General features: G+C 41.6%; 4 protein-coding genes and 1 long non-coding RNA gene across 9 annotated transcripts in view; 2 read left to right on the top strand and 3 right to left on the bottom strand.

Moving 5' to 3' along the window:
- LOC127367568 (uncharacterized) overlaps nucleotides 1–308 on the top strand; it is a 962-nt gene extending 654 nt beyond the window's left edge. The window contains exons 2-3 of the long non-coding RNA XR_007885502.1: nucleotides 1–109; nucleotides 223–308. The exon at nucleotides 1–109 is cut by the window's left edge and continues 28 nt beyond it. This is a non-coding gene — a long non-coding RNA (uncharacterized LOC127367568). The remainder of the gene's footprint in view (nucleotides 110–222) is intronic.
- A 2,445-nt stretch (nucleotides 309–2,753) lies between these two features.
- LOC127367554 (insulin-like growth factor-binding protein 1) lies at nucleotides 2,754–4,971 on the top strand. Its single transcript, XM_051407505.1, has 4 exons — nucleotides 2,754–3,187; nucleotides 3,311–3,453; nucleotides 3,650–3,778; nucleotides 3,877–4,971. The coding sequence occupies exons 1-4, from the start codon at nucleotides 2,848–2,850 to the stop codon at nucleotides 4,000–4,002; spliced, it is 738 nt and encodes a 245-aa protein (XP_051263465.1). The 5' UTR covers nucleotides 2,754–2,847; the 3' UTR covers nucleotides 4,003–4,971.
- Nucleotides 4,972–5,075: 104 nt separating this feature from the next.
- LOC127367552 (insulin-like growth factor-binding protein 3) lies at nucleotides 5,076–10,156 on the bottom strand. 2 transcript variants are annotated; one of them, XM_051407489.1, is made up of 4 exons: nucleotides 9,562–10,156; nucleotides 8,617–8,864; nucleotides 7,750–7,869; nucleotides 5,076–6,109 (listed from the first exon to the last, which is right to left on the bottom strand). In XM_051407489.1, the coding sequence occupies exons 1-4, from the start codon at nucleotides 9,932–9,934 to the stop codon at nucleotides 5,984–5,986; spliced, it is 867 nt and encodes a 288-aa protein (XP_051263449.1). In that variant the 5' UTR covers nucleotides 9,935–10,156; the 3' UTR covers nucleotides 5,076–5,983. The 2 variants fall into 2 exon arrangements, with proteins under 2 accessions (XP_051263449.1, XP_051263438.1); XM_051407478.1 differs by having other exon boundaries at nucleotides 8,617–8,867; nucleotides 9,562–10,150.
- Nucleotides 10,157–17,622: 7,466 nt separating this feature from the next.
- On the bottom strand, nucleotides 17,623–49,756 carry LOC127362627 (tensin-3). 3 transcript variants are annotated; one of them, XM_051398616.1, is made up of 27 exons: nucleotides 49,399–49,731; nucleotides 41,793–41,960; nucleotides 41,529–41,579; nucleotides 41,170–41,292; nucleotides 40,811–40,875; nucleotides 39,714–39,797; nucleotides 38,025–38,137; nucleotides 37,477–37,537; nucleotides 37,232–37,307; nucleotides 37,015–37,144; nucleotides 36,719–36,784; nucleotides 35,479–35,580; nucleotides 29,483–30,694; nucleotides 26,216–26,373; nucleotides 25,976–26,108; nucleotides 25,762–25,845; nucleotides 23,848–23,980; nucleotides 22,988–23,547; nucleotides 22,787–22,873; nucleotides 22,553–22,684; nucleotides 21,071–21,166; nucleotides 20,452–20,529; nucleotides 20,182–20,259; nucleotides 19,790–19,958; nucleotides 19,640–19,708; nucleotides 19,388–19,417; nucleotides 17,623–19,257 (listed from the first exon to the last, which is right to left on the bottom strand). In XM_051398616.1, the coding sequence occupies exons 2-27, from the start codon at nucleotides 41,943–41,945 to the stop codon at nucleotides 19,113–19,115; spliced, it is 4,188 nt and encodes a 1,395-aa protein (XP_051254576.1). In that variant the 5' UTR covers nucleotides 41,946–41,960; nucleotides 49,399–49,731; the 3' UTR covers nucleotides 17,623–19,112. The 3 variants fall into 3 exon arrangements, with proteins under 3 accessions (XP_051254576.1, XP_051254586.1, XP_051254594.1); XM_051398626.1 differs by lacking the exon at nucleotides 41,529–41,579 and having other exon boundaries at nucleotides 49,399–49,756; XM_051398634.1 differs by lacking the exon at nucleotides 29,483–30,694 and having other exon boundaries at nucleotides 49,399–49,730.
- Nucleotides 49,757–50,811: 1,055 nt separating this feature from the next.
- LOC127373778 (desmoplakin) lies at nucleotides 50,812–69,597 on the bottom strand. 2 transcript variants are annotated; one of them, XM_051418571.1, is made up of 24 exons: nucleotides 69,239–69,597; nucleotides 65,761–65,845; nucleotides 65,487–65,605; nucleotides 65,006–65,150; nucleotides 62,802–62,927; nucleotides 62,595–62,654; nucleotides 62,306–62,473; nucleotides 62,037–62,141; nucleotides 61,858–61,953; nucleotides 61,638–61,763; nucleotides 61,233–61,385; nucleotides 60,960–61,114; nucleotides 60,568–60,694; nucleotides 60,280–60,466; nucleotides 59,911–60,158; nucleotides 59,485–59,666; nucleotides 59,136–59,274; nucleotides 58,384–58,577; nucleotides 58,085–58,247; nucleotides 57,696–57,779; nucleotides 57,456–57,563; nucleotides 57,104–57,202; nucleotides 55,114–56,928; nucleotides 50,812–54,615 (listed from the first exon to the last, which is right to left on the bottom strand). In XM_051418571.1, exons 1-24 carry the CDS (start codon nucleotides 69,478–69,480, stop codon nucleotides 51,391–51,393), a joined length of 8,151 nt encoding a protein of 2,716 aa, XP_051274531.1. In that variant the 5' UTR covers nucleotides 69,481–69,597; the 3' UTR covers nucleotides 50,812–51,390. The 2 variants fall into 2 exon arrangements, with proteins under 2 accessions (XP_051274531.1, XP_051274627.1); XM_051418667.1 differs by having other exon boundaries at nucleotides 56,431–56,928; nucleotides 69,239–69,596.
- Nucleotides 69,598–70,133: the final 536 nt, after the last annotated feature.

Raw genomic sequence — 70,133 nt, 5'->3', positions numbered from 1 at the left:
TTAAGCCTCCGCACCTGATTTGAATAATCAGCTAATGGAAATGTGAAACTGAAGGATCTTTATGCTGTATACCAGGTCTACCAGCTAAATGGACATGCAGCAGCAAAGTGTAAGTTTTCATCTTTTTTTGCTATTTTCATATAAGAAATAAGTCACAGCTCAAAAATCCTAAAATGTATCTTTATTCAATTGGACTGAACATGAATGTAAATGATGGAACAGAGGCCACATCTGGAGCCCATACAGGAAGAGTCAGAGCAGGAAGATGAAATCAAAGGAAGCAAAACAGGAGAAGGAGAGGAGGAAGAGGAGGAGGAGGAGGAGGGGGGGGATTTTCAAATACAACTAGGTGAGGAGACAAAGGAGGTTATGACAGAAGAAGAGAGTGAGGAAGGCGAAGATGATGCTGCTCTGCTGTGGGTTATGAGACCTAGGAGACTGTCTCGTTCACTCAGCCAAGAGAGTTTTCCTCAAATGCAATCTACCAACAATCACCAGGAGGAAACTGAGGATTCCTCTGTGTCAGATTGGAGCTCACATGCAGTGGATTTAAGTGATGAAGCTACCCCACCTGGGCAGGCAAGGTTAGGAAATGTGAAGAGGTCCATTAGTGGTGAGCTGAGAATGAAGGTAAGTCTTTAGGCACAATTCATTATCTGACAACACACAGTTCAAATGGGAAGGAGGTGATTCTCTATTGTTTTAAGATCTCCAAGATCAGATGGCAAAAACACACGCCGCCTAAACCACAGGTGCAGAAGAAGACAAGCAGGATAAGGCACAAGGAGTCGTCTCTTGTGAGTATTCTTTTGAATTTTTTATATTTTTAAATTATGGATTATAATGTAGTTCTTTCACCGATGTCTTCCAAAATGTTTCGAAGGAGGAGACGTTTCCTAAGTGGCTGGTGGACCTGATGGTCAACATTGAGGAGGCAACAACTCACCAACTGGTGGTTGAGTAACTCTCTTCACAGGCCTCACAAGGTGAATGTGAAACATTCTGGCATGTCAACCAATGACCTCGTTGGTGAACGTAGAATGTAGAACAAACTCATCACGGCCAACATGCCATATTAAGAGTTGGCACTAGCTAAGAGTAAAGTCCATGTGTAAAGTCACTGTTTCTTTTCTTCTGAATAAAGAAATAATAAGGATGATGAAAACATTTGTTCTATGTGTGTTTATGATATTTTGTTGTTGTTACCCATTGTATAATGTCAGCTTTAGCCTGAACCCTTTCACCTTTTTTCAGGTCTGTGATCTTTTGATTTTCTTTTGCCTGTGTCAAATGCCTTTTGAGGGGCCAAAAGCTCTCTCTTCAAACACACCCACACATAGTGGTTTATTTAACTTTTAAAAGAGCAAAAGGGGAGAGGTTATCTTTGAGCTTGTATGGTTCATAGTTTCATTTGAGTGTGGCTTATTTAAATAATGCAATCATTTCCAAATAATTATAAAACAAAGGAAAAAAGAAAATGCATTTCCATATGCATTGCCTATCAAGTGGCTCCTTTTGTGTATGTTCTACCAGATATTCAATGAGAAAGGTACTTATGTTCTTCCATATAGTCTCTTTTCCAGTGGTGGAAAAGTGTTCAGATCCTTTATTCAAATAAAAGAAGTAAAGTCAAATCAGAAGTAAAAGTATTAGGAATAAAAATGACCTGTGTCTGTGTGTATAGTATATTACATTACTGGATTATCATTTTTACTGATGTGTTTACAGTAAGTAGTATTTTAATCTATTAGTTGGTCAGTGTCACACAGTGAGCTAGTACTTATTTGCTCATCATTTTCATATTTTCCATTGCACTTTACACCACCTTCCCACAACCAACACCTGCAGATTCCAGGACCATGACAGACAAAAAATTTAAAAAAAGAAATACTTTGGTAAATAATCTTGATTATTTTATTGATATTCCTAGTTAAACCATTATAGTGCACTTATAGTGTTCAGCATGATTTTGAGTCATTGGATAGTGTTACATGTTCAATTCACTCAAATTAATTTTATTTGTAGAGTGCCAAATCATTACAGAAGTTATCTTTACCTTTCCATATAGAGCAGGTCTAGAGTAGTGTTGGTGTGTATATCACACAAGTCATGGTATCTGGCATTGCCTTATAGTTATGACAAATACTACACCAAAAAAACAACCAATTACTACTGGCTTTCTTCATACAAACATGTTGTGATTCTAGCAGAGCAATCCATAATGTTAGGGTTATGCAGTGCCAAAGGGGAATGATCTTGTTTATCAGTCTACCTGATAAGAGGAACCTTCACCAAAGAGACTAAAGGGGAAAATAGGGTTTTAGTGTAAAAACAGTGTTGAAACAAAATCTGTCAGCATTACAAAAGTCAGAGATTTTTTTAATCACCAGTCATTATCTCATAGCCTATGACTCCATGGATTATGTTGTATTCCTTATTGTGGATGTTACTCAATACTAGTTTATTGGTACATTTCTTTAAAAAGCAGTTTTCATGTTATTGTTGTCATAATCTCAAATGTAAAGACACAAATCAGTAATTTGGTCGTCCAAAAACAGGGTTGTTTTGATCCACAATCACTTTATGTTCCAAAGTCAATATTGACAGCAGACCTTGTGAATCTGGATCTACGCACGTCCAGCAGGGTCATCCACCGTTTACAGCAGCTTTGTCAAAAATATTTTACATCTGTAGTGTGTCAATCATTAACGCCTCTGGAGGCCAGGTTTCCACATAAATACTGCTAGTTCAGAGAAGTCAGTTTAGAAGGAAAAGTACAGTCATACTGAGCAGCTTAGAAAGGAAAGTCCAAAAAGAAGGAAGAAATTATTCATCTTAAAACTGGAGATGCCTGGATTATATGAGAAGCTGATATTGGTGGCGGCAGCATCATTTCTGGCCGTGGTGAGATCATCCCCAGTGGTGGGGCCGGAGCCTATCCGCTGTGCCCCCTGCACACAAGAGAAACTGAACAACTGTCCTGCCATCCCGGCAGACTGCCAGCAGGTGCTGAGGGAGCCTGGCTGTGGCTGCTGCATGGCCTGCGCTCTGGAGAAAGGAGCATCCTGTGGGGTTCACACAGCCCACTGTGGCGAGGGTCTCCGCTGCACTCCCAGGCCCGGGGAGGCCAGGCCGCTCCACGCTCTGACCAGAGGACAGGGGGTCTGCACTGAAGACCTGGGTCAAGGTAGTCTCAAAGTTTCATGGTTTTCTCTGTTTACTGTTAAAATGTCTAAATGCTTTACTTCTGAGCAGTATTATTTTTTAACATTAAAGTTGTTTTTGTTGTTTTTTTCTTAAACCTGTACAGAGGAAGCTGATGGAGTATCTGACCAAGGCTCCATGCAGTACCTGTTCGGTCTCAATGTTCCTTTTGACCACCAAGATGCTGCTGATGGCCAAGAGAGTATCAAGGCCAAGCTCAATGCCATCCGCAACAAACTGGTACAACAGGTGAGGAAAAAACATCAACCTCACAAATGAAGATTGAAAGTTATTTACCTTCCTTCCACTAGAGGGAGCCCTATGTTTTAAGGAACTGTGGATTTTTAAGAGATAATTGGGATTAACATAGTTTTGAAGTCAATCTATGGTGTATTTATTTATATGTGGGTGTAGTTCTCACTGTTTGCTTTTCTTTTTTGCACAGGGTCCCTGTCACATTGAACTTCATACAGCACTGGACATGATAACCAGCTCTCAGCAGAAACTGGGAGAGAGGTTCACAACTTTCTACCTCCCCAACTGTGACAAGCACGGCTTCTACAAGGCCAAGCAAGTAAGAATTTTAGGATTTCAAAAATATCAAATTCATTCATCTCGAAGCCACTGGGTGATTTATTCGTGTGGTTTCCCATCTCTGTTTCTCTTTCTCAGTGTGAATCATCTCTGGTTGGACCCCCCGCCCGCTGCTGGTGTGTCTCTTCCTGGAATGGGAAGAAGATCCCTGGATCGAGTGACCTCCTCGGTGACTCAGAGTGTCATCAAGAAGTCACTTACTGAAGGATGGACTGTCACTCATAAACATGCTCACACACACACACACACATACACACACACACACATATATATATATATATATAGACACAAGCAAACATGTTAATCATAACTTAAAATCAGGAAATAGTGACTTCCTTTTACAAAAAGACACTCATTCACACAAAATGTAACATCCTATATTTTAGATGGGGAAATTTCCTCTCATTTTATTTACTTGATGTATGTATCAAGACTTATTTATTCAGTGCTTGTATATTCTTACTAGCATTAACCATTTTGTCATTTTTAGATTTTTTATATGTTTGCCTATTTTTTGCGATTGTAAATAGGGCAACACTGTATACATTTGTTTCTGACTAAATAACTCCATTGCTCAAAACCACAGGTCCACAGCTCTGCCAAGCCCTCTTCAGGATCAGTTTTTTCTTTTTTTTATTCATTCAAAACTGGAGCTGTGCACGGCACGAAACAACACAGCCGCTCATTCATTCAACATGTTGACATTGTCTGAATGTATCTCCATTGGCGTTTCCTCAATGGGTATTGGGGGAAATACTTAAAGTGCCGCAAGTATGTGCACGGTGGCCAAGCACAAACATATCAGCACTCATCCAAGCCACTGTGAGGTTTGGTATGGGTTGTTCTGCATTTGTCTACCTCTACTAGTCTCTGCAGGTCCACAGGTTTAGCAGTGGATTGCTGAGGGGTCTTCTCAGCTTCACCTTTCTCACATTAGGGGCTTTTATTTGTCTTTTTTTTTTTTTAGCTATTCTAGCATCTATTCAAGTATTTATTATGATTTACTTGCGTGTTTATGCTGTTGTTTGCTGTTGAGCTCATGTGCAGTGGGCCAAATTGTTTGTGAATGCTGTTTGCCAGGAATGCTGCTATTCCATTATTGGTTTCGTTGAAACAATGTACATATTCTTCTAATTCTGTGGATGTGCATCCAATTAAAATGTTATTTCATCATGATGGGGTCATGTTTGAATGTGTTTTTCCAACAGCCCAAAAAAGTTTCTTACATGCTCAAAAAGGCGAAATGAAGAGAAAAAAAAGAAAATGCAATACCTGGATAACTTTATACTGCCTTTATTAAGTAAAAATAGACCTCTGAGGGTTGCATTGTACATGCAAACATCGTATTTACTTAAACCAAGGCAAGTGATGAAAATGATCACTGGCTATGCAGAGATCAGAGATAATTTTTATCCCAAAAATTCAGCTTATGCAAAGTGACAACAAAACAGTAACAACCACAGTACAGAATAAAGGAAATATCCCTCTTTCTGTGGCTCAAGATCAAGCATAAAAACTTTATACACACTGTAGTGTTTGAGCTGCACAGTCCAGCAGTCCAACTCCCTGAGGAGCAGGAAGCAACCGGAATAAATGGAATTCATAGGAATAGGAATTCATAGTAAGGCACTGCACGCTTACTCTGAAGAACATATTCATACATACATACATTTTATGGTTGTCATAACCCCACGCAATGTCTTTATAACAAATCACAAGCATACAAATTACGATTACACATCACAAGCATGTACACATGTGCAATGCCACTTAGTTGTGCGTAAATGAAGAGCACTCTCATCAAAGTTTGTGGCAAGTACAAAGGTCTCTGTTTTATAATCAGAATAAGGCTTCTGGGATCAATTCTTTAAGTGTATCCTCTTCTCAGAAGTTGTCCTTGTTGGGTCAGAGACAAATAGCTCATGAAGAATCCATCCATCGCACAAAAGTTCAGACTGCATCTGTGACACAGAGGCTTTTTTTTTTTCTCCTCCTGGTACTCTTCCTCTGTTCCCTTCGCTCTGCCTCAGAAAAGGTCCCACAGGCAACAGATAGAAATAGCAAACATCCATATATCGGCTGAGCCATCTCTTGACCTCTCTCCCAATATCCTCAGTGTCTCCATTTGTTTACAATTCTTCTCGTGCTCACTCCCACCCTCCCCTCCCTCTGTCCTGCTCTGCTCCTATTGGCTCTCGGAGTTGTAGTACTGGGCGTCTCCTCGCTCCTTCCCATCAAAACCTGGCAAGGGCTGACCGTATTTGTCCACACACCAACAGAAACCTCGCTTTCTGCCTTTGGATGGACGGCACTGAAAGTGAAGGAAGGGACAAGGTGAAGGGAGGGAAGAGAAGTGCAGGGGGGGGGTGGGGGAAGCTAAATGTGCAAATTCAGATGAATATCCAGCATTATGGGTAACAAGCCACTTTACTCAATGAAGTAGAACAGCAATAGTTAAGAGGCATTAATGGTCAGATTGTGCTGAGTCGACGCAGCCTTGGTTATCCAACACGCTCTGGTATTTTGAGCTGCTTTTATGGTCTACCTCCTGTTACACACACATATAGAGACCTTTAAGGTAAACAGAAACCTGGTAAAATATTTGCTTAGTCCCGTTTGTGAACAACTGAGAACCAAGATCTATTTTCAGAAGCCGGTGGCCAGTACGAATCATCTGTTGCTGATTATACCCCACAGCTCCAAATTATGGGTACTACAAATGACTTACAGAGTCTGTGGAGCTACCCAAGGGCTGTTATTTTACTGCCAATTTTACTAAAGGTCAACCTCCACTCTAGTAAAACATGCAGCCAGTCATTTCAAGGGCTAAAGCAACTGTGCTGCTGTTCCACAGAGGAGTCAGAGCTGATCAGGAAGGGAGGCATCCTTATTTAGTTCAATATGTCACCAGCATTTTGACTGAAACGCTGATCTGAGCTGAAGCAGGACTCTCTTGTTGTCAGACCACCGTTGCACAGGAAGTAGAGTAGATCGTGTTATGTTAAAGTTGGAAAAACTAATACAGTAATCAAAATTTTAAGCACAGTTTACTGAAGAAAGTGCTTCTGCTTTCAGCATTAAATCTATCCTGGGTCATTTTTTTTTCTCTGTCAAGATATTTGCTGTTATTAAGAGCTGTAATAAGAGATGTTTTTGCTTAAAATCATGCAAACGTCCAAATTAAACTGACCAAAATGAAATGTCTGCCACTCCTTCAGCGCCTCAGGGCTCAGCATAGTACACTGGGTCCATTCTACATAAACAAAGACAATGAGCCTGGCGTTGTGAGGCTGGTTATGAGATGATTGCAGGTCAAGGAGAACACTTCCATTAAGCAGGAGGGACTGCTGTGTTATAAGAAAAGCTGCCTCGGTGATGCAGTGGCGCGGGAGCCCTAAGTGCCTCCATATGAATGCGTCAGAACCACTCATTTATCACAACCCGATCGTGGGTGAACCACGTGAGCGTGGGGATGGCTACAGCTCTATTTCTGTGCATGCTTCTCAAAAGTCCAGCAATTATGGGGGGAGCGCATCGGGTGCCGGTGGCCACCTTGACGTCTGTCTCCCTGGGAGGGTTCCCGTTAAACGGCCATCGTCCCAGCCGTCAACCCCACTGGGGTTTGGCCCCTGTGGTTCCTGTCTCCAGAGCCAGTGGCTAGGGTCTACCTCACTGGTGTGGTGGTGCAATGATGAGGCTCTAATAACTACCAATGAATACAGGAGGACAGCTACAAATCTGTAATTGGGCTGCGTTTGAGTCACAAAGCTTCAGCACTGAATCTTTGTTAATGCAGCATGTAAAAAAGGAAGTGCTGGTTTCCTTTTTTACAGTCTTTTAAAGTTGTAAACAAGTTTTTATTAAGTATTGTGTAGCCTCTCATGAAACTGATGCACACATTTGGGCATACAGACAATATCAAACGATGGTCCTTTAAATGTGTTTCCTTACCTGTTTTTTCTTATAGAAGCCCTTCTTGTCACAGTTTGGTATGCGGAAACCTCTGGGGTTGAGAATGTCTGTAATCTTGAGGCTGCTGAGAATGCTCTCAATCTCTCTCCGACAGGGACCCTGCAGATGAGGAAACACATAAGAAGTTAGTGTACATTCTCCAATGCTTAAACATCTCTGGCATGTGCACGCTTTTTTATTCTGCAGTGTGATGTTGACATGAATTCTCTGCTTTTTAAAAAAATAAAATAAAGACGTTAACTAAGCTGACCCACGCTGCATCACACTTTGATAATACCCAAACAATGGTGGCTGCAATGTGAAAGAGGTGATGGATGAGAAATTAATTAATCTGACCAACTTGTAGCGGCTTAACAGTTACAAAAGCTGCTTAGAACTCTTACACTTTACACAAAGGATGGGGGATAACGTGAATTCAAAGAGCTCAAAGGAGCCAAAAAGGCTTGTCCTCAAGTCCAAGTACTCCAGTCACTAATCAAAGCAGCCAGTCAAAGCCCATTACTAGTGTGTGCTCACTTCTCTGGCCAAAGAGAAGATCAAAATAGCAGCAGGGCTTCCCAACAGGCACTCGCATAGGCCAATCCATCATTCGTTGGCTCCCAGTACACCCGGCACGCGGACGCCTTGTGGCCAAACAACCGCCTGACCCAGGTCAGCCGCAGGGCCATCGTACCCGCTCGCTGCCATGCCATTCTACTGCTCTCGATGCCTGCCAACCGTCAGCACCGCTACCCAAAACATTTCATCACCCGCAGGGGGAGAAAAACACCAAAACACAGAGGAAGAGGAGAAAAACATTCCTCCAGTGTGCTCTGAAGACAGAAAAATATTGGTTGTGGTACTTACATACTCAGGCTCCTGTTTGGTCTCCAGCGAGAAGTTTTGTTGGTCTGTGATGAGTGGTCCCGGGAGCTCCTCCATTTTAAAGCTCTGGGTTCTCTTCTGCTGCTCCCGTCTGAGGACTTCTGACTTGGCGGAGGGGAAAAAGGGGTGAAGAGGAGGTCTCAGGGGTCCCGTGGGTCTGTGGGTGCTGTACGAGGTTTGGAGGCCTGAGCCGGTGGAATTCCTCTCCTCGTCCTGAGTCTCAATATTTTCTGCTGAAGTTTTAGAACAACATGTGTTGTTTATTCACATAAACTAAACTCTAGGATACATAATATTTCATTGAAGGTGTAATTAAGGATAATAAGGAGTATTTCCAATTCGGATTGACACATATCAATTTTTATCAGCAAGCTGGTGGTCACTTTGAAGGTACAAGTGCTACATTTCAGCATTTCTTTAGATGATATTCCATCTATAGAGGGAAATGAACAGAAATAGGCCAAATGCCAATCAACAACTCTTTTAAACAAAACTTTTAACTAGGGCACAAAAAAGTTTCTTATGCTTTAACCTGTCCCATCCTTCACCTTCTGTTTCCAAATGAAGAGAATTCATTGGTCGAAATCAATTAGGGATTGTGGCTTTTAATCAGGATTTCTCCCAGTGTATGCCATGGAATTAAGCTGCTGTGTATCATAACAGAAACACATCCCCACTCCTCTAGAGGAGTTAGAAGATTGTTCCCCTAACCTTAAAAGAAACACATTTTCATTTTAGTGTTTAGACGCTTGTAGATTCAATTAGGGTAATAAATAAAAGTCTGTACACTTGTTGCGCATTAATTTGCGTATACAACGACTTTAAGACATTCTCAAACCTTAATTTACACCTATAGCTGCTAAACAACTAAGTATCTAAAGTGAACATAGGACGCACAAGGAAAAGGGTTGCGCGCACAAGCGTTACCTGGAAGTTCATTGACCGGAGGTGTTGGTCTGGCGGTAAATCGTCTGTTAGTAACGTTTGCACAAATCCCCCGTCCCTCCAGCAGAGCCTGCAGAGGTTTCGTCTCACCGGGCTGATGCTGACAGGTCAGTCCGGAGCCACATCTCCCGGTGTACACGCCGCACGGCTGGCCGAAGCTCAGAGCGCAAGTCATGCAGCAGCCGCAGCCCGGTTCGCGGACTTTCTCGGCGCAGTCCTTGGGTAAAGGTTTGCACAAAAGCCGCGCTCCAGCATCACATGGCTCGCATTTGATAACCGGTCCGACCGCACCTGACCTCCGGGTGAACGATGCCAGGACAAAAGTCATGCAAAGTGCGCGAAAACAGGAATCCATTGTGGCGTCTGAGATGGTGTCAAAGTGGAGGAAGCGCACTGTCCTGCTGTGGTGACTTTTCACTGGGCAGCTCCACTCTCAATCACATAAAAGCCACCGGCCAAAACATCTCAATATATAGACCCCAGTGACTGTAGTCACACCCCCGAATAGCTTGTGGTATACTGATGAATTGCCTCGACTCCGTTATTCCTTTAAAAGCATCAGAGCTTCAGGATGCCGGGTTTTTTTTTTTTTTTGCAGACCAGTAGAATAGCATTTATGGTAGCTTGCATATCCCTTTAAGACTGAATCGGAATTTAAAAAAAAGGAAGTTTGTCAACTTTTTACCTTGGTAGAGACATTTAGTTGAGGTCTTAATATTCTGAATACATTTTAATTTATAATGCAGTTGTCAGGCTTTTAGATACATTCAAGGACATAATCATGTTACCCCAGAGGAACACACACACTAATGTTTTTAATCTGTATCAACTCTCAGTTTGAAGAGCCCACACACACAGGAATAGCTCCAAGCATCTGCCATACGCAGATCCATTCACAGGGGGCGCCAATAATGTGTGTGTGTGTGTGTGTGTGTGTGTGTGTGTGTGTGTGTTTGACTCAATTCAACTTTGGTGCTCTAATCTTTCAGTGATGCAGTGAAAGGCTGTAATGGCAGTGTGTTTGTTTCATTGGTTGTGCGTTTATGTATAAGTAGTATTCACATGAGTATGTGTTTGCATGTGTGTGTGTGTGTGTGTGTGTGTGTGTGTGTGTGTGTGTGTGCGTGTGTGTGGTTCCACTGATCTGAGACCCCAGAACCAGTTGCACATGACCCTGCATGACCTGTATATGGTGTAAGCGCATAAACTGTGACCAATCCGAGCATAAGATGATTATTTCAAGCTCTGATACAGTATTAGCTACAACAGTGCAGCCCTACAGCCGATGACATTTATTATTTTTATTTAATTATTATTAAAAAATGGATACAAAACCAACTACAAGAACTGAAGTACTATTTTATGATATATTGAATTATAGTATGCCTACTATTCTTTACACTTTATTCTTCTACTCCCCTACATTTCAGAGGCAAATATTGGACCTTTTGCTCCACTGCATTTATTGGTAAGAGTTATCTTGTTAAATATTTTGCCTTTTTTATTTGTATTAAACAACCCAGCAGTATGTGAAATTATTTACCTTGTGATCTAGAATATTAAAATGAATTAATCAGTATATTATAATGTTTAACAATATATCACTGGAAAGGGTCATTCTGCATTCTGCAGTACATTTACTTTTAAAACTTCCATACATTCGACTTTTCCCACCACTGTACAAAACATGAATCTATACACTTTACTAATTACCCTATTAACTGTGAGACATTCTACATTGTCCCATATTATCGCTTGTATGTAGGTTATATGATGTAGATATAGTTTATCTCTTTATTTAAGTCCCATTCTGCAGGGATGTGACGACCCTCTGAGTAGGTCTCTCTCAAGAACCTGGTGGGTGGAGTCGGGTCATCAGCAAGATTCAGTTCACCTGGTCTGGTGGCAAGACTATATAAACTGGAGGCAATCAGCCAGTCTCTCTCTCAGCTTCCATCCTGTTTGGTTTGGTTGGATTTAGTTTGTCTTTAGCTTCATTTCCATTTTAGTTATGTAAAATAAACTTATTTTTAGTTACAACTCAAATGTGTTCTCCCCTTCTTTGTTCAGCCTTGAGCCAGGTTGTGACAAGGGAGGAGTATTATAAATGGGACAAAGGTCATCCAAGTGATGGGACTTCATAGTAAACAGATTTCACGTAGACCAGACAAAAGTCAAAATATAATTCACCCACAAGATCTGTTGCTATCAGTCTACATAATCAGTCCACCAGCCGAACATAATTCAAGGTGACCTGCCCATATGGTATTCAGTGTGTGAATAATGCACCTCATGTACCTGTTCCTCACACATAAAGCAAGTAAAGCAGTGGTCTCTGAACATGCTGGTAGAACGTGTGACACAGTTGGGCCTGTTCTAGCCATTTGTCAGTGCTACAAAGCAGACCTTAAAATAAGTACACATACCACACATGTAAGTGAGAAAATTCCTACGTAATTACATCTGTAGCGTTTCTAGCTCCGCTATTAATTGGTTACAGATGAGAAAGGGGATACACCAGCACAAAATGTCCAAAATACCTCAAAAGAATAACAGCAGGAGAGGCGAGGTGTACAGTTCCTCTTTGCTTTTGAAATGTCTTGGAAGCCAATGTCAAATCAGTTGCCAACAAGCCCTGGCGTACTGCCGTCTGTTAACAGACAGGTCTACAGCAGAGCAGTGCTCAGTGGAATTCCAAACATTTGTTTCATAAGCTGAAAAAAGCCTGCTGATTTTCCTCCCTCTCCTCTGCTCAGAGCTCTATGGAAGGGGGTCTCTCAGCCACCTGTGCATATTCAGCATAGCAGAGGAGAGCGTCGGGCACAGGGAGCAATGTACTGAAGGAATGTCGTCCCACAGAGCAGCCACTCAATAAAGAGGGAGTGTGAAGAATTTGCCTTTGCACACACAGGATATTACTGTACATGTGTTTAACATAACCTGCTGTCAAAGGCTACACCGGCCAACCACAACTGCTTGTCAAATCCTTATCCAGAGCAATTTTCCACTGTTTTAGGATGATTTGGACAAATCGGATACACTTGCTTGAAGCTCTGCAAGCGGTCGGAGTTGCCTCCAGCAGTTGTGCTGTAGCTTACTGTAGCTTATTGCACCGAAATCCTCGGCTAAATATAAACTAGCTACTGAATGCATGCTTCTGGATGTCACACATATTCTCAGTTTAATTTTTATGAAAGCCATAGGTTGCTGCTCCCTTGGTTGTGAGCAGTTCTTTTCAAAATGCTGTTTTTATTATGTGTATTTCTACCCCTGTATTTAGAAGTAAAACAGCAGCTGATTACTGATGTATGCTGAGAGTGCCTTATTATTATTCCATTCATTAAAAATTGTTATTTTGTATTTATTATTATTATTTCGATGTGACATGTACTAATGCTTCTTTCCCCACTTCTGGCTCTGTTAGAGTGACTTTGTGTGTGTTCAGTGCAAAGATGGAGGAGATGGTGTTACTGTAGTGATGGGGAAAAGCACAAAAATCTGTAGCGCGGCCAAAGCTCACAGACTCAAAAGCACATAGTTTAATCAGCTGGAGGTCTGCAGAACACGTCTGGGTTAACCCAAGAGAAAGATGTGTGTGTGTGTGTGTGTGTGTGTGTGTGCGTAAGTGCATACCCCTCACTCTCAAACACCAAGCAACTCTTTCGCCATTCTTACCTGGAATTTGGGATGACAGTGGGGGTCTGGTGTGTGTGTGTGTGTGTGTGGAGAGAAAGAGTGTGTGGATACATATTGTATGTAGGTGTGTTCGAGTAAGATGGGAGGGTTGAGACTGTGTAGGATTGAGGCTGCCACAGATCACATGACAAGTCTGGTACGGTCACTGTTATTCTTTTTTCCCCCCCTTAGTCTCATGACCGTCTCTCATATAATTGCCCCTGTCTGAGGGCTTTTCGAGCAGTCTCTCATCACAGATGAATTGGACGCAAAGGTCTCTATTATGATTAATATGATCATCTTATCCCTTTGATTCTGTTCTGCGCTGGCACCCACAGAGACCTTTGACAATTATCCGATTATTAAAAGCGGTTTGAATGGTGGACAAAATAAAGAGCCAAAAGGGCATAGGCCAGCTTTCATCTAATTCCAGGGTCGGTTCATTATTTTTTTGGAGTGGTCTGTTCATAGAGCTGTCATGGTCCCCATTTCTGGAGGCCCCTGAGGCGGTCCAAGGCTGTAATTAGGCCTGAGCGAAGTGGAAGACAGAGAGAAAGGAACTCGCAGCATTCAGCCTGACGGATTGCAGAGTGTTCGGAAGTGGGCTGAGAGTGGCGCCGCTCACTTTGGGCCCCGAATCCCCCCCAGACAGTAGCACTTCCTATGTCTGTATTACTCTGTCTCGTATAGGCACATTGTACATGTATGTACATTTCCTCACATGTGCAAGACATTTTTACGCTCTGACTCTCTTTCACTCATTCTGTCATTGCACCTTATTTGAGAACTAGAGTAAGTGAATTATATGGGAAGCATGATTTTAATTTAAACATGTAATGTCCTTAAAATGGTTACTAATTGAGTACAAAGTACTTTTTCATTCATGCTTCATTTATAATTTTTTTCCTTTGTGTTGGGAGCCCGCAATCACATGATTTAAATACAAATGAAACAGACAACTACATGTAATTTATTCTTGCACAGTCATGTATCATTTTCTCACTGACACCAACACACCATTACTCAGCGTAAACTAAGACAAAATTAGAATTGGTCGAGGGAATATCCCATTGCAGTTCCTACAATGCTGCATTTATTTTAGAAGTGATGGTGGTTGCAACATGTGGTTTGATGCTGAAATGAAGAGAAAACACAGATATCAGAGTCAAAAGGTATACGTAGCTGTCTGACAGGTTCACCCGGCTAATCTAATTCACTTTAGATAGTATCAGCATGCAAGTCAAACTACTTTTATTATTTTTTCTGTTAATGAAGCCATTTTTCATATTATTCCTGTCCATATTCCTTTTGTTTTTTATTTTATTGTATGCAGTTATACAAAAAGCATTGTGAATTGGTGTGAGGCTGATCTTTTGTATATTTATTGTTGCAATAACCAACAATAAACCAACAGCTATAGGCTGACTACATAGGACTCACCTCCCACCAACCTGTTGTTGTGCCAACCATGTGTTCTTATTGAGAGTGCGGGAAAATTAGCAATATTCACCTTTATATAATTAACATTTGGGGCGAGTTGGGTCACATTGATTAAGGAGTAGTTGAGCTCATCAGATGGGGCTGAGGGGATACCTCTTATAAAAACAAAACACCTTTGCTCAAACCATGATGTAAAAAAAATTCACATCACAAAGGCAACACTTGTCTTCAGTGCGTGTTGTTTTTAGTTCAATGACCACGACCATGACCCATTGGGACCCCTCCATAGCCACAGTGACTGGGACTTGCTACTCTGTCAGTTGTCATCCTTTAGGCCGCAATACTGATTTCTCTCTGTATAGTACAGATATGTGCAGCTGTTACATACATTCTGAAATGATACAACAAAACAACAGTCTATACTGCACAACTCATTAACAACTAATGATTTATTGATTGTGTAGGGAATCATCTTGTCCTGACCTCAACTATGAGGCGGCCTGATATGGAAGCACGCAATTAATCTCACAGTGCGTTCTGAGGTTTCGGCGTCTGCTGAAAAACCAAACAAGGGGCCTCAAATTGTGCAGCCATCCCAGAATGCACTTTCTATTTTTGCTCCCCAAAATGTATTCTGCCTCAGAGGAAAAGAGATGAGCCCTGCCCCTCTAATTAAGTGGCCGTAAAAATGCTGCCGAGCTAGGGTGCTGGAGGAATGAGAATGAGCTCTGTCAGCCTGATGAACAAGGCCTTTCACCTCCACATTATCTACAAAGTGACACTTGATTGGCTTCAGCTTCCTAGAAGAGACTGGGAAGCTTATTGTTAAGCTGGTATTGGTTGAGACTGGCATACTGTATGTGACAGGCTTAATCAGTGTCTGTTACGGGTCCTTGCTCAGGTCAGGAATGTCAACACAATAGCGCTGATTATATTACTCATCAGCAGTCGCCATGTGTAGGTTAGGGGTTGGAAAATAAGCCTAACTCTATTGTCGGGCAAATTCTTGTCTGTTTTTCAGACAAGTTCATTCTGCTGTATCATTAATCAGCATGGTAATGACAAATATTGAGACATCAATCAAGTTTGCTGGGGAATCACTGCAGTATCAAGTTAAACTTACATTGCTCTCTCATGCTCACACATGCTGTTATTACCTGTGTGAAATATTGTCTCTCCTGACAGGTTCCTCTGTAGTCTAATAATGTTGCTTGGTTTTCTGGACTTTCCCCAGCTTCTTTTATTTCAAGACCACTCTGCACTAAATAACAGAGGAAGACGGGCTGTGGGCTCTGCAGTCGCCACACCTGGGCCTTCACTTCCTTCCTGCCCTCCCCGGGAATTCTTCACTTTCACCACCTGCAGAGGGACAGTAGTGGGGGGGGGGAGGATCTGCCCCATTACACCTTTCCTCTCTCTTTAGCTAAGCTCTGCAATTTTATTCCTTCGCAGCACCATTAGAGCAACCAGTCCAGGCTTGTGTGGAGGTAAAATCCTCTTTTACTGCACTTTACAAATGAGACAGTGGACATGTGTGTGTTGGATCTGTGCGTTAGTGCTGAGAAAGAAGGGCAAAGATGCACAGTAGGTGTGTGTGTCAGCCTTATTAATGGTCTACTTAGGTCTGTCACCATCACTATTTCACCTTTAAGCTACAACTAGTGAAGTTATCTTTTTACTGGGGAAATAAGCCACGTCACAGAACCACTCATGTGCAGGTTCAAATGTTTTGTGTTACTAGTGTCCTCTGCTGGCTACAGATTGTAGTGAAGCATTAATTTCTCTTAAACAACACTAAAGCAGAGTTTCCTTATTACTGACCCCTGGGCAGCAGTGTCTTGATCTTCTTACTTTTCAAATCCTCCTTTGTATGGTAAGATTAGCTACTATAGGAGCTTGAAACCTGCCTGTGACTAATACCCGAGTTGTGGTTGAGACCTGAGACTAGACAAGACCTGTGCATGGTGTCTTTGGTTCAGCAGCATGCTTAACTCCTTAAACAGGAGCCTGAGTTAGTCATTACAAATGCATGGTGTGCAGCCAAACATTATCCAAACCCACAGAACTATATTTAACTATAACAGAGGGGGCCCAAAGGTTAACAAATTATTCCCATCATTATTACCCGAATTTTAAGGAAATGTAAGTTACGGAGAATGAAATATAATATGTGACTCATTAGAGAGCTTTAATACAGGGCTAGAACAAACTGACACAGACTATAACGTTAGCTAACTACTTTGTGATGCTGTCAGAGAGATTAGAATAAGATGATTTTAAAGGTCCAGTGTGTAACATTTTGGAGGATCTGCTGGCAGAAATGGAATAGCCTATAATATTAATAGGTTTATTTTCATTAGTGTATAATTATCGGAAAATAATCTACAGAACACTTTGTTACACGCGTGGTTAAGGTGGGCGGTTTCAGTCGGTTGCAATCAATAGTTGCAATCTGCAACCTCACCAGTAGATGCCACCAAATCCTACACATTAGTCCTAAAACAACCAAACATGTACAGAATATAGAAAGCAAATGAGCACATTTCCCCAAATAACTTTTCTTCTAACATAGTTTTCTACTTTTGCTTCTTCTTAACGTTAGCATTAACATTAGCTAGATATGAAGGTAGATACCACCTAATATTTTGCTTGCTAACATTATGAAGCTAACGCCAGCAACCAGCTAAATTACCACAAAAACTGGAAACAGGGGGGCAACAGCTAGCCTGGCATTGTCCAAATGAAACCACCTACCAGTACCTCTTAAATTCACTAATTAACACGTTATCTCGTTTGTTTAATCCTAATATCACAAAGGTGTAAATAACTGTCATTTGTCAGGACCATTCCCGGGGTCTCCGCCGGTTGCCTAGCAACTGGTCCTGGCTACGACGAACTTTTACCGGTTGACGGATCACCAAGATTAAGTAAGTGTTTCATTTTGTTTATTTACAGAACACATCCAACAATTTAATGTCAATATACACATAAACTGTTCACATGTAGCATGTTATACACAGAGGCACAGTATGAGATAAGTATGAGGTACAGATAATATGTCAAACAAATGTGTACATAATGTAATCCATCAACAGAGCTGTATTGTGGTGGTAGGTCCCTCTCTGGATAAAATGACTGCCCAACACAAAAAGTTAAAAGGAATCAAGTTTTATGATCTCTCATATACAATATCAACAAACACTCAACTGGGGGTAATCTTTGTTCCACAGAATCTATATTGTAGATGTAGCTAACTGACAGATGAATGGAGAATATGTCAGATCTTAAATTTATGTCGCATTTTTCGTTCTTCTAAGAACTTAGACTGTAAGACTAATGCAATCACACCATTTGTTCTCTCCATAGCAGCATGTCTTTTTTAAAATCCTAATCCTATTTAAGTACAAATTGAATCTTCTGATATATTTTTGATAAAGAAACATTGCAGTGCTGCTTCTGGCCATGAGCCTCCCAAAGGAGGGCAAACTAAAGTAAAAATTTGGTAGCTGAGTGGTACGCCACTTGATGTGTTTTAACCATGTCAAATCAATCTATATATTAGGGATTAATTAAAATATTGTCTATGGTTTCTCTTATTTCAACACACACACACACACTCTCACACTCTTTCATTAAAGTGTTGCTGACTGCTTTGAAAGTGGTCATATTCACATACATCTTGAGAAGAAAGTTATTTAACAGGTTCAGATAAGCCACATACATGCTGCACATGTAAAGAAGGCCATGGTTTAAAAAAATAAAATTTTACATTGCATAGATAAAATAAGATAATCCTGTATGCGATGTAGCCCGTCCCAAAATCCAAATTGTACATATTTGCTGCACTACTTTTACACAATTTTAACTCCACAAACAAATACTGCATGCTGGACAAACACAGCACAGAGACTTTACAGACTGTTAATAGCTTGAATTAAGTTTGTTTTGGTTAAATATAACAAAAAAATATCACATGCAACAAGGTAGAGTTTTCTCCATAAAACTGTCACAAATAAGAAAAGCAGCCTTTGTGTTGTGTGTGTTGTATGTACTTAAAATATGTTGAGAATGAAGGAATTACAGTTGTAAATTAGTTAAAAAGGATTAAACTTTTTTTATGATTTAGCTGTTTTCTTACTTGGCTATTTTACAGTTAATTTTACAGTATAGAAAAACAATAGAATAGAAGGGGATTTATATTTTTATATTAAAAGATGTTATTAATGTGTGGGTGCTGGTAAGTGGTGATTATGTGTATCCATAATGTATATCCAACATCCAGTTAATATCCAGGGTTAATGTCCAGGTCATCACCATCTTCAGTCCTTACATTTTGTCCTTTGTTAAGTCTTTCAGTCTTTATTTCTCACTCTCAGTTAAAAGTCTGTCCAGGTGCTCAGCTCAGCCAGAGGGCAGGCCTACTTACTCTTCTGTGAGCCAATCATCACCTTGGAAACAAAGTTGACAATGGCACTTGCTGGCTGCTCTGGGTCATGCTCTGCAAACAGGTGACATACATTGTCCATGGAAGTGCCAGTTTTCCTTGCCACAAAGCCAAAGATCCTGCAGAGGTGGAGAAAAGTACTTAATCACAGCTTTGTCATCCCTCTCAACCTGACAACGTCACTTTAAAAACAACTGCTTTAATGCTGCTCTGGCTGCAGAAATATAATAATAATAATAAAATTCTTACTTTGCTGAAGGGCAGCCATCTTTTTTCCACCTGTGAGCAGTTAAAAGAGGATAATAGTGTTACTGGCTTGTTGAATATAACAAATTGTACTTTCCATCTGCACATAAAAAATTAGCAGTGACAACAATGTTGGTTTTATTATTTAAGTTTGTTGTCATTTCCTGCCCATGTTGGGATTTTACCACACCTGGTTGGAATAATAAAAGGTCTGGAAACCATTAAATGGCATGTGTTTCAATCAGCAATACTCACTTTCTATCTTGAGGGTCCAATGCACAAAATATGACCGTATTGACATTGTAGTGCCTCCTGAAGAAGAGTCTAAAAGGAGACAAGGGGGGTGGTTATAGCGATAAAAAGGTCTCTCTATGTCTGGTGTGAATTTGCCCGTGTGGTACTCACTTCCTCTGGTTGTCAGTGAGGGTGATTCCCTGGGAGGACACCTTGAAGTGGACTACAGTGGAGGTTGGAGGAGGGTTGGCGATCAGAGTCATACTGGTGGCTTTCTGCACCGCCTGGACACCTGTTAGTGACTCCATCTCCACTGAGCATAGGTACCACACATTACAGGCTGCAGGAGCACACAGATTCAGATTACACACGGATCACTCATCTCAGCGCAAATAACTGCAGAGCAAATGTATTTACAGTCCATAATAACAGGACAAGGATGCAGTCATTTCCAAAAGTGTTACAGAATTACACACAAGGATTTTGTCAGTGTTTATGTGCAGTGCCATCACTGCTTTGTCATAATATCTATTCAAGGCAAGTGATCTTAGATGCCCGATTACCTGCTCCCTGTTTTAGCAGCTCAGCAGCAGAGTTGGTGACAGATTGTGAGGTAGTCTCCACAACATCTTCAAGAGGATCTACGAGCAAGAAAAGCAAAAAACGTCAGTGAGATTATTTAAGAAAAGCCCACAATGGTTACATCAACAAATACATGGTCAGACAGACTGGCCCCTTTGGGTAGCCGCAAAACCTAAATAATGGCTGTTTTCAATTCTGGCCATAATCTTCCTCTTTAGCATTAGGTCTTTGACTGTGTGTTGAACGCTTACCTCTGTCAGGTATGATAAGTTTGCAGGGCAGGGCCAAGGGAGTGATCGAATGTTGGCAGACCAGAGCAGTTAAGCTTCCTGTAAAACAATGTGGACGTCAGATCAATATTGCTGAGAGATGTTGTGTTTTATTGCCAGATCAACTTTACTGCAAGAAGGCAAGATTTCTGCAACTGTCACATACATAATTATATACTGTACAAAGATATTACAAAAAAGAACACAAAAATAAAATGAAATGATGATCAGTAGAATGAGAATTTGTTTTTATCCCCCATGTAATCATACAGCCATGACAAAAACAACTTCAATAGTAATCAATAGTTACTGAGAATTTGTTGTAGTGTGCTCTTAAAAGTATAAAAGAATGCAGATTTGTTTCAGGGGAGAGGAAACTACCATCATTCCTATTAAAAATGACACATGTCCCATGATACAGCAGGTGCATCAATCTGTCATCTGTCTGCAGACAACCATTGGTACAATGTCCCACACACCAATAGAGAGCAGTATGGTGCGTGAAGTCTGTCACTTTGGTGCAGTGTAGCCAAACAACCAGCAAGCGTCACTCTTGTCAACCAGCTGTGAGGGGAGAGGTTTAAACAGAGTAGATACTCACCAAAATAAGGCTCATTGGGGCAACCCTTCAACCGCACTCCTTTCTGGGTACACTCAATCAGGAAGTGGCGAACTAACTCATTGGATAGATCACCTCCTGTTAGAATAACATAGAAGATACAGAGAGAGATATGAGAGATGAATAATGTCTCACTATTGTCTGTGGTCTGTTTTGGCAAAACTGTCCTCCATTTGACACCTTGGATTTACTCTGACCTAAATAATAGCCCCCAAGCATTTATCTCTGTGCAACACCTTACTTTCCAGCCTTGAAGAGTTACATAAAACATATTAAATCGCTAAATTCAATCTCTCCAGAGATTAATGGGATTATGATTCAACAGAAGCGCTTCTGAGGGGGCAGGAGGAGTCTATGTGAGGAATGTCTTGACACAAAAGCTTGGAGAAAGGCCCGCTCCTTAAGGTGGGTTGGGTTTCACACTTATAAGGAGCCACAATGCCCTAAGCTGAAAATGCGGAGAAGGACCGTGTCATGATGTCACCACAGGTGCTGTTGGACTGTGAAGGGGTGAAGGAAAACAAAAGGACAGGTGTGAGTGGGGGATAAAATGAAAGGGTTGAGCGCTGTGGTGGGCTGGTGCAGGAAGGGCATGAGGGCATCCTTTGAGCCCTTATAAATAATCCAGCCTGTTTCTGATACACATTGCATGGGATTTAATGTCCTTCTGGCCCTTTTTGATTAAGAAATACTGATGTGTGAATCTCTGTCATCACTCAATAAGCCTTTGTTTTCATATTGAAACATGGCCAGAGAATGCTTGGCCAGATTCCTCTAGAGACTGTTTTCTTTCCAAAAAAACCCTTCCCGTAATTCCTGAATACGCTAAACAAACACGCTAAGAAGTAAATAACCAAGCAGCCTGTTATGACCCAAGTCGCTGGATGTTACATCTCTATCCGACAGAGTTATGTGGGGCAGAGAGCTTCCCAGGAGAAGTCCCCGGTATCAGAGTAGGCTTAGGGACCCAGCACATCCTTTGTTAAGGGGTGAAACATTAGCTGTACATCTAAGAGTATCAGGCAAAGGGGGTCTGTTCGGCTTCATCATGATGATGCCCAGGAGAGAAACACAGAGTGAGTAGCTCTCACACACAAACAGAGGGAGGGACTCTCATGTTCCAGCATTAAGGTGAGTACAGTGGACTGTAACTGTAGACGGCTTTGTGTGCCATTGTGTGATGTATGATTCCCAGGATGTTTGTAAATACTGGACCAATCTCTGAAATCTTCACTATGATAAATGAAACAGTAATTTAACCATTTGGGAAATACACTCTCACTGAAAGCCAGAAAATATGTGTACTTCCCAAAACTTTAACAAAGACAAAAAGTCAAGAATTTTCTCTAAGATATGTAAACAATACAGTTTCCTTGACACTAATAAATAATAAAGTGGATCTTAGCAAATAAGTGTAAATCAACCATTTAAATAAAAAAGAAATGTCGACCACATCGACCATACCTTTCTTGGTCTGTTGGAGAACTGAGGGTGGGGGAGTAGCCACTTTCATTGCCAGTCCATATGCCCCCCTGAAGGAATGGCTGTCCCGTACGATGAAGCTACCAGGCTCCTGGTCCCTTAAGACTGAAATGGCTGAGTGAAGAGAAACATAATTGTGAGACGGCTCTATAGTTCTGTGAAAAAGTTTCTTTGCAACAAATCACATTGGAACTAAAGTGAACCCCGGAAGCCTACCTTGATCCCTTGAGATATCCGGCTTGTACCAGAATTTTGATGTGTCCTGCACAAACTTTACAGTAAGCTGCTTGCTGACCAGTACATCTGGAAGACACATAATTGTTAGCTAAATAATCAGTATAGTTTTCATTTATGTGTGGTCATCAAACCATGTGCCACCAATAAGGGTGTTAACTTCACTAGGGATCTGTAGCTTACCTGGCAGAGGTGAGACTGTGCCTGGCATCTGAGCTGAAAGGTCAGGCAAAACATTGGGGAAAGGAATACTCAGGGAGCTCCCACTGTGGGGACTCGAGAACCCACTGAGGGCTGGAGACGCTGTTCCCAGCGAATGTTCCCCATCCGACGCTCTCTTCTTCTGAGGCAGAAGTGGGGGCTGTATCTGGGACAGCTGTGACTGATTCTGCCCATCCACAGTGGTCAAATGTTCCCTGTCGATGCCTCCATTTCCCTGCAGAGAAGAGGTGGAGTTCGGACAGTCTGTGCCATAGCCAAGGCCCGAATCATCCTGCTCGTCAAAGCTTTGAGGGGGACTGCGGCTGAGAGCATAGCGAGCCAAACAGCTTCGCTGGCTGCTTCGGGGAGAGCTGTGGGCGTTGGGGGCAGGGTGGATGTGGGGGTGGTGCAGTGGAGGAGAGTGGTGGCCATAGTCCAGGGACATGGAATGCTGTGGTGGTTGTCTTGCAGTGGCGTAGCTGCTCAGAGAGGAGTGGCGGCTCAGGACGGGATGCTCTGGCCAGGACTGGTTCATGGATGAACTTAAGTTAAGAGGAAAAACGAAAGATGATAAACATACTGTACATAAACATTAGTCAAGTTTCCATTCAAATTAGCAAAAGAAATGATTGCGTGTTAAACCATTGCAGAAGAAGTTGGCATAATTAAAATAATTGTTTATATCACTGATGTTGGCACTGAAGAAAAGACTAATCAATATGCTGGTTGTACTCTCGATCCAACTGGAAATCAACACCCCAGTCTGAAGTCTGTTTAGGAAATACGGCCCTCTAGTAAAAGGTCAGTGCTGCTTTAAGATGTTGGATAGGACAGAAATGTACCTGTCTGTCCGCTGAAGGGTCCCAACAACAGAGGCAGAGTGTGTGGCACTTAGCGTCCTGTGGCAGTTGATGGAGGAGTCTGGTAAACTGTCAACTCCAATTTGACTGATCATCTCTGAATATCCCCTGGGTTCTGTGTGAGAGCAAGAAAACAAATATTTCAACCATATTTATTGATCACATTTACAGCTGTTTTTGTTGTAAATGTTGAATCAAATGACAATAAATACAAATACATTCAATCTAAAACATAGCCGTAGAAGAATTACTGAGAGAAAATATGGACAAAACAAACTGAAAAAGTTAAAATAAGCAAAAATAAACTTGCGTGCAAGTGGGAGTATGGAGAAAAAAAACCCTTGGGACCTTCTGGGTTCTTTCCAGCAACAAACAATCAATACTGGAGTTTAAATTAAATGAAAACTGTGCACATGGCCTTGAACCAAGCCATCAATCTATATAAAACCAATCACCAATTACCCCTGCCACAACCCGCAGAGTCAACAAATCAGACTCTATTGCAGCTACAAATTAAAAGCCCTCTGACATAATTATCTAAAAGCTGTATTTGAATCAGTCATAGCCACTGACAGCCAGAATCTGAAAGCTCATGTTCCAACTCTTTACAGCCAGGTTTTCTCTGGGTTACTTTTAAAAGAATAAGAGGTGCAAAGCTGAGAGAGTTGCTGGTTTCTTCTCGTCCCTGTTTCCCCTCTGTGTACACACTTTCATGGGGGAAGAAAAGTTTTTTTGTCTAACGCTTCCTGACCCACAGTAACCATGGAGATGTGGCAGGCCTGGGTGTCTGAGGTAGTAAGAGGCACAGCAGGGGTACAGATCTGCTCCCAGGCCCTACAACCTTTCATCATACTGTAGATTCCTATGGAAGTCCATACAAGGTCAAAGTAGAATGAAATTGATAGTTCCTGACATGTATAATCTTGTGCTTCTTTGACAAAACTGATCAAAAATCATGCAAAATACTTTGATTTTAATGGTATGGAGTGCAACATATACATGGGTAGAGAGATAGTAACCAATTTTATAGTTTTTCCGCACAAGTTCTATGATAAAAATTAAGTAAACACCAAAAGCATGAAAGGATTTTTGGAATTTACATCAAAGTTCACAGATGCTGGTGCCACAAAGTGCTATATATGCACAACTCTTTCCATCTCTGAGAATCTTGTACCCAGGGTGTGTTCCTCCTCAGATAAACCGCAGAAAATAAAACATCCATACAAAAAGAAACAAAAGAGGCTCAGTTTAATCTAAAGAACAACACTGTTGTGTCTAAAAAAGTGTTCTCTTCAGGCCGTGACCACACACACATTCTCTGACAACCAAACCTGGTTAGGAATCTCCCTGCTTTTGCATTCATGAGACGTCTTTTGTTTTTGGCCCCTGTCTCAAAACCGCTAAAATCCCACAAACAACAATGTCACCGTTACTAGGTAAAGCAAGGGGACCTGACGTAGCTCTGTTCTAATGAGGTAGTGGACGCGAACATGCTGTCAAGGGGGAAAGACATGAAAGAAGACTCAATTTCAATTACCTCCCACTCACTACTTGTCTTTTTGTCACTCAATCTATTTAATTGGTTGAGGGGAAAAAGCACAAGTTAATAGAAGAACAGGGGACAACAAAACCGTCTTTGTTTTGGGGGGATTTTTTTGTTATTCACAGCAACTTGGTCAGCTGTTTAACTTCGTACAACAGCGTGCCTCAAATCCCTAGGCTGAGAAAAAGGTCAAATGATCCATATTTTTAGTTCACAATAGAATGACATTTCTGCACTTTAAATATATACCGTTATTTCCCGTGTCTATTATTAAACTCTGCTGTTAAGTTAACAGAGAAAGACCATTTTCTTCCCATAAGAAAGGTAGATATTCTGAAGAGATTTGAACCTACCATGGTCCTCGTTGTAGCCTCTATAAGACTGCATGCTAGGAGATGGTGTTTGCCTGAGGTGAGTCAGTTCCGACATATTTTTCACTAAGGAAATGAGGACAGGGACATTTAATTAAACAAAAAAAATAATAATCGGGTCACAAATACATGCAAAATCAAATGCTCAGATAAAAGAAACTTATTAACAATGACACAGGAAACATACAGCACTTACCATAAGGTGTTGGCGGAGAAATGGGGAAGGCGGGAGTGGGTGGAGTCATGTCACTCCCGGGCTCAACCCCACTGTCCATGTCTGGGCCCTGAGCCCTGTAGTCAGCACTGTCACTCCTGTACAACATGTGATGCTGTAACAAACAATGCACAGATACATGTCACCACGCACACAGAGTAGATACATGAGATGGGGAAAAGCCATACACATACAAGCATTATACACACATGCTGTATTTACCTGTGACTGTGGCACACAGGGGGAGTACGTCCGCTGGCCCCTGTACTCCTCTGTCGCGCCCCACCCTGAGTTACAGAAGCCTGGATGATCCGTGACATCACTTCCTTGGCGACTCAGGCTGCGTGTGACACTGACCCGCCCCTCGCTGGACTGGACACCTGGATACACACAGGTTGAAAGCAGATCATTAATTTACAAGAATCACTGACTTCAAGGAAGTAAAGTACATAAAAAACACTGAACAGTAAATGACCTTTGGGGCCTTTTAGGACAGTATTCAGCAAAATGTTTTTTCTAACAGTCGCTTATTTTAGACAAGGTCTGGTTACCCTAAAACTAAGGCATTATAGACTACGGTTGGGCAACATGGGTGAAAAAATGATCACAATAATATTAACAATTATTGGTATGAATCTATCATGATGATTTGACATTCGTTTAAAGTCATCAAACTAATGTTCAAAGCAATGCAATGGACATCAAAAGTTTTAAGGGAACTTGACAAGATCATATCATCATAATAATCAGCTCAATTCATTAAATCCTACTCCTGATTTATTGCACTCTACTAAATTGAACAGTGCGCTCTGACGATCACACTCATTTAAATTCACATGACGATGTAGATAAGCTGGTGTGGTCACTTTCATGGCTATTATCTGTAAAAAATAAGAAATAAAATAAATAGTTTGGGATTGATGACTTTTTAACTTAATCAGTCCATAAAATGTAAGCACCACACTGCTTACCCCAGGGTGCTGCCTACAGTCATGTTTTGAGAGGACAGCTGAGGAATGCCAGGGGTCTGGCTGGTGGGCTACGAGGTTTAGAGTGTGTGTCTGTGTGTGTTGGGGGTTTCAATGTTGTGACTACTCTGAAGAGTGCTACCACTCAGCACTAGGGTGTTAATTTGAGCCCTCCCAGTGAGCTCCAACCTCCCAACCCTGAAGAATGCTAATGGTGCAGAAGTGCTAATGTCAGGGATCATTACTCACTTTGTCTGGGGCGACTATGGATGACACAGTGTTTCTCTATGCATGCATCACTTTTTTCATCCTATACATCCACCTACAGGATTTTATGCATGTGTGCATTATTGATCCAGAGAATAGGTTTTCTTTAGTTTATATGAGGTATGAGAAGCAGTCACGAGACAAGCAAGCATGGATCTATATGATGTGGTTGCTATCACGCAACAGAGACAAACTCTCTTCTCTCCAATGACTCACTTTCAGTGCCATCACTTCTGTAATCTAATACACCCTCAAGAGTAGGGTTGGGCAAGATGAGGATAAATACAGTATTGTGTGGAAATAGAGATTTGGCAACACCATACCACAAGTTGTATCAGACCATTGCAAATCAATGAGCAGGGCTGCTTTAAGGCAGTATTGGCTTTAAAAGGACTTGTGAATATTGATACTAACATAAAATGCCTGCTGCAGGTTTATTTTAGATACATATTGTATTTTTGTATCTTGTGCCATAATCTTGTTTTAGGTGTTAGTTAGTAAAAATAATAACAACATGGGAGACTTGGTGTAATGATGTGATGGGCACGAGCAGGAAAAGCATGACTGTTCTAGTTTGATGAATACTGGTAGCAAAAAGAGCTTGAACTGCTTTAAATGGTCAAACTGAATTATTCATAAAAAGTCAACAGAATTTAACCAGCCTTTCTTTGTGACAACTAACTTTTGCTCCAAATTCATGTTATAATGCAGCTGGACAGACTGACTCAGACCTATGACTCCTGTTACCAGTGCCAACATATAAAAGCCAACATTAAAAAGAAACAATCCATTACTTCCTACAGGTTACTTGCAAATTAGCAAAAGTTATAGCCTTCAGCATTTGTTTTTTGGAATGACGCTCCTGTGTAGTTGATATGCACGGACAGGTATGCTTTTGGAATCAAATGGAAAAAACATTGCCTCTGGGCTCACTTGTTCCTTCCTTGGAAATTCCTCAGGCCTCCCCATCTTGTGCCCCCTGCAACCACACGTACTGGAGTGTGATTCACGCACTGCTAACACCGAGGCAGCTTTCTGCATTTTCTCTGCCTCACTGGTTTTCAGCTAAAGAAATCCCTTGATTTGCTGCTGTTATGAATATTTTTGAGTCGACAGTACGCTGATAACCTACAAGGGCAAGGCGAATTTGATATAAAAAAGCCAAAATCTTTGTAGCATTGGAAAGAGATAGTCATCAATGTTTTGCTTGTGAAAACAATTACAAGAAGTTGCTACATTCTTCCAGTTCTGTTAACAATCACTGCGGGGCAAACAAACTTAAAGATAGACAGAGGAATTTTGTAATCTTGCAATTTCTATAAAGATTCTACAGCACGCAACAGCAATGGAAACACATTGTGAACTCTTGTGCAGTGTTTGAAGATCATAGACTGCATCCTTGAATGTTGCCCTGGGATCAGTTTCAACAAGAACAAAGTGGAAATAACTTTAGTGGATATCTAGGGTAGATACAAGAGTCATTATGTTGCATAACTTCTGTCTGCACAACAAACCTAACAACAGCAATCACAAGGAGATGTTTTATGATTACTGTAACATATCATTGATAAGAACTGAAAAAGGTCTGAACAGGCAGGTGGGAGTGTGATGAACATGAGAATACAATAAGGAGAACATCTATTAGAGATGACTTACATTAAAGAAAAGAAATTGTGTGTGTCTTTTAAGTACAGTAATGCTTAAACCCTCTTCTACGCACAACAATAGGCAGTCGGTCTATGGGATTTTGTAAATATCTGTATTCCTCACTGCGCAATCTCTATAATCAAACACTGAAAGCAATGTTCAGAAAGGCCGATGACAGCTGCTCTCCCTCTCTTCATGTACCATACTGATCCTCTAGTCAGATAGCTATACAGACAAGTCTAGACGGCGCCCTTTCCTCAGAAACATACTGAAAACATCTGAAAAACCTGGCAACAACCCTGCTATTTCTGCCACTAAAACACGCCAGGTGGGAGAGGGGGAGAAGGTGTGCTTTCTTGAGTTAACTCTGTAATGGAGGAGAGGAAAAGCTGATGGAGCTTGAGAGGAACTAACTTCGCTTTAAATAAAATACTAGCATATTAATTAAAGTTGTTTCATTACTTCTATCTTTGACATGTTTATTAGACATTTCTAGCAAAACAGCTCTTCTGGTTTCATAATAACTGTCACACATTTCTTTTCACAACCACACTTCCAGACCACACCGCATCACCATCACCACACCCAGACTGTCTGACTGTCTTACCTGTCTGCTGTGTGTTTTTCAGGGTCACTGCGTTATTATCGTTGAATCTGAGATTGATGCCGTTAGAGCATTTGGAGACTGAGCCGTTCACATGCAGACCGCCGTTCCTCTTGACTGAGCTGCTGTGGCTTGACACCGGCACAAATGTGGGATCCAGGTCCATGATCAGCTGGTTGAGCTGGTCGATGGAGTTGTCGATGTCCATCGTTAGAGATTTGAACTCCTCATCACGTTTGTTGTTGTTGTTATTGTTCTGCATTGCCTGCTCCTTGTGTGGCGCTCTGTTTCTCAGAGCATCTGTCACCATGTCCCTGGTAGGGCCCTGTGGTTCAGCAGGCAGGCCTGCTTTGGGGGAACTGCTCCCTTGCTTGTTCCCTGGGTATCTTTCTGTGTCGTTTCCATCCTCAGGCATGTAGATAAACTGTTGTGCAGCGACCATCTGCTGCTGGCGAACCCAGGACTGTGTGGAATAGCTTCCCTGTCTGTAGACATGCTGCTTGGGCATGGAAGCACTGCTGGGATTAGAAGAGGCCACAGAGTTGCTCCTGGAGCTCAGACAGCCCCTTCTCGCCTCAGCGTAGGCTCTCTCGTACTCCTCTATGGGAAGGGGTGCAGGGTGATGGAGGTGGTGCTGGCTTTGGCTATGCTGCTCCTCCCCTCCGGGACTCCCACATCCATCTGACAGCAGGGAGTTCTGGCTGCTCTTGTGGCAGGAGGACGACAAGGTTCCTAAACTGTCCACACTGTGCAGATCATGACCTGTGATGACCTCATCATCCAGGATGTCTGTTTCCCTCTCTCGGGGTCTGGGGTCTCTACTGATGTGCACTTGTGCTGGGACTATCTGCTGAATGCCCACTCTAGGGCCTTGATCATCCATCTCCTCCGCTGAGGGGTCCTCAAGTCCAAAGCCACTTAAAAGGCGCTTAAGCTGGACTTTTTCCTGCTTGCTGGGACCCTGGTTAGACTTGATGTTGGCTGTGGTGGTAGTGGTGGTGGTGGTGGTGGTGGTGACGACAGGTGTGGGTCTGTCTGCCCACAGAGAAGTGCTAGACAGGCCGGAGTCGCTGCTCACAGAGAGGGCGTGGTCGCTGTGGTCAGGGCTGGATGTGGCGGAGGTTGTGCGGGTCCCTCGGCCCAGTGTGGTCTCTCCTCCGTTGGGGATCCTCTTGTTAGCTGCTTTGTCCTGGGTTAGGCCTTGAGAGGGTGGCGCTGCAAAATAGAAGAGATGCAGCGCTTCATACAGTCAGCTGGTATGGGCACACGTACACAAACAGAGACGTACAAACGGCCGCACTCACGCAGACGAACACAAAACCAGAGACACAACAAGACACTGTTAACATGCACAGTCATGTCATCCCACACAAACTCCATCATTCAGAATCTCTTATTGAGAAAGCTCAACACTTACAATCACATCTCACCTGACAAAGACAATACTCCAGACAATACAGAGCAAACATCAGGCCGTACAGAACTAGGACATCGGTACATTGACAGGGAAAAACATGTGAATTGTGTTACAGAAGTGAGACAAATCACCTAATTAGAATTAAATCTTTAGAAGATACTTAGAAGAATCACCAAAAATATTAAAATCCCCTCCTTTTGATATTCTAATCTGACTTTATTCCAAGTAAAGATATTCCAACAAGCGACAGGCCGACAGGTGAACCACTGCTAGTGCAGTGTGCGCAGCAGACAAAAGGTGTTCCACATGCTAAAGGTTATATAAGAGATGTTAAGTCTTCTGCACGCCGCTACGAGAGTCTGACGGCTGTGGATGTGTAGAGTCTGACCCCTGCATTCCTCACACTGCTGTGATTCATCCACCCTACTCCCTCTCGCCTGCCCCTTGACCTCCAGCATATGTCCAAACAACCTCCTTAATCCTCAGAAGTCATTTTGCAAGGCAGAGTCAAATCCATCACAACAGAAAACAAAACAAAAAAATCAAGTTGAGCCTTTCTAGACTCACACAAAATGAGGTCTGGAGAAGAGGTGCATGTGAGCAGCGTTGCCAAGTAGGTAGAACTTGCTGTTTCACTGTAACTCTCCCTCTTATTCAACAAAAGAGAGCTGGAACATGACTCCTACACTTCTCCCTCAGTCTAATGCCTTAAATACTTGCCTTTCAGTCAAAGAATGACTGGAGGATCTGAATACCAGACACGCATGATAAAAGCTCCCCCTCCTCTCCAAAAGGTCCTGTATGTATGGCTTTGCCCCCCCCCCCCTGCTCACACAAACACACTAGTTGAACCGACATCCGGCCTTGAGCAGACCCGGCTCAGGCCTCCATGCAGGTCAGTTCCGCAGGGAGTTTTCCAAACAAATCCATCTCGTAACATTCCTTCTGGCAAGGTGCAAGCAGGTTTTTTTTTAAATAGATGTTTCCCCTCTACCTGAATACTGGACATCTTCCTCTGTCACCCCTGTCACCGTCTCATGCCTCTCTTTTCCTTATCCCTCCCCCTCATGGCCACACATCTGTCTCAAGGGAAAAAAAACCAAAATCTCTTACCTTCGTGGCCATTGCCAGGTAAGCTCACAACACAATCCCAGTGTCCGGTAAAACAACATTTGAAAAGGAGAAGGGCCAACGCAGACACACGGGAGAGGACATGGCTTTTCAGCCAGCAGATAATGGTCAGGGTCAAATCAAGAGAGTTCGGGTAAGTTGGCCCTGCTTTCTTTCTCTGCTGAGAAGGTGAGAGTGTTTGCACTCCACAGGGGGGGGGGACCTTGAGATCTCCAAATAAGGGCAGAGGAATGTAAACAAGTGGGGCGGGGCTTAGAGGTGGAGGCGGGCCAGAGTGAAGCAGTAACCCGACCTCTTGCCTGGCATTAGGGGACTACCCCACTGGGGAGAGAAGGGGGGAAAAAAAGAGGGAAAGAAAGAAAGAGGGGCGGCCCAGAGAGGATCAGAGAATGAAAACAACATTCCTGCAGCTCCAGACTTTTTCACTCTGTAAAAAGACACTTTTTAATTAAAGCAATCCTTGCCTTTTACTTGGAGCTCTGGGCCATTTTCATGAAAAGCAGGAGTTGTTTTTCTCTCACTCTCGTGTGTCATGAAATTGCACTGCTGCCGTCCTCATGTACAATATCGGCAAGGAAACAGCCCTGGGGTTCCAACAATTGTTTTAAAAACTGTTTTACCTTATTGGAATTGCACTGAAATTAACAAAGCCGGTTAACCGAGTAGGCTCTTAGCGCAAGAAAATCAGTCAAACCTTTTATATATAGCATTCATCATGTCGGTTGTTGTGGTAGGGTCCGTCCATGAATAATCCACCAATTACAGAGCAGGGAGCGGCAAAACCAGAACTGTTCCCCAAGCTGCTGTTGTATCACAGAAGGAGGTCCGGTTGTGTTTGGCTATGCAATTACCCAACCTTTCCATTCCCCCTCTGCTACTACTATACCGCACCTCCTGAATGCCTAATCTATGAGTCGAAAGCATAATAATGATCATCAACCTCATTTTCTTCCGCCCAAGTTTCTACACATGCCTCCGATGTGTACAGACGTCAGCCCCTCTGGGAAATGTATCTCATACTATAGAAAGTGTAGAGAGGAACTATTGAGGGAAAACTCACATTATGTAAGAGTTAAACTGTGTAAAACATTTTCTACACATACCCCTAGTAGTATCTTGCCATGCAGACAGTTTTATTTGCCCAGGTTTTGAGAATTCTGCCTCCACTTCAATGCCATGAAGGTGAATAAATTTTTTTAAGCTGTGCCCCAAACAATGAAAACTACATTTAAAAAACATTTCTTTCCAGAAACAATATCTCAGTTATTCTGGGTAATCCATAGAGTGCTGTGAATAGTTTTCTCTCTTTTTGCAACTTTTTTATTGATATTTTCAGCTAAAGTGTGGGGTTTTACATGGGCAACTGAATACTTGTACAGGAACAGGGTTACATTTTATTACCACATATATATAGGCTAGTCATTTCAATGTAACGGCTTTCTTGCTAGCAGCCATAAGTATTTTTATAGAGATATTCATCCTGAGCCAGAGGTTTATCTTATGCTCAAGGTATAATGTGACAAAATATCTTTAATAACCTCTTGCTGAATGAAAAATAAATAAATAAAAAGGACAGTCCCCGGAAATACGATCCTGAGCCTTCAGCCATGTTTTACCCACACAACATAACTACACAACAGAACTCATCAGGACCATGAATTGGTGGTCTTTAGTCTGGTTGTTTTATATAATACACCAGGACGTCTTCCTCAGGTAAATCAAGGCCTCTTCCACATTCTTTTGATACGGACTGCAATTTTTGTCGTTTTGTATTCGGTTATATAATTGAGATATTAGATGTTTGTTGCTATGAACAGTTTTCATTGAACGAGTCCTTATAAAAACTATCCAGAGTATTAGGAACGCATTTTCTGGAAAGAGATGTTTTAAAAGTTTTAGCATTTTTTAAATGTAATTTTTCAGTGCACACGAATGAAATTCCATTCACCTACATTGCATTGGACTGGCAGTGGAAATCTAAGACACATCACAAAACTGAAATCTGCATGGCTATATACCGCTTTTTTTGTAATTTGGGTTTTTTGACAGTAAACTTTAAGTAAACAACCTTCTAGAAAAACAGTCTTTTAAAATTCAGTGCTGAATTCACACGTGGGGATAAACACACACTCTCACTGGTGATTGAAGAAAAGCCATCGAAGTAAATTAGGTTTTCTTTTCACAACCTTAGCACTACAGTGGCAAACGTTTTTTAGACTTCCTCCTCTTGACCAACTTCTGAGTGACAGCCTCAAACTGAGCCTGGACTGGTGGTAAGTAGATGTAGAATTCCAACAAAGCTCCCAGTCTTCCCTCTCAGATGTAGTGTTTACATGAGAAGACAAAGCTGTAAATATCCCACATGAATGCTTTGGAATAAAGGCATGAGAAAAAATTGCTCCTTTGTTGATGTCTTTGCTTTGCTTTGATGAATTCTTAAATTTGAGTGTTTTTCTCTTTTATTGCATTCTCAGAGGTGTGCGTAAAACTCTATATGGCTGTGCTGGGGTATTTTAAATGAAAATAAATAAAGCAGCTCATTTTCATCAAACTGAACTTAGCTTATAAAAACACTCAATGAATACTGGGAAAGGGTGGATCTGTGTTTTAATGCTACCACCACGTCGCTCTATTCTGGGAGGTTGTTGTGAATTCTGTGGTTGAGTGGAGAGCAACAACCACAGCTAGGACGGGACGCCCCGACAGGGTGGCTCTGAGTGTGAGTCTGTGTGTGTCTGTGCGGGCGCTAGAGTGAGTGCATAGAGCATAGACAGTGTGTGTGTGTGTGTGTGTGTGTGTGTGTGCGCGCGCATGTGTGGGATGGTTAAAGCATGCCTATTCATTTGATAAAACAACAAAATAGAAATCTCTTGAGAACTAACTGTTCTTCCTCTGAACTCAGCATTCCTACATACAACAACTCTCCTCCCTATCCCCCCACACAGAAACAACACTGTTTGTCATGCCCAGCATAGTGCAACCTAGAGGTACGTTTTAGCTTTCATTTCCTTTCCTCGCCATAACAGAAGTTGTGTTTCCACAGGGCCAGCCAGCCTGCCTGCCTGGGATTTAAGTCCCACTCATGAGTAATAACTTCTGTTAGCAACGATTGAAACATAAACCAAGTGGTGACTGCGTGCATGTTAATGCAATCACACTGCAGTGCCTCAGTAACATGGAGCACAGGACCTGTCACGCTGTGTTAATTCCCTGAGAGAAAAAGAGTTTGTGTGTGTTTGTGGAAGTGAGAAACAGAGAGAACATGTTAAAGTAATAGCGCAAGAAAGGGGGGTAAACTTAAAGTCTGAATAACACCCTATGCATACTTCTTCCATTCACAAAGCAGCTACTGATGTTTTCACTCAGAGTCTGATTTATTAGGCAGGATTCGGCACTGTCATAACAAAGTCTTGTGAGTCATGTAGTGACTAATGCAGCATAGTAACAATACCTTCCCCATCACAGATGTTCTGGTAGGAGTCCCAGCGGATTAGAGGATCTGCTGTGTTGTAGTCCACAATAACATCCGCCCCATTTTGCCACCTGTCAGCACCTGGACCCGAAAAATAACATTATTGAGATATTGTATCAAGGTGTTTAACACAGGAAGTAGCACAAAATACTATTCGTCATTATGTTAATGTAAAAAACTAAATAATGGCTCATGGGAAGATAAAGGATATTGATTAGAAGACTTTGATATGATCAGCTTCCAGTGGAATTTTATCACTATGATATGATAATTCCTGCTCATTTCATATCATCCAGTCCTGAAGAAATTTATTATCTGCAAATCTCACTACTCAAACAATAAACAATACAAAACATAACAAAATAAAAGGTTTCAGTGTTTCCTTAACATTCTACTAGATTTACCAGGTGCAAAAGCCTTAAAGTATGCTTATTCCCTTTCTAGCGGAGAGTGAGAAAATTTGTATATATACTACGTTAGCTTAGCTTAGCACAAAGACTGGAAACAGGAAAAACAGCTAGCCTGGCTCAGTCCAAAGGAAAACTAAGATTGTTTTTGTTTTTACATTGTGTAAGTATTTAACGAACCAGACATAATGTGTTGATTAATGAACTTTAGAGGCGGTGGTAGTTTGTTTTTAACCTTTGTACTGAGCCAAGCTAGCTGTTTTCCCTTCCTGTCTTTATGTGAAGTTCAGCTAATATTTTAATTTTCATATTTAGCCTAGCGTGCAGACATGACAGTGATATCAAACAAGACAGTGAATAAGCACATTTCCTAACTATTCCTTTAAAAAATAGCCTCATTTTATCATGGAATAATAATAACAAATAAAGTCCACACAAACTTCATTCAAAGTTTCATTTTCACCTCTGATGATGTAGATTGAAATAATATCCACACCATATTGCTGCGGGACTACTACTACTACTACTACTACTACTACTACTATCACTATCGAAGACACACAGACCCACAACATAGTTTTCCTCCTGTGGGGCTCTGGGGCAGCACATGCTGTGCTTCTTTACCTCTCTGTCAGCACACACTTCACACTACATTTCCCCTCTGCAGCATTCCACATCCCTTCTCACCAGGGGGCAGAGGGGGAGGAACACAGGACAGCACGAAGGGAAAAATGGAAAAAGAAACTGTCTGCTTTTCCAACTACCTCTCCCTGTAGCAACTTTTCAAAAAAACTGAAGTGTTAGGAATCTACCTGGGATCCTCTCTGGTCCCTCGGAGAACACCAGCTCCACTTTACCATAATCTGCAAATCTGGGATCTGGAATGTAAGCACACAGGAATGCCATTAGTGTGGCCACTCAGAAATGGGAAGATGAATGCCGTTTCTGTCAGTACATGTAACATGTTTGGGAAAACAAGATTATTGGTCTCAAAGTGCCAATTCTAAATTAAGTCCAGGCCATGCCCTGCAGATGCTGTATGGACCTTGAGTTGCTGTAAACTAAAGGCAGCACGTCAAGACCTGTTCTCAGGGGGTTTCAGGTCTACCTTTGTTGGCAGTCTCCATGTCCTCTTTTTCAAACATCAGGTTGTAGCCCTGCACTGCTCCCGTGTGGAACTGCAGCCGGAAAACAACTTCACGTTCTGAAGTCATGTCACTCTTGTGATAGCATTTAATCTACAAAAGAACATACAAAAATACTGTGATTACTATAATCAATACTGATGTCAGAAACTCTGAAAAGGCATCTTTTGATTTTCGTACCATGATGTCTCCTTTAAGGAGCTGGGCAGGCTCCAGGGTGATGCATACCCGGTCTCTGTGGCCTGGACCAATGTGACTGGAAGAGAAACAACAGATGAGTCAGTGAAAGTGAGTTTGGAAGCAATCACAGATATTTATAGAGAGCAGTAACTCTAAATTAAAATCAGCATTAAACTGAGTAAAACAGAAAATTGCTTTGATGTGAAGTCAGCAATATTAACATCACTCCACCACAAGCTACTTACTAGATTCCAGATGAATACACCGCTTGCATTCCCTGGTAAACCTTGATGTACGGACGACATACTGGGAAAAAAAGAGATTAATTCTCAAATAAATAATAGTCAAAAGTTCATTGATAACGTGAGCTTAAGTAGCCTGCTAGGTAAGATCTTCACAGGTAGCCTCTCAGATTGTTTTGCTCAGAAGTGTGATAAGCTGTTGTTATGAGAAAGACATTTCAGCTCCACAATGTGACGAAGACCTCTGTTGTTTCAGTGAAATTAGAGAAAACAGCAATTAACAAGCAAGCATGGGTGTGAATTCCCATGGATTTACTGGGAACCCATAAAGAAGTTCCCCTCTTCAGTTCTGTTTATGCAAGTAGCTCTATCTGTCTGAGCATGCATGTGTGTTGGAAAAAGAAAAAGATATAAAGTACAGATAAGTCTCCATCTTGTTTACTGCTCCAGCTCTGATGTGGTTGTGTCTGGATTCTTGTATACTGTCATGGTAGCAACAACTGTATTTTCATTGGGAGAGGCAGCTGTGTGTAGTGGTAAACAAGTTTAACCTCCAGTGGCGTCAAAGTTTGGTATCCCGTGAAGAATGACGCAGTGCAGGAACAATGGTGAGGCATTGATCTTCATGGATCCACTTAGAAGACTGTTGAGGATCCAAACATACCTGACATGAAAGCACAGAGCTGGATGTAAATAATATGCAATATATATGCAAAGTATTCCCACAACCAATAACATGCTCATTAATAGATATCAAACATAATTTTTTTAGTGACAGACCGAAATGTGTCTGCAGTCAAATCTGTCAAGTAGTTTTGTTTCCTTTCTTTTAATCATATAAATATTATAATCACTACAACTTTGCACACTTTAGACTGTATTTTACTAAGTCAAAGTTAAGGGGTACTCCAAAGATGTATCACAAGGGGCGAGATATACAGGCTTTTAATCTCTTGTATGAGTCAAAATCCACAATGCAACTTAATTAAATTTTTTCATTTTGTCTCTGCTTGGAAAATGTCCTCGTCTTCACTATGAAGCTACTAGTTTGTAACTTTCAAAAAAAACAAACAATTGTAGTCTCAAAACCCAAACTGAGATAACCCTGGTGACATCACGATGACATAATCAGGGTTATTTTCTCAGATTTAACAATAGTACAAAGTTTTGGAAAAATCCGCCTATTCACTTTAGCGTTACAAGAGAAGATCAATACCACACTCACTTCATTACATTGAATATTAAGCTAGCAGCAGCAGCGGGTTAGCTTAGCTTAGCACAAAGACCAGAAACAGGGGAAAAAAGATAGCCTGGCTCTGTCAAAATAAAGAATACCAACAATCTGCCTTCGAGAACATCTATAGCTAACTAAATAACATGTCATATGTCATTTGTTTAATCTGTACAAGAATCAAAGTGTAAAAACAACAATTTGTGATTTTATGGGTGTTTATGTGCCAGACAACTCATTTTCTGGTAGTAGTGAATTCCCACTGGTTGCCTGGCAACTTCACACATTTGACAAGACTCCAGACTCCCTGACACGGCATATAATGTGTTAATTTGTGAGCTTTAGAGGTGCTGGTAAGTGGATTTTGTTGGCTTTGGACAGTACCAAGCTCCCCTTTTACAGTCTTTATGCTAAGCTACGCTAAGTAGCTGCGGGCTGTAGCTTCATATTAAACATACAGACATTATCATTTAACTCTCAGCAAGAAAGCACATTAATTACCATTTTCCAAAAAGTCAAACTACTGCTGTAAGAAAAGTTGTATTCCTCATAGTAAAGCATAGGAAAAACTCCCATCTTGGTTTTGGTACTGAAATTCAGGTACCAAATCTGTGTAATAGTATAAAAAAAACTATAATTATATGAGCTCATCTGTCTATGTTGTAATTGCTAAATGTTTATCTCACATAAACTTGGGGTCAAGAAGACAGCTTGGAGAAACTGGAACAAGAGCCATCAGTGCGGGCAATGATGATTCACAGCAATACACAGGGTCAGGATTACACCAGATCACCATGGGGTCCCATTCTCATTACAATGATCAACAATGGTGGGCTTTTCAGTGAAGAAAATGGACAAACAGCACCAGGACATGCAAAGTTTTATATTGAAACAGGTGCGTCTGGGACATGAATGTGTTTTGATGTGGGTCAACAAAGCACCAGTCAAACAACACATGGACAGACGCATGTTGCTAGAAAAAAGGGCGTGCTTGAGTTTTGGGTCTTACCGTTTCTGTGAAGGTGTCATCAGAGTTGAGACCTTATCATCATAGTATTTCCTCATCGCAAAGCGGTCCAATGCCTGATCAGCACTTTGAGGGAGACAGAGAGACACATTAAACACTTTAGGTAATTATGACTCCAGAGAGAGATTACACTTCGCTGCTCTATAATTGAATAATGTTAACCCTAACTTAAATTAGGACACACACACGCAAACACATGCATAATGGACAAGAGTGAAAGTAACCGGAGAGACAGGGGATTCCAGCAGAGAGGAAGAGAATGCCAGCCTTAAGTAAACACGGAGGGGGAGAGGAGGACAGAGTGTGTGCACAGCTCTGCTATTCAGACAGACCTAAAACCAACAGGCGCTGGAGCCTTTTCACCACAGCTCTGTTTCTCTCTCGTCGGCCCTCTCCCTCTGCCCCCACTATCCCCAAATCTATTCCATTGTAAATCTGCCTCATTGTTTCCCTATCTCTTCCTCTACCTCTTTTTACCCTCTGTCTTTCGTATCTGCCATGCCGACCCAGTCTTCCTCAGTGGGACGCAAGGGCTAAGTTGAAGGCCAATGTGTGCTCATTCCACAATGACTTCTGTGTGCAGAAAGGATCTTCATAGTGGCATAACACCAGGTCACCCTTTCCTAATGTTTGCTGCATTTCTTTACTTAAAGGCTTAGTATAACTGACAATGGTTAGAAAATTTAGAATCGGTTTTCATCGTGATGAATGGATTTTGTGAAACTGACACTGTGGCCAGAAGCTATTACAGTAACTAACATGTTTCCGAGTTGATTCATGCAATTCAATACGGGGTGATTCATGGCTTAAACTGTGCGGTTGTCTTTGAAAGAGGTGCCTTTTCTTTGACTCACTTTCTGAATCACCTTGACCCTACATTGAAAAAAGGTAAAGAAATCATCTGTGGTTAGGCAATGACGTTGTGGTCTACGGAATGAGTCTTCTTCAACTGTTGTGGGTTGTTGTTGATATCATTCGCTGCCATGGAGAGTGGGTACACTCATTTTATGATAAATCCTGACTTTGGAGCAAACAACATTTAAAGCTACATGAAAAATGTGACGCATAGTAGTGGTTACCTGGCGGACACGTCGGTGAAATGCACAAAGGATGAAATGATGACTCCAATTCGACCCTTGCCGCCCTAAAGAAACAAGAAACGCCACAGGGATTATTCACTACACATGCAACACTTGTAGTTTTTGCTGTTTTAAATACTTACATACTCAATACTTAAAGATTCCAGTATTTGACAGATTTTTTTTACTTTATATGGCTGCTTGTGAATATCTAATGTCATAGAGAAATACTTAAGACACTTTAGATGCCAAAATTTCAATCACAATGTATTTAAATCCAGAACAATCGCCTAATTATTACTATTAAATTAATACAACACTGAGATACAGCTGCTACAAAACAACCTGCAGATGCTTACCCTGCAGTGTATAACCACCACGTGAAGAGGGTCAGCGTTGAGCCAGCTCTCCATGGCCTTACAGATGGTGCAGATCTTATCCAGAGGTGGAGCGTGCATGTCTGGCCAGCCTGTATCCAATGTCTAAAAACACATCACTCACTGTAAACATACAACTCCCTGTGCGTTACCAATTAATAGTATACTGTATACTTTAGCTGGTTAGATAGAGCTGAGCAAAGAGGATAAACAGAGGTCTATTTTGCCATTTAAATGTACTGTATTTGTTATTTTTCAAATTGATCTATATTTATATACTCATCCTGCTATGACTATATTAGCTTATTTTATGTAGATGACACAGTGTCACATAAACCTACCTTGGGGTTCATTCTAGAGAGATCATGTCTTTTCTCTGACAGGTTGATAATCTAAAGAGAACACACAACAGAGCCCATGACTTGAAAATGTTGTCTCAAAGATTGCCGCATTCTGCTTTAACACTGCGTCTTAGATTACTCTGAGGTCAATACTCTCATGTCAATATCCAATCAGCCCCGACATCAATACTGTTTGCACTTTGACACTTGACTTCAGCTCATTTCAAGGTGAGACGGTGAGCAGCGCATGGATGGAGCACTGACCAGGTAATTATCTGCATGCTTGGACTTGAGCATTCGTGTGACATCCTTCAGGTTGTGAGAGTAGACCTCCTCTGAGCACCCTCGGGGGAAGGACACAGCGATGATACGTTCCGTGATGTACGTCAGGTCGAGTTCGTATCCCTCCTCCATCATGAATCTTGGGACTTCCTGTTAAAAATAACGAAGCAGAGACACAGGCCCTTCAATTACCTCACGCTTTAGGCAGGTGACTTTGCTCGAGTCAATATTTGATGGTCAAAGTCCTCAGCTCTAGTCATTGTGTCCACGCTTCCACACAGATATCTTTAGAGACTGACCTCAATTCCAGATTGTATGACAGAGGGTGTCTTGTTTGCACAGAAACGGTCAACAGTGTGTGTCACAAATACTGTAGCGGTTGAAACGAAACAATATATCAAGGACGTGTGAGAGATGATTGCCACTTATCTCTGCAGCAAAAAAGAGACACGGTGCAGTGGTATCGAAAGACTGACCACCAGCAATCTAGTATCCACTGTCAGTCAGTCAGAGCAACAATGACAAAGACAAAAAAAACTTTCAAACAACTCCGGTTGAAACCAGTTGCTGTAAATCCCTGAGTGATGGCGTGTCCCTGTGACCTCATGGCCATGCACTTCCTGCAGTGGTGGTCTAGAGAGAGCCTGTCTCACCCCACCACATCCACAGACTCATCCCTTACCCTCTTATCTAGTCATCTCAGTATGCTCTATGCCGGTTTTGTCAGCCAGAGAATATCTAAGTGTTGCCTGCTATCACCAGTGCTGACACCATTAGTCGATTAATCAATAAGTCACCTGACAATGTTTCAAGTGACCATGAACATTTGTTGTTTCCAGCTTAATAATTGTAAGGATTTGCTGTTTCTCTCTATTGTTCTACATGATTTTCAAATGAACATATTCAGGTTTTTGACTGTCGGTCGGACAAAACCCACAATTTAAAGTCATCATCTTGAAGTTTTTGACCAAATTTATGACATTCTATGGACTAAAAACATTACTCTAAAAAAACAAAAAAAACAATCTACATATCATTTTTATTGGGAATTAAAAACAGTGATGAGTTGCAGCCGTTGCCTCTGGTGCACTAAAGAAAGTCACAGCTACAGCAAAAATACATATGCTGCTCCATCTGTCTGGAATCTTCTTAGATCTAAAATTGTAAGGTTTGGTCTCTCTGTAAACTCAAATCACTGCTTCAGAAACTGGACGCGTTGTCTTCTGGCTGCCAATGCTTTTTTGTATTTTAGAGTCATGATGTGTGTTAGTCTCATTACGTTTGGGTTGGTGTTTTATATTTTGTGTTTTTATGCTGTGTTTGCAAGCTATCATAGCCAGGACACTCTTTATATTTTTAATCTTAATGAGGCTTTCTTGGTTAAATTCAGATACTACTTTAGCAGAATGTCGATATCTTAATATGCTTGTCATGTTTTACTTTTTTATTTACTTAAATTAGCATTTTGAACTATGTCATACAACTGTTGTCTGATTTGATTTGGGTGGCTATGACTTTACTTCACTGGCTTCCCCGAAAATTCTTTTTATTGTTTGTTTATGTGACTCATTCTTCTAGTTTTTAGTTCCTATTTTTTCAATATGTCTTCATGCCAGACATTGAATGCTATGGGTTGGTAGACTGTGAAGAAAAATCCATAACTTTAAAGTTCTTTCTAGGGATATGTATATAAAGGTATGTAAATAAACAACAGAAAATGAACAAATTCTTACATTTGAGAAGCTGATTTTTTACTTTAACGATGAATCATTCATGAATAGTTGCCATTTAATTTTCTGCCGGTCAACAAATAAATTAATCTACTAATCGTTTCAGTTCTAGTTATATCAAAACCTGATTTATTAAATTGTGGTCAATAAATCAAACCAAACCAAATCCTACTATTCGGGGTCAGAATTAGGTTGTATGTTGATGACTATAAATAAAATAACTCTATACTCGTGGGTAGCATTTGTAAGAAAAAACTGATCTATTGAGCCTGATAAATGTTTCAGATTTCACACAAGCACACACTCCCACAAACACAAACGCATTCCTCAAGCTGCCAAAGATATCATCATCCTTCTTGAATGACTCCAATTGTTTGTTGTGATTAAAATGATCCATAGTCAAGAATGTGTCCATCAATTAAGTTTGCAATGACTGCAGGCTACAGCCCAACACTTTGAAGGGGGCCACTGAGGGAGCCATAAACTAGGGACAGTGTAGCCACAGCTTAAACCAACCCTCAGAGCGGAATGAAAGAGGCCATGTGTATGAAGAGGTCATCACTCGGGGAAACGGGGCTGGGTGTTTTGTGAGTGTGTGTGTTGGTGGAGGTGGTGGGAGTCGGGGGGGGGGTCCTCAGGGATTGTTGGAACTAATGGTGGGGTTAGTCTATTTCCCCCCGAGACTCTGAGGAAAAACTGTTGACTAATGGGAAATTAATGAAGAGGTTCAGCCAGTACTTAGGCTCTGTGTATCTCCAGGGCAGAGGCATGGGAAGAAGGCTAATGTTTTGGAAGTGTAAAAGTACTATGCTAACTGGAGATGGGAAGGGTATCCATCTAACCAACACTTAACCTCCATGTGACCCAGGAGTGTGAAAAAAAAGTTAATTCATTTGGTGCTGCAATCATGAGTATAAAGATTTTTTGTTTTAAAGGAGTTTTTAAAAAGGTAGACAGTTTTGGAAACACTTTCTTGCTCAGAGTTATATGGATAGATTGATGTCACTCTCATGTCTGGGGTAAAAATTAAGCTAACATTACCGCCAGTAGCCAGTTTGCTAATGGACGACGGAGCGGCTAGCCTGGCACTCTTCATAACCACAAGCAGATACCTAAAGCTCATTAAATAATATATATAATATGGCTGTGAAACCAGCCAGGCTAGCTTTTGCCCCCCATTTTGCATCTTTATGCTAAGCTAAGCTAATGAGCTGCTGGCGGTAGCTTTATCTTCAACGGACAGCCATGAGAGTGATATCAATCTTCTCGTCTAACTTTCAGCAAAAAAGGACATCGTTGTCAAAAAGACAAACTATTAAATTAAGTGACAAAAACAAATAAAGTTTCTAACCAATTCAAATAAAACCCATAAAGATGCACAAAAGTAGCTAAAAAATAAACGATAACATTCGTAAATATCAACCTGAGGCGTATTGATTTTACATTCATTATTCACGAGTAACGCTGCAGCAAACAACATCATTTTCTTACTAGACCTCTCACTTCTCCCACTCATCATTCAAGTTAACACGAGCGACTTGCCCCAGCACGCACTAAAGATAATTGGTCTTTAATTTGCACTGACTGCTTTTGTTCCTGGTTTGAGGCACAGCATTAGCTCACAAAGGCAGAATAAGCAGTGCCAAGGAACTCCAATCCCGAGCCCACCCATGGCACTGTGAGAGCAAGGCTGGTAGAGGGGGCAGGCAGAGAGATCGGAGAAAACAGGTTGCCAGACCCACTGTGGGCAAGCTGCAACAGGTTTACTAAGGTCAGGATGTTGGGGGATTAGGGTGTGTCTGGCTCCCCCAACTCCAGCCCCTGCAGGTAAGAGCTTGACTAGGCTGCGTGGGTGCTGTCAGCCACGTTCACACATGCATGACCATCACTTGGGACCGGCTTCAAATGCCTTTCTTTCAATTACCCAGAACAACGCTGAAAATAAATTAATCAAACATTCCATTGATGAGTAAAAAGACTTAAGTGGGAAGACATCTTAAAGTTCTGGGAGGAAGCCAGTTTCTATTTCGGGAGCCACACCCTCCACCTGGTCCGCACTGCACGGAATCTTCCATTTTGTACGAGCAGGTGAACGACAAGATGAAAGAAGGCTGCATCATGTAACAGGACATAAACTGTAACAAAAAAAAAAGGAGCAGTTCCAGACATCTGTGAGCCCGACCCTAAGGGTTAAACCGTGGCCTAATCATGTGAACAGTGACCTCATGGTTGTTTTCATTTTTGAGTCCACTGCGGTGACAACAGTTGGCAAAAACTGTGCATGCTTGTCTGTCGCAAAATAATAAGTCTCTCCCGAGACTGGGGTTGAGCCACAGCAACCAGAGTCCATCTATGCGAAAGTTTGTTTGTATGTGATCAGGCTGGTGGCTACATGTCTACAGACTCCCTGACTGTATTTTCCATTAGGGATTTCAGTGTGGCCATCATCACGCAGATTGCTTTTACATATTTGTGAAAACCAGTGGAAGAGGAAAATACAGCTATAGGGAGTCTTGGTCAAATGTGGGAAGAGAGAAAATGTATTTACTTACTACTTACGTTTTTTTATTTTTTTCCCTTCAATTGATAGGACAGCTCAAGATAGGCAAAAAAGGGAGACTGAGGGGATGACACAGCAAAGGGCCACGCGTTGGACTTGATCCCATGACCCCTGCAACGAGGACTCAGCCTTGTTACACGGGCGTGATCCCTACTAGCTACCAGGGCACCCCAAATTTAAGGTACAGGAAGCACATAAAAAAAAGCAGTGGCAATGACCATGAAAGAAACAAGTTAAGCTTTAATTGCCATTTGGGCCACTTTTATTTTTTGGCATCTATTCTTGGTGGATCCAATGTTTACTCTGTGAAATGTCAAAAATGTAACATAATTATCATCACAAGTTACCATCAAAGCCCAGAGTTTCACCAGAAAGATACCCACAAAGGATTCCATGTTGAGAAGCAGAAAAGCATTAAATCCTTATATTGGAGGGGCTGCAACCACCAAACTGTAGTCTAGTTTTACCAGATAAGAGACTTAATCTACCTAATTAATTGCTCCAAATTTAAATGAAAGGGTTGCAGATTACTAAACCATGCAAAGCGTGAAAGTGAATTTAATTATAAAAAATAAAAAAATTACACAAACATCACGCCTGCACACATATGAAAGCAATCAAGGCGTCCCATCCCCCATTCACGGCTCTAAAATCTAACTGAATTGCTTCTGTTGGCTCCAGCTTCTAGTTTATGATTGACGTGTTGTGGCAACAGCCTCCATTTTGTGACAACTTAAATATTATTATAGGTCCATTAAACTGAAATTGTGCATCTGAAATGAAAAATGGCTTCACTGATATTCCTCACTAACAGGAGAAGAAAAAAAACAAAACACTTTTCCAACTCCTTGTTACACATCAACACAGACTTTATCGGGTACAGACTGCAGTGCTGCCTCAGCTACGATTAGAGCTCCAATTCAGAGTAAAGCTCATCCAACCCAGCATGTAGGAACTGGCTCTGTTTTGCACCTATGGAAGAAAAAAAAAGCAGCTACACATACATTACACTACTGTCTCTTTGGGAGACACTGGACAGATTAATGATCTCCTAAGCTGTTTGTCTGCGAACCTGTGTAACACCTAAAGTGCCATAAATGCTTCAGGGGGTCTGGCTGCCTGCAGGGGGGACTGCTGGACTCAAAAGCTGTTTTTTATTTATTTATTTATTTTTTTTTCTTAACGCATTTTTACTAAATTTAGCTTTATTTCTTTGTTTGCCCAGCTCATGAAAAGAACTATTCATGCCTGTTGCCATCAGATGACAAGAGTTGTACAACCAGAACAGATTTGTTCCTTTGCCCTTGTCCTCTGGCTGTAGCCCCTGGTTGGTATTTAGCATTCACATCTAATAGCCACCTAATAACTTTGATACCATCAGCTCCACTGTTCCAAACCGCCTAGTATTCATACTTGGCACGAGCGCACGCCTCATACTGCGGGATAACATGTCCACAGTGACATAACAGGCTGGCTGAAGGGCCTGGAGAGGGACAAGGCCACAGTTTGTTCTGGCCTTTTCCTGTCAGGGGCTCTATATGTTTGCGCTGTGGCTTTGACACCCTTTCACTGCTGAAGTACTGGAATAAACAAAACAATGAGAACTATAGAAAGAAAAAAAAGCCACAGGAGGGGGGAGCTGGGTATTTTTAGCAAGTTTAGTTAGTAACTCTGGAACTCTAACATGTATTTTTCCCGCAATTTCACAAGATATTTTGAAGGGAATAAAAATGACAGCACTGGCTCTGAGCAAATCTGTGCACCCTTCAGGCTCCTAAAACACCCTAATTACCGTTCTCTATCCCAGGGTCATAGTGGAATGCGTTCCAAAATGGATTACGTTCCCACTCTCGCTCCCTCATTCCCTCCATCTCTCTTTTTCTTTCTCCTCTTTCTTGCCATTCTTTGCCCCTTTATTGCTTTCATTCTCATTCCTTCTCCAGGTCTCCTTCTCTCCGTTTAATGACTTACACATGTCAGCCAAGTGGCCGTGGCACTGCTGTGACACAGTGAAATGCCCCCAGTGCTCAGTTCCATGCTGTTTCCTCCAGTGTTAGATCACAGTGTTCTGCTTACAGTACACAACCCCAACCCTCTGCCAACCCACCTGTCCAAACCACACTATCAAGATCACCACTCATCAGTCGCTCTGCCAGTCCTTTGTAACTGCGGCCTGTTATCAGCGAGGGGAAAAAAAAAACGGACACTTTGGGTAACTGACGTACATTTCTTTTTCGCCTTGAGGGGCAGATATTGTTTATACGACTCTGACCTCAAAATAGAACCACCAACAAAAGCTATAATTGCCAGCTGAAAAATGTTTCTCCTGTCTCACTGGGTCTGTAATTAAAGCTGATCTTGAAAGAGTTTAGGCTGCAAAATGTTCAGAACGACCTGCATGGTTTATGTTTGGTAGAAAGGTGTACAGGCGGGTGTAAATGCAGGTGTGTGTCTGATTTCCATGCAGGGAAAGGGAGGGACAGATATTCAGGTGAAGAGGGGTGTAGCTGCTGTGATGTAAGAATGCTTGTACATGTCATCAACAATGGCTGCCTGAGAAACATAGCCCTAAGGCCGCAAATACCACGCAGCAGCTGTAGCTCAAAGAAAAAAAGCCAAACTCTCCTATTCTGATCGTCTCCATCATTTATCCACCAACCAAGGGGTCCAAACTGTCAACAAAGGACAATAAAAAAAGGCTTGTTTTTTTGGAGATCTATAGAATACTAGGTACAAGTCTCCCACAAGAATGGCCCCATATGTTTCACATTATAAAAAGGTCTCCAGTACACCATAACCCACAACAGCAAGGAACCCCAAATTATAGCCATTGCAAAACACAATTCATTGAGGAATACTTCTGAAAAGCTAAAAAGACTCACAGAGGTCAAACAAGCTTCAGGCAGTTCAATTCAAAGGCCGTAAATAATACTTTTTCACATAAAAAAAAATAGAAATCACAAGATCAGTGCTTGCTCAGTTTGAATGACTCCCTTCTCTGTCTTCACAGACACACACACACATACATACACACACACACACACACACACACACGCCTGGTTTTAGTGGGACTCACAGCCAAAGTAAATACAGAGCAGAGCCCTGTTTTGCACTTTGAATAAATGAGCAAACTCAATGAAATGTGACTGAGCATAGGGCTAAACAGAAAAGGGGGGGTGTTGAAAGGTACTGCAGTGTGTGGAGGTCTAATCCTGCTTTTAAAAGTACTGACCAGCCGACTTTAAAACCCTCCCCGTTTATGATTGACCGTGGAAAAAGTTCAGACACCATGCCTTACCTTTTCAAACTGAAAGCGACTACTTTGATTCTTCTTTTTTTTCTATTCTGTTTCCCTTTGTCAGTCAGAGCAGCTGAAAGAGAAAGAGTGGAGTAAAGTCCTGATCAAAGAGCCCTCAGCCCCGTCATACAGGCTTAATGCAGGCTGAGAGGCTCATTTTCTTCTGCTGGAATCTGCTCTCAGGTTGGTCACAGCCCGCTCACTTTGTCCCAGCTGGACTCGATGCTCTCCTCGGCCTTTGGCTGTGGCTGTCGATGATAAAAATGGAAGCTTTTTTGCTTGGATCCTGAACTGCTTCTGCTGCCTGCTGCCTCAGCCCAGCCCCCCCCCGAAAGCACACTTCCTCAGTCCAGGCTGCCGCTGCAGCCGCCACAGGTCCTGGCATGGGACAGTCCTCCCACTGCGCTGCTTGGGCTGTCTCCCTTATTCCCTCCCCCTACCTCCCCTCTATCTGGCCTCCTCCCTCTGCCTCTCTCCATTTGTTCTCACCCTCACCCCTCACAAGCAGACGGAGACTTCCTCCAACCAGGACCCCCCAAAAACCCTTCACATGTGGATGAAATAGGAGTGCAGTAGTAGTTTTTTAGTGTGGGTATGGTCCATCATAAGAGTATAAATCTACAAATTGAACAAACAGGTTGCAGACTCAGACATAATCAATTGTTAAGTGATTTATGGGTTGTTGTTGTTGTTTTTTTTTTTTTACATAACCTACAGTAGGCTATAGCCTATCAGGTCAAGTCAGTGTTATTAATGTAGCCCAAAATGTTTGCCTTTATGCCCTTTAAGTGTATTTTCAAAATATAATATATATATATATATATATATATATATATATATATATATATATATATATATAACACACACACACAATTGTTTTACTCTGTTAAGGGGGTAGGCCTAAAAAATATTATTATTATTATTATTATTATTAGTAATTTAAAAAACTGACAGGTCTGAAATGTCCCAATAATCTCCAGTGGTGTCTGAACACACACAATTATCTTCAGGCCACAAAATAAAGATGCTTGAGAAATTAAATGTAATTATTAGTTAATACTATCATATTGGTTATCATACTGTAGGTATGGGTCACTGTTATCAAATTACAAATAGTATCTCATGTATTGGTGGTCAAATTCCCTTTGAGCCCATCAATATTTTCAGCACCGCAGTCCTGCTAATATTATACTATAACCAAAGTGTACAATTTTGTTTCCAATCTGTGTTGAAGTAAAACTTGCTGTTGGGGGGCACACAAGCTTGCAGGCATGCAACATGACAATTAGCGCCATCCAGTGGATGCTGCATTTGGTTCAAGGCTATACATCAGCCTCCCCTCATAAAGTAAACTCTTTTAATGCACAATACAGATAGTATAGCTAGTAAATTAATTAATGAGAAAAACTAAAATTATTGTGAAAACTTTATTTTTTAATCACATGAGAATAACATTGTAGTGGCAAGGACTTTTCATAGTTGATTATGATTTTGTAAAGTCAGTATTTCAAGCAAAACCTCAGCATTTGCATTTGACAACAAATGTTTTTTTTTCTAGAGAAAAATTAAAGAAAACATACACAAGTCACACTGCAAAAAAACTAAGAACAAAAAACAGCTAAAATAATTTTGACTGCATGCTAAAGATCTGGTCAACAAACGTATTTTAAAATAACATATTGTTAAATTCTAAAAAAGCCTTATATTAAAATGAACTGTGACAAATATATTCATTCAAAATGTATGTGTTAGAATACGAGCAATAATTATACTCTGCATTGAGTTTAATATTGAAACACCAAATCACCAAAGACTGCAAACAATCAAAATACTTATTATTATTAATAAGAATTCAGAATCAGATTGAGTATTTAAACAAGACTCCCAAAATCTCATAGGTAGCAGAAACAAAGTTTAGAAACTCAAACTGCATAGGAACTGCTGGTAATAACTAATCTAGTTTCATTCTTGATTCTTGTTCTATGCTGTGTATTAAGACTGAGCATTGGAGCTGTAGGTGGTACTGCTGGAGGAAAAGCTATAGCTGTAATTAGAGGAGTAATCCACACTGCCTCTTCGAGATCCGCTCCTTGAGCCAGCAAGGGAACCAGCCCTGGACCCAGAGCGAGATCCTGGGTTAGAGACATTGTAAGGACTGCTGATTCCCTTCGAGGATATTGAGGAGGCCTGCATCATCTTCATACCATTGCTTTCCTCCACCATGCAGCTGTCCATGGCTTCCTTGTAGGAGATCTTCAGTTTTGTCTTGGGACAGGTTAGATTCTTCTGGTGGTTCCGTGTATCCTGAAGCTTCTGAGCCCCTTGACCATCCAGCCAACCTTTGCGGATAGCCTCTTCAATGGTGATGCGACGTCCAGTGCCAGGCTCTATCAGGCCTCCTGTCAGGTACTGAAACTCCAGAAATCTATGGCCAGCTTCATAAGGCAGCCACATCTCCTTCACTGCCTCTGCTGCAGACATCTTTCTTTTAGTCTTCACATCCTCAAAACCAACAAAGGCTTTCTGGGCTGGTTTTAGCTTAGCAGCCATGCTTTCATCAATGATGCTCTGATGGACAGCATCCTGCAGCGACAGTCTCTCGCCAGTGGCAGGGTTGATAATACCACCTGTGCATGCCTGGGCCTCCAGAAGCCTCTGTGCTGTAAGAGTGTCAACTATACCTCTTCGGAGCGCTTCAGGAATAGTTATTTTCTCCAAGGTCTCGGTATCAAATATAGCCGCCACAGGACTCTGGTCATCGAACATCTCAGGTGGAGAAACAGTAATAGAAATACTGTTGAAGCGTTTACGGACAGTAGGAGAAGATGGTGTGGCCTGGGTGGTACTGCTGCAGGTGACCATGTCATTAACATTGCTGGCTGCAATGGTCATCTCAGTGCTGCTGGTTCTGTTGGTAATTTGGTCAGCAAACTGGGTCAAGGTTAGACTTCCAGCACGATACTCATCCAAAGATCTCTGGTCAATAATACCACGTTCCAGGCAGTCCCTGATGTCATATTGGGTTCCTGTTTTTCTATCTACTATCACCAAACGTGCAGAGCCATCAGACCCCTTGATAGTTATTTCCTCCCACTCGCACTCCTGCTCTGACAAGTCCAGGAAAGTGTCATAGTCAATTAGCTCCCGGTGATAGGCCTCCCTCACTGACATCTCAAGCCCAGTGTCTGGGTCAACAATCACGACCCTCCTCTTGCGAAGGACATTGGTACGGCTCTCCTGTGACTTTTGGGGCTTATTCTTGTCTTTGAGTGGCAGGAGTAGTAACCCTGTTTTGCTATCTTTGATACACCTCTCCTTCAGCTGAAGATATGTCAGGTTATCCTTAGTATTAGGGTCAAAGAACCCCTTTGTGTCATCTCCTTCATAAGTTAGGATCTCATTCATCTCCTCATCAAAATATCCCCTTTTATAGGCAACAGCGACATCAATACGGTGGCTCTCTTTGGGGTCAATAATCCCGCCGCTGGCAATTTGGGCCTCAAGAAGACGGATTCCATGACCTTTCTCAATAAGATCTTTCTCTATAGCCTGGAAGAGGGAGATTATATTTCCTGTGGCTGGGTCTTTGTATCCAGTTACTGCCTTCTCTGCAGACAAGAGCTTATTTTGAAACTCTTTTCCTATCAAGCTTCTCTTTGCGGCCTCCTCTACTGTCAAGAAGACATTGTTGACTGGATCAACAATGAAACCAGAAGCAGCTTGGGCCTCAAGAAGCTCTAGGGTGGTTCCTCTCATGAGCAGACCTTCCTTCATTGCGTGATAGAAAGGCATAATTCGATCATTGGCCTCATCATAGATCCCTGCAATGCAGGTAGTGCCATGGAGATAAGACTTTAGCTTGTCTTCAATTTCTCTGCTGGTAAGCTTGCCCTGCTGGAGCTTCTGCAAATCTGTTTCATCCAGCAGTTCAGACTTGATAAGCTCTGTAACAGGGACTTCACCACGGAGACCCTTCACTGTCATGGACTTTTCTGGACCACGGAGCAGAAGCAAGCCAGCAACTGGTTCCACTGTACACTTCTTCCTGAGATCAGAATAGCTTATCTTCTCTTCTGTCGCTGGATCCAGGTAGCAAGTGGGTTTTTTGTTCAAAGCCCTGTAGAGGTCCTCATCAATAAGATTGCGATCCAAGGCCAGATCTTTTGGAAGGAATACACTCAGAACAGGGTCCAATATGCCTCCAACAGACTCCTGAGCCTGAAGCAAGCGGATGGCTGTGTCTTTGTCTATGCGGCCTTGTTTGCAAGCCTGACCCACAGATAAGACTTTGCCAGTGTATGGATCTTTGAAGCCTGTGCTAGCGGCTTCAGCTTTCGCCAAGGTGTCTCTGTCTTCTGTGTCTACAATCCCTCTTGAACAGGCAGTGTCCACAGGCATCTTCTCATTAAACGCGGGGTCCACTATGTAGCCTGTTGCTGCTTGAGCTTCCAGAAGCATGAGGGCGCTTTCTGGGCTGAGGAGCTTCTTGTTTTTGGCTTCAGTGAATGGCATTTTCCCTTGAGAACCTGTCATCATGCCAGCAATGATGCCGGTACCCTTTAGACTGAGTTGGATGTCTACAGCTACCTCATCCACTGTCGTTTTTCCCTTTAGGAGCTGGTCTAGAGTGGCTTTACTGATTATACCACAGTCACAAAGCTGGTGGGCTGTGACTTTGCGGCGCACCCCATCAAATATCAGCTTGGATGGATCGATTGTTGGGACCTTCTCATCTGTCTGGGTCTGCCTACTCAGAGAGCTGGGTCTCTGCTGCAGCCTCTGTATCTCTCTCTCAAGGGCATCTCTCTTGAGAGCCAGGTCTGATGCCTCCTTTTCAGACATCAACAGACGGTTCTTGTACCTCTCCTCAACACTCTTTAGCTCCCTCATGAGCCTCTCAATCTCATTCTTCAGAGATAGCCTCTCTCGTTCAGCCTTGTCTCTGTCTGATTCACACTTCCTAATCTGGCTGTCTCTCAGCTCAAACTGGCTCTTCATTTGGTTGAAGTCTTTGAGGATGGAGTTCTTTTCATCCTGCAGCCGCTGTTTGTTGCGGACCTCTGTCTCTAGTGTGAGCTTGATGCGGGTGAGCTCCTCTTCTATGCGCTGACAACGGGTCTTGTCCTGCTCCAGCAGTTTAAGCTTGGAGAGCAAACTGTTCTTCTCCAGCAGCAGCTCGCTGTACTGGCTCTGGGACTCATGCGCCAACATGGATGTCTGGGGAGAGATAAGAAAACAAATTATATCTATACAGAAATGCAGAGAGCAAAGAGCCACAACTCTAATTAATTAATCATTCTTAGGAGTACATGTAGCTTTCCTTAGCGGCATGTTGTAAAAGCTTATCGACATATAAATCAATATCTATTTAATCTATGATATTCACAGGCCAATTGAGAAATATCAATCAGTTGTTAGTACTAATTGAACCAACTATAATATGATAATAAGATCATTTACATATGTAAAGATATGTGTACATTATATTTATTACATAGTTAGTATGCAGTGATTAATTAAGGGATTGTCATTGTCATTTGAGTTATGTTCAGTAATGTTATGTGCAGAGTAAAAGCATGAATAACATGCATGTCAAAATACATAAGCATTTGTAAGTATGGAAATTTCATGCAAAACAATATAACGATACATGCAAAAGCTGAAAAAAGGTAGTTAAATTATGTGCAGATGATCCTTCAGAGCAATCAAAAATACCTCAATGGATTGCTTTTGGAATTTGTCTATTTCCAGTTTAAGCTTTTCTCTCTCCTTGGTCAGGTCATTGATGAGAGCCTGGAGTTCCGCTGTCCTCTTGGTGCTACTCTGAAGCTGGACATGCAAGGCTGAGATCTGAGTGGCACTTTCTCCATCAATAGTGTCTTTGCTAATCTTCAGGTTATCTCTCTCCTGTCTAACTGCCCTCAGCTCCTCCTCCAACCTCAGTCTTTCCTTTGTCAGGTTCTGCGTCAGAGTCTTCAGCTTTTCAATCTCTGTAGTGTATTCGTTAAGCTGGCGACTCTTTTCCTCAATGGTCTTATACAGGCTCTCATTACGTTGGTTGAGCTCGTGGATTCGAGCTTGTTCCTGCTGGAGCTTCTGTTTAAGTCCCCTCAGCTCAGCCGTGACAGCTGCCAGTTCCTGCTTGGTGACCTTATGGTCCCTCAGGCTCTTGTCCAGGGCCTCCTGGAGGGCACTGAGATCCTGTTCATACTTCCTTCCAGAGTTCGTAGCCTCTACCTGGATAGATTTCAGTGTGGTAATTGTGGTGGTGTGCTCTCTGCAAGTATGTGTCATCCTCTCCAACTCTGCCTCCATTCTCTTTCTACGTGTGAACTCCTCCTGGGTTGCCTTCTTTTGTTTCTCCAACTCAGCTTCCATCCCATCCAGGGAACACTGAAGTTCTCGGATGCGGCTATGTAGCCTGGCAGAACCCTGCTCAGCCTTGGTTTTCTCACTGGTCAGCTTCTCCAGCTCTACTCGGGTTATGTGGGTCTCCTGCTCAGACACTTTAAGCTTGTTAATTGCCTCCAGATAGGAGGTGTTCTTTGACTTCAGCTCTGCCTCAACCTGCTTCAGGTGACTGATTTCCAATTCCAGGGCTCTCCTCTTCTTCCCCTCTTCCTCCAGGTTAAATGTTAACATGCTGATCTGCCTGGACTTTTCCTGACTGTTTTTGGTGGCCTCCTTTAGTTGGAGCTCATCTTCACCTCTCTGCTGCACAAGCGTTCTCAGCTGAACCTCCAACTCACTGCGCATCCTTGTCTCTTGTGTCACTGAGGCCCTCTGCTGGCTGGCCTCCTGCTCTGCTCTTCTTCTCTGCTCTTCTGTGTGAGCAATGGACTGCCTCAGTCTCCTCAGCTCCTCCTCTACATCTCTCTTGTCAGCGGCGAGTCTGTCAATTTGCAATCTCAGTTCTGTTGTGTCTTCTTCTTTCTGTTGTGAGGCTTTCAGGATTGTGGTCTTGGTGACGTGGATCTCTGTTTCGTATGTCTGCTTAAGTTGATTAATCTCTTGGGTGCACTGTGTTCTTACCTTTGAGATATCTGATTCAGCGTTTCTTCGACGTGTCTCTTCCTCCTCTAGTAGTATTTTCATCCTCTCCAGTTCACGTTCCTTGTCCTTCACAGCCTTTTCCAGGTCAATTTTGGTCCAGTTGAGTTCTTCCAGTTCTTTCTGTCTGCGGCGAACAGCTGCCTCATATTCTTCTTGCTGGCTGGTGTAACGCTCCTCTGCCAACCTTCTCTTCCTCTTTTCCTCATCCAGCTGGTATTTAATACGCGTCAGCTGGTCATTAAGATCTTGAAGCTGGCTGTGTGTGCTGTCCAGGCTCTCCTTGGTAGCATTAACTTGCATTACTGTCGTTCTCATCTCTTCCTCCATAGAAAGGAGCTGGTCTTTTGTTTGAGTGAGCTCCAGCTTGTAGCGGGCCAAAGCATCCTCCAGAGTTTGATTTGTCTTATTACGATCGTCAATGTCATCCTTAAGACGCCTCAGTTCTTCCTCCAGCAACTCAATCTTGGTGTTCCTGATCTGAAGAGAGCAATGATAAAAACAGAAAGAGCCTCAGTCACACTACTTTCATACTGTTGAACAAACTAAAAAAAATTATCTTTTTTGTTAATAATACTATTTATTTTACTAACAATAATATTGACTTACAGGAACAATTGTGTCTTAAATTGCATTTTATAAATGCAATACCTACCTTTAACTCTTCCATGTTCTTCAGCAGCTCCCCAAGGAACTTGTAGTAATCACTAGAGCGGGTAAGTAGCTCTATGTATTGGGACTGGAGGTCAGCCGCCTGATGGAGTTAAAATAAGTGGATGAATACTGATGTCACATGATCAGGTGTTAATTAAATTTAAGCGACACATGCAGGGAAGGATTAACCTTTAAATTGGTTGAATTACACAAGCTCATAATACAAAGTAAATAACTGTTTAATTGATATTAATCAAACAGATGATAAACATATAATTCTTACTTGAGTGTATTAATAATATCTAACTGCAAAATAGGTTTAGTGCGACTTAATGGAGAGCCATTACTCATACCTCGTGTCTGACCACAGAAGCGGGGGACTGAAGCATTGTTCTCTTGATAGGAATATTAAGCAGAGTTTCCAAGCCCGAACTGTAGGAAGCCAGCTGCAGCTCATAGTCCTGAAAACACACAAACAAACACACATGAACTTCATTGTTTTGTACCGTACTTGCTTGTGCTCATCAATGTGGAAACATGTGTAGAAATATTTTAAAATGAAAAAAATGAAACAATGCACATTAACTGCCTACCTTTATGGAGGTGGCACAGGTGTCTGCGTTTTTCTGCACATCCTCTACTTTCTCCTTCTTTCCTTTAATTTCAGTGTGAAGAGCCTGTGCAGTCAGAAAAGGGGGCATTAAATTCATTGATTTGATCTGACATCAGACTGTCCAATATGTGCTTCTTCTAAGACAACCATTACTTTATTTTACAATTATTTAAGCAGCAGTTACTCAACAAACAAATTATATTATAAAATGTATAAAATCCACACGCCTACACCAATGCTCACAGCTGTCAGCTTCTCAATTTAAGTGTAAAGGGTGGATATTTCCCATTCAAAATCCTATCAGTATTATATCATATCATTATTACTTATTACTCTACAATATGTTGATGTAAACAAGGAAAGACGTGCCTTCTGTTGGTTGAGGTGATCCATTAGAGTCTGGATGTCACTGAGCTTAACCGCCTGAAGAGTGTCCTGGCGTTTCCTGGCATTGTTTATCCACTGTTCCATTGACGTGCTGCTCTGCTGATAATGATTCAGCTGTTTCTCCTGCTTCTCCAAGTCCCACACTCTGGGGAGGAAAGAGTGGGAGGAAGAGCAAAAGATGAATGTATTTTTAGTGTTGTTACCAGCAATGACGAACGGAGAACATGAAGAAATATTCATAGGTGGTCTGTAAATGTATGCACATGTACAGACTATCCTACCTGCTATCAATCTGGGTCTGGATGCGGCGCCAGCGGTCAGACATCTGACCCACCAGCTCTGAGTACTTGGACAAGTCCACATCACACTTGTGAAAGGAATCTGAGATTTGACCATTCCAGTGCACTGCTTTAGCAAGGTCAGACTCCATAGCCGTCAGCAGGTCTCTTTTTTGCTCCAGGTCACTCTTCATTTGCTTTAATAGAGAATCACAAAATAGATTTAAATGTAACTATACTTCCTTTTTAAGTCTTTAAAAATTCTAGAGGTGGGCACTATGACAGTATGTATATATGATTTTTTAGTATCAGTGTACAAAAAATGAAAATTCCTATCTTATGGTCTTCATTAGCAAATGGAAATACCTACGGTTTTGTAGTAAAGGAAGTATTCAGGTCCTTATCTTAAGGAAAAATAGTAATAATGCAATAATAAAATACTCCATTACACATAAAAGTCTTTCATTGAAAATGTAAAGTAAGTATTATTGGTAAAATGTACTTAAAGAATCACAAGCAAAAGTACTCACAATGCAGAAAAATGGCACATGTGAGAATTATGCTATTATATATTGGGTTATTATTATTACTGATGCATTAATGTGGATACAATAAGGTTATTTCACATACAACTGTGCATCAGTTTTAATAAGCTCATCGAAAAGTATGTTCTATTGTTCTACACTGGTTTATAAGTCTTGAGACTGAAAAGCAAGAGACTGCAGTTCAAACGAAACATGGGAAGTGTGTCAAACCTTTAGCGTGTTCCGATAGTTTTCCACCTCTCGAAGGTCCAATGAGGTGGTCTCCTTCTCTGTCAGCCGGGCCTCGTGGACTTTAATGATGTCTTCAGCCCGGAGAAGGCTCTGGAGTAAGGCTTTAAGAGCTGAAAGTCTGTTAAAGACACACAGTCACAGTACATTAAATACACTTGCAAAATGACTCACTACATTTAATGAGAAAAAAGCCATTTTACTCTATAATCAGTAAAGCTTTATGTGGCCACAATTTCAGGTCCCAGTTCTTACTTTATTTTGTGCTGTATCTACTCCATCATTGTGGGATAAGGAAAAAGGTGATGTAATTAGAATGAAAATAATTTACCTTTGAAGGTAGGCTGAGTAGAGACCCTGCAGGCTACCAAGCTTTTGGTTGATGATTTCCAGTTCAGAGCGGAGGAACTTGGCTTGCTCGGAGTCTTGAGGTTTCCCTTCCAGTTGCTTCATAATCTTTTCTCTTAGTCGCAGGTACTCATCATAAATGGAGTCCAAATCTTGATGCCTAGTCTAGATATGAATATGTGATAAGTTAAATTTTGCATAATCAATTGTATCTCAAAGTTTGAAAAAAAATGTTTAGCTTTGTTTGTTTTTTTTACAAAATGCTCTATTGTGGAAAGCTGTACACAGATGGATTTTGTATATTTCCAGCTGTATTTGACCTATATTTATCATTTTATTAAATGGGGTTTTATAGCAAAGAAAAACCTCACTTTTAATTAGATAGAACAATAAATTAAAACGTTCATACCTGCAGATTCTGGATGTGCACTGAGCACTCATGCAAACTGTCGTCCCCCATGGGAACATGGAGATGACTGGTGAGACCAAACTCGGCCAGCTCCAGCCTGCGGCGAATTTCTTGCAGACTACTGAGCAGGGTGAGGCTGAGGGTAGAACTGGCTGGAGGAGGCTGGGGCTTAGGGACCTTGGGGACCTTGGGAGTCACAGGCTTGGGAGTCTCCTGATTTGGGACTTCAGTCTTCACCACTTCCTCCCCTTTATTGTTTGCGGGAAAGTTAGGATAATATCAATTTATAGTGCAAAATAAACAGCAGTATTTTTGCAAATTGAGTGGGCTGACAATTTAGGGATATGGTAAAGATAATTTTACACTCACTGTAAGCAGGCAGTTGGATAATTAGCGTGTCATAGTGGTTCTGGGCTTTATCAAAGTGGCCCTGGATTGTTCTCTTGTCCTCGTCCCCAAAAAGCTCAGAACCTTGGCTGGTACGCAGGAACTCTTGGTAGTGGGTCTCCAGTCGTTTGATGATACTGCGGTACTCCTCCGGACGCATCTTAGACAGCTGTAAAACAATAGACAAGGGTCAAACTGAATCAAATTCATGTTTGCTTGGTATGAAAACAGTTAAACTGTGAAGTTAATTGCATTCTCGTGACATCTTACCATGCTGAGAGTGAGGGAGTTGATGTGAGTGATGTCTTTGACGCAATATTGCCACGAGATGAGACTCTTAATGTTGATGTAGAGCTGGTTCCAGATGCTCATGATGGCTTCATAATACTGCTCATTCCTAGGGACCAGAAAAAGCCATTAATCACTCTAAAAGTAATATAATAATAAGTGTAATATGCAAACACTACATGATAATAGATAGATTAAGATTTATAAATGAAATTTTTTTTGTTTTTTGTATTTGTATTTTAACAGAATGTCGGTTATTATGTGCTTCTCTTTTTGATTTCTTACCATATATATTGGTATCATGGCACCATATCTATGTCATGAAAATATAAATTACCAAGACAAAAGGAAGGCTGTTTTTCAGTGTTTCTTACTTGTTAGCGAGGCCAATGCTGAGTGGGTTTGGTGGGGGGATCAGCAGACACACAGAGGGAATCAACATGTCCAGACCTCCAGGTCCCGTCACCAGCCACTTGCTGCGCTGCGAGTTGTCCTTCAGGATGCCCTCATTACCTTTTAAAATTCCTTTCTGTAGCACAAAACAGAACATACACTGAAATATACTTGTAATATTTCACTTCATACTCTATACCTGTGTGCGTGTGTGAGAGAGAGAGAGAGAGAAAGAGAGAGAGCAAATATCCCACCTGGTCTTGTTTAAAGTCGCACAAGGCCTGGACCATGGTAGGGCCACTGCTCTTCTCATCTGGGTTGCGAGGCTTCAGCCTGACAATGGTCTTAGATTTGTTGACCAGACTTTGGACCTGCCTCTTATTCTCCACGATTCGCTCCTTCTCTTTCTGTGAACGTGCAAAAGTAAGTGGTTCTAACTGAGTATTTACATTATTTGAAGTTCAAAACTCTACACCAACTACAAGCATTCCATTTAGGCTCTCTGAAACGGGCCTAACCAGTTAACCAGTCATGCAAATTGTTGAGACAACCATGCTACTAAGAGAACAAATAGTCCAAGCATGTTTTGTGCCATGTGTTTTATGTTCCCACCTGCAGGAAAATACTTGTGTCCTAGACGTAACAGAGTGTAATCATACCTCTAAGTTTTTCAGGAGTTCAGTGAGGTTATCCAGTGGGGTGTTCCTGTCGCAGGTGAACTTGCTTCGGATAGTCTCATGCTCCTTCTGCAGCTTTGCGTAGGTCTCATTGGCCTCCTTGAAAAACTGAAGATAGCAGAAAAAAGTTTTGATCAGTGTTCACATGAAAACATGCAGGACCCTTTTTTTTATAAGAGGAAGAGCAGGACCGAGCACTTACTTGGCTGTAGGCAGCATTCTCCTTTAAATGAACATGGATACACTTGGTGATCTGGAGAAGCCAGCTCCACTGGGTCTGCAAGGTGTCCATGTAGGCCTATGGGTGCACAGAAAGTCATCAGAACAAAGCCACAGAATAACCTGTTTCGGTAAATACTCTGAAAAAACAGAACACCTTACTTGAATCTTATCTGAGGCAGGGTGGTGGTTGTTCATGAGTCCATCTGCTTTCACCTTCAGCTTGTTCAGCTCCTTCTCTTTCTCCTCCAGGTCCCTCATCATCCTCTGCCAGGACAAGAGAAAGTAAGGGACCCAAAAGGCTACACTATGGACTCAGAGAGCCAACATATGCAAGTACAATTTTTAATGATAAAATAAATAAAAACACATAAAATCACATTAATAAACTGAGACAGAAACATGCAACCAGGAGAAAAGTTCAGCCTTACTGAGTAGCTCTCTTGCTTCTTGGGAATATACTGATCGATGTTCTTATCTCCCCAGTCAAACACAAGCTCCTCCTCCTCTCGCTCATTCACCCACATGATTGCTCGGGAGATCTCCTCGATGATGCTCTGGAGCTCACGCAGCTGACTCACGCGGTTGTGGGAGATGTTCTGACACAGACACAAGGTGCATTTATGAATTTAATACAAAGTTACCACAGTGAGGACACGAAAGGCTGCTGATTTTAACAAACTCATGAACATTTTTGTAAAGTTTGTAGTTTGGTTCTACCTGCAGGCTGTCCCATTCTTGTTCCAACATGGAGAGGTTGTACTTGTCGCCCTTCGAGCTCTAAAAAAAGAAATTATGTTTTTTGCTCAGATAATAATAAGATAATTATTAGGCTTCTGTACACTGAATTTATAGATGGTCATCCTTCTTAGCAAATGCAATATATAAAGAATAAACATTAGGCTTAAACAGTTCAGAGTCACTTACCAGTTCGTCTCTGGCACGGTCGACCTCCTGGCTCCTCTGGATAGAGCTGTGGGTTTTGTTGTGGCTCATGATTTGCTTTTCTATTGTGGCGGAGTCATCTCCCCATGGAGCTGTCTCAATCATGCGCTACAAGATGCAGGATCACAGTTTAGAATCACAGTTTATTACCTTTTAAAACACAATAACTGCACACAATTACAATATCAAAATCAACCTCAACTGAAGGGAAATAACTTATTTTATTTTAACTCTTTATGACGCAATAAGGCCGGCTAACAACCTTACCCTGTCACTGGCACTTGGGCCTAAGCCTATTAATTCCTACTAACGTAGATCTTTAAAACCAGGTCACAAAGACATTGTTTAATTTCTTGAAAAAGCTCAATGATTTTCTCAAACACCTTGGAGTAACAGACAAACAGGAGCAAATCGTGTATATGTTGGGGACTATTTTGAGCTGCAAAATAATACACATTTAGGACTCTCATTGTCTTTTATGTTTGATTTTTTTGACAATAAGAAAAACATACAGTAAGACATCCTTGTTCTTTAAGGCAACATAATTCTACATGTTAACAGATAACACTATTCTCTCCTCACTATTAATTCCCTGACCTTAACTCTGTGTCCTTCGCCTCTTTCTCCTCTAGGTGTCAGCATATAATCATTAAGAACATTAAGCAGGAAACTATCCCAACTATTCCCCCCCTTGTTCGTGGCCCTCAGCTTTGATAAGAGCTCTGCCAGTAAACTGACTTTAGCCAGTCCCAGCTCTTTACCCAAACATTTTTTTCTCTCTCCCTTCTCTCACAAGGCTTTTGTTCTCGCACCACTCCCTTTTCCTTCATCATTACTGGGCTGAAGCTACAGACACAGACACGACATGACTGTTAAGACACTGCAAAGCTAATGTTGGACTGTAGGTACTATGGCTGAAAGGAAGACTTAAAAGCAGTAGAGATAGCAGGTCATCAGGTGATATGTTCCCAGTTTTGGAGTTTTATAAAGGGCAATACCTACAGTACAATGACTGAGACATGAAAATATGTGCAGAAGTGTTTCTCTATCTGATGACGGGGGGGGGAAATGAATGACGGTATACAAGGGTGAGGCTTGAAGTGGTGACAGAATGACAGGGTGTGTTTTTTGGTTGGGTGGGAGGGTTGGAGAGGTAGAGAGTAGAAGGGCGTTTTCCCATGAGCATGTGAAAGATCTGCTGAACTGCCCTGTCCCATAACCACTGACTCAGTGGAGAGTGTCAGATTTCACACTCTACTCTACTTCTACTTTTCTTTTTGCCTCAACAGCGTCTTTATCTGCCTCCCACTCCCCCACTGCATCTCTTTCTGCCTTCCCCTCTCTCTCTCTGTCTTCTTCGTCAAATGGCAGGGCTCTTTCCTTTCTTTGTTTCAATCCTTCTGCACCTCTCCTGGTCTCTTTCACTCGCGGATCAGGTTTTGGCAGTGTGTCCAGATGGTTTCAGTTACAGAAGGTCAGAATAAGTGATAGGGTAAGTGCATCCGCTCCTCCTCCCTCCCTCCCTCCCTCCCTCCCTCCACATTAAACAAACGGTGCCCCCTGTACAGGCATGCACACACATGCAGGTGCAACTATTCACACTGCTCAAACAAGTAAAAAACTTATGGGCACAGAGTTTTACCATGAAATTTGTGAACGGTTCTGTCCCAGAAGGGTACACGGTATAGTGGAACACAGATTATTGAACGAAACATACATCTTTATCATTTTATATGTCACTGGTTCTGAAACTGGGGTCTGGAGACCAATGGGGGTCCTTGAGTAGGTTGTAGGGGGTCCCCAGCAAAGGGAGGAAGACAATATTTTAACTTTTGGACTTTTGGTTCAAAGTTGGAACAACAAGGAAAGAAATAGAGTTGGTCGTTTTTATTGACTGTTAGTCATGGTGATCCCAGTTTGATCGATGACTGAATATGAAGAATTTTTTTTAACTTTCAAACTACATAAACTATATCAATATAAAAACATATTCTTAAGACAAAATCCTCCATAGTCTAATGTGCATCTATTGTGGGTGACCTTTAAATGAAAGGTTTTGTGATTCTACACACATTTACCATATGGTGATATGTGCCAATGAAGGAAAAATATTCTAATACTGACTTTAACAATATCATGTGTATTTGTTGTGTTTGATACCACATTCTTAAATATGAAGTGCTTACCTTTTGTTGGGCAATCCAGGCTATGGCATCATTAAAGACCCTCCCCCCGTCAAGGGAGCCCACACTGCCTCTGTTCCGTCTTATGGTCATACCAGCACCTAATTGCTGTTGCAAAGCAACATGCATGTGCTGGAACTGGTCCACACTGTGGAGTTGTACAAAAAAGGAAAATACTTTGTGAATCTTCCGAGGGCACACTCGGCTGGGCAAATGGAATTGAATGAGAAGAATGTTCAGAATTTAACTCTTAACTAACTAAGTAACTAACTAAGGTTACCCAGTAACGCATATTTATGCAAAGCTATTATAAGGATTACTCATGAATGAAGACATGCAAATACAAATATGCAAAGACAGGAGCGCACAAACTCACATGTGTTCATGCCCGCATTTTGCGCGCACACACACACACACACACACACACACACACACACACACACACACACACACACACACACACACAAACTGCATCTTGTCTTACTTTCTGAAGATATCAGTCTGTATACGCATCTGCTGCAGGTCTCTGCCACAGAGCTTCATCTGCTCCATGGTTTCTGTAGCCATGTGCAGCAGCTTGTCAGCCTCCACAGCTGGACCACCCTATAAAATCACACAGTACAGACACTGAACTCTTGCCACCTGCAAAATTATACTTCTTTGCTGATAATATTTGCTTTTTTTTACCACTAGAAATGAAGAAAATAAAAGCAACTTGATATCAGTTATGTTCGGTATGATCTGTGTGCTTCACTTACAGACTGGAGAATCATCTTTACTCTCTGCAGGTACTCTTGACACTGGCTTGTCAGGTACATAGCTTTTTGTTGAATAGCCTGCGGACTACACATGAGAAAAAAAGAAAAAAAGAAGCAAAAATGTGATGTCATTTTAAAACAGAAAATATCAGATCTAAATGAACTTTCTCAATGAACAGCATAACAACAATAATGTGTGAACATTGAAGAAAGAAAAGGTAGTTTCTGATGAGGAATAATCCTTTAAAATTTACAATCTTGTATTTTTAACCCAACACACACTCATTCATTGTTTACAAGTTTGGTAATGTGGAACAGAGGACACTTTCTCGCTCCCTTCGCCCATCCACATATCCTCATTAAAATTTTTAACTTTAACCTTTGGTCACCACAAGTTAAGCATTTATATAGAAATTTTGAAAAAAAGGACAAAGTTTTGGCACAGATCACTGACATCAGAGTTACAACATTAGACATTGACGACATGATGAATGATAGTAGTCTGACGACATTTTAGGGGTGTGTGCAAATATTTCTCTTCTCATTCATTACATTGGGCAACAGATCAGGAGTATTACAACTAGGATTACTTAGACAAACATCTTAGGAAAAGTGATGAAATAACAACTTTATGTTGTTGTGGGTGCAATTAGCCCTACAACAGTCATAGACTTTACCTGTCTATTAAATGGTAAGTGTGGCCTTTTTAGAATCAGCTTAATGACATCATTCTCTTTTATGGTGTAAGTATGGACAACTGAATCCTCTTAAACATCACCCAGATTGGTTCTTATGGCGTTGATTGGACAAACCTGACATATTCTTCAAGAATTGTAATCCATTTGTAGTTTATGGTTAGAATATCAGCTACCATCGACGTGTTCCTGCTCTGTACGTCACATTTGTACATGTGCATTTAATGGCTACTGTGAGCTCATTCAAAAGCAACAAGTGACTTCAAAGTTTTTACCTCATTCCTCCCCCTACTTTGGCGCCCGTGCTAATCACTTTCGGTACTCTGCATTGGAAGGACTCCCTGTACACTCTGCCTCCGCTTTTTAAGACGCTGTCTTCACTGAAATCCATAGCATCCTGTATCTAATGAGTTCTCCAGCCCATGGTGGCGAGTTTAGATTTGGAGCCGTGCATACTTATGTTCGCGGATTTGTTTTATGTTTTAGAAAAGTATTTGGTTCGTCTGCTTTGATATTCAGAGGACCTTTTCCTGTCTCCTGCTGCACAGATAATAGATTTCTATAAGAGAAAGAGAGACTGTTGCTTTTAGAGAGAAACCACACCTTGCTGTGTTCCTGCACTCTCTTGCCTGTGTGGGAAAAACCATGCTAGGGCAAAATCCCTGGTTAAGTTATGTTGCGATCGGAACTTTCAAAGCTTGTTAGTTATCCTTTGCCATTGTTCTTGTTACAAATATGGGCATGTCTGCCATCTTCAAGACATGTGCTATAGGTTTACAGAAAGTTCAGCTGTGTTATTTTATTTTATGGTAATGGAGTAAAATGGTTATAAAGATAACATTACAATTATGCCTTTTCCTGTTAGTATTTTTGTTTTATTGTTAATAAATAAAACTAAAATCCAGTGTTGACAGTAGGCTTTTAATGATTTTTCAGCAGTGCAGTGCAATGCGTTTTAGCTTTAAAGATATTTTCAGGCAATTCATTTCACATTTGCAGCATTCACACTGAAATTTCTGCAGGAAATGCCTTGTTGACTTAGACAATCATGTTTTTAGCAAAGCGGTCAAGACCTGGAAAATTTTTGAAATGATGACAAAACATGTGTTCTTGTGACGGCCTACAACCTCTGCAACAGTCCTGTCTGTGTTATTGAAGTGGCGCAGTCACTAACACAGTCCTGGGTCAAAGGTCTTAATAACATTCTGAATTAAACAGACTTTTTTTTCCCAAAGCTGAAGATGGGTGAGCCATATTCTTTCCTTTTTTCTTAACAGAGAGATGTACATACGCAGTACCAATCAGGTAGGAGTTGCACATGAGCTATGTATGTGACCTTTTTTTCCCCAGGATGGCAAAGTCATGACCCGCCCTATTCAACCCTCCGTCTGAATAGCTTACCCTGGCATTCTTACCCTAACCAATCTCACTCCTCATGCCTAAACTGAAAACAATCAAACCAGTGAAGGCAACAAGTACTAGCCAATCAGAGCCAGAGAAGGGTGGGTCAAGATTTCCCAAAAGTTTGGCATTGGGTACTGACACTGTTTAGTGGTGTATGAAGCAAAAAAGTTAAACTTTGTGGTATAGAATTACCCATTCTGCATTGTCTGGCCCATAGAGCAAGCACACCAGGCTGCTAACTTTCGATTTAGCCGTCCTCTAACTCGATTTGGGATAAATGTTTTAATTGTGCAGCTCTTGTAGACTTTCCAAATGTTGGGGTTGTGACACTCAAAACATTTTTGCCGCCGTTTTAAAGCTGCTTCATTCACAATATAAGTTGTCTGGGCCAGTGTGCATTACATGAAATTGTCATAACACGGTTTGGCCACTATGTCAGTTGGGCTTAAGAGCATGTCGCACTTCCTGGGGGCTTGGTGTGGGTCAAATCAAGAAAAACTGTGGTGGGAATCTTAAAATTGTGAAACTGTACATGCCATGTCTTGTATGTATTTTTTTGAGGGACAGCAGTGAGTTGAAGTATCTTGGCACTGTGACAAGAACTGCCTGTGTTCCCACCACATTTCCCCAGGTTCCCACTGAGACAGACACCTGCTGGTCTTTAAAGTGTCATAAGGGAATCTCAAGATCTCAAGAGAATCTTTAAAAGTGTAAAAGAGTAAAAACAGCATAGGCATGATCTGATATGGTGCCCGCATTAAAATAGAGCTCACAGAGTGCCTTGACACTGCTGCGACATCTAACCAACAGAGTTCAAAAGATGGGTTGGGGAGGTCATGAGGCCATTTCATTGACTGAGGTTATAGCAGCAAGATATACAAGTACAAGTGGGCATTGATCTGGTTTTTCAAGATGAGATTAGCTGGCATTATTTTATGTTCTGATTGCTGGTTAAATGTTATGTTGAATTATATTAGGTATTACTTTTTGATACAGCAGTCAGGGCATTGTTTTAAAGGTTCTAAATGGTTAAGTAAAAAAAAAAAAAACAGAATGTTGTTGGCATTTTCAGTTTCAATAAAATATATTTAAATCCTTATGGTTGTTATATTTTCATGTGTAAATTAAAATAGGACATATTATTGTGTCATACACTCCATGCTCTCTGAAACATTAATTAAGTATTAATCACCCTTTATTAATGTCAGGTAGGGTCTTTACACATTTTAAATATTATTGATATTCTTGGTATAAACACTTATTGCTGTGAGGGGATTCTTGGCCCGGGCCCAAACACACTCGGACCATACTGTGAAGCAAACCGAACAGGAACGGTGCGTAACGCGATAAAAAGCAACAGGTGATTTCAAAGTCCTTACCTTATTCCACCACCCGCTCCCATGCTAACTTGCATTTTCTGTCCTCCGAGCCCCCCGCCGTGCATGGAGGTCCTGGAGAAGCTGGAGGTGTAGGTGTATCCTCCGCCGTCCCCTGTTTGGTAATCCCCCTGGAAGCCGTTTCCACCGGCGAACGCGTCGTGTCTAAAACTCGCCAAATCCGGTCGCGAATTACTTCTCTGGCCCATGGTGGGCAGTCTCGAATTAGAGCCGTATAAACTCATGGTTGATTTTATGTTTTAAACAAGTTTAGTCGTCCGTCTGCTGTCCATACAGGACAGACTTCTCCCCCGTCTCTCCTGTTGCGCAGATAATGGACTGCTGTGAATAGACGGAAGCTGGTCGCTTTTGGATAGAAACCACACCTTGTTGTGTTTGTGAAATACTCCACTCATTTCTGAGTGATATCGGTACTGGGGCTGTCATTTCTTTCTGCAAAAGCCTCTGATTGCTCAGTTATAGACAGAGCGTTTTAATAAGGTTTCTTTGCCATTAGGGTGGTTAATAACAAGAAGTTTGCCAAAAAGACAGACTGCTAAAACACAGTTTATAACGTCAGAGAAATTGACTCATTTCTGTTGAAACTGGAAGTTATGTTTTGAACTGGTTATGTTGCAATGTGTACCTCATATTTTGTGAATATATAATGTGAGTAAAGTCATTTATATATACAGTGTTTGGAAGAGCATTCCAATTCCAATTTCAATTGCTAATTTAACATCTGGCAAAGGAAAGGAATACATTACATTGATAATTATTAACTCCCTGTGGTTTTTATCAACCCTTAGGGTTCAGTGAACCACAGTTCTTCGCCACATGAAGAAATAATCAAAAATTCATTATGTGATTTCTTTTTAGATTTGTGTCCCCAACACAT

The sequence above is a fragment of the Dicentrarchus labrax genome, unplaced genomic scaffold (assembly GCF_905237075.1).
Source record: "Dicentrarchus labrax unplaced genomic scaffold, dlabrax2021, whole genome shotgun sequence".
Taxonomy (NCBI): Eukaryota; Metazoa; Chordata; class Actinopteri; family Moronidae; genus Dicentrarchus; species Dicentrarchus labrax.
This window is presented reverse-complemented; position numbering and strand designations above follow the sequence as displayed.

Bases quoted from the DNA above. Each gene is read 5' to 3' on its own strand.
- LOC127362627 (XM_051398616.1), bottom strand. From the start codon at position 41,945: ATGATGGAGGAGGGATACGAACTCGACCTGACGTACATCACGGAACGT. The intron at 30,695-35,478 runs GTATTGTTACTA...TCTATTTTGCAG, and splicing joins GAACATCTGTGATGGGGAAG to CGCCACCCTCTCAAGGCCTA. The intron at 23,981-25,761 runs GTAGGTTCAAAT...GCTCTCACACAG, and splicing joins AGGCTACAACGAGGACCATG to AACCCAGGGGATATTCAGAG.
- LOC127367552 (XM_051407478.1), bottom strand. From the start codon at position 9,934: ATGGATTCCTGTTTTCGCGCACTTTGCATGACTTTTGTCCTGGCATCG. The intron at 8,868-9,561 runs GTAACGCTTGTG...CTAAAACTTCAG, and splicing joins TCCGGTCAATGAACTTCCAG to CAGAAAATATTGAGACTCAG. The intron at 6,110-7,749 runs GTAAGGAAACAC...CTTCACTTTCAG, and splicing joins GCTTCTATAAGAAAAAACAG to TGCCGTCCATCCAAAGGCAG.
- LOC127373778 (XM_051418571.1), bottom strand. From the start codon at position 69,480: ATGAGTTTATACGGCTCTAATTCGAGACTGCCCACCATGGGCCAGAGA. The intron at 62,474-62,594 runs GTAGAACCAAAC...TGTCTGTGTCAG, and splicing joins AAGAATGGGACAGCCTGCAG to AACATCTCCCACAACCGCGT. The intron at 61,386-61,637 runs GTATGATTACAC...GCACGTTCACAG, and splicing joins AACTCCTGAAAAACTTAGAG to AAAGAGAAGGAGCGAATCGT.
- LOC127367554 (XM_051407505.1), top strand. From the start codon at position 2,848: ATGCCTGGATTATATGAGAAGCTGATATTGGTGGCGGCAGCATCATTT. The intron at 3,188-3,310 runs GTAGTCTCAAAG...AAACCTGTACAG, and splicing joins CACTGAAGACCTGGGTCAAG to AGGAAGCTGATGGAGTATCT. The intron at 3,779-3,876 runs GTAAGAATTTTA...TCTCTTTCTCAG, and splicing joins GCTTCTACAAGGCCAAGCAA to TGTGAATCATCTCTGGTTGG.